At 43.0% G+C, this 60,948-nt stretch overlaps 3 protein-coding genes across 4 annotated transcripts; 2 read left to right on the top strand and 1 right to left on the bottom strand.

The window, feature by feature from the left end:
- Positions 1-2,818: 2,818 nt before the first annotated feature.
- Positions 2,819-20,378, top strand: si:dkey-16j16.4 (uncharacterized). Its single transcript, XM_067244020.1, has 6 exons — positions 2,819-2,993; positions 3,307-3,413; positions 10,749-10,830; positions 11,007-11,527; positions 14,482-14,535; positions 18,879-20,378. The coding sequence occupies exons 2-6, from the start codon at positions 3,345-3,347 to the stop codon at positions 19,002-19,004; spliced, it is 852 nt and encodes a 283-aa protein (XP_067100121.1). The 5' UTR covers positions 2,819-2,993; positions 3,307-3,344; the 3' UTR covers positions 19,005-20,378.
- A 916-nt stretch (positions 20,379-21,294) lies between these two features.
- Positions 21,295-29,715, bottom strand: slc4a1ap (solute carrier family 4 member 1 adaptor protein). The gene is made up of 14 exons (XM_067243857.1): positions 28,857-29,715; positions 28,494-28,704; positions 28,220-28,348; positions 27,986-28,046; positions 27,733-27,872; positions 27,369-27,529; positions 27,060-27,129; positions 26,640-26,829; positions 26,032-26,137; positions 25,470-25,719; positions 24,948-25,043; positions 24,706-24,782; positions 24,387-24,456; positions 21,295-22,822 (listed from the first exon to the last, which is right to left on the bottom strand). The coding sequence occupies exons 1-14, from the start codon at positions 29,673-29,675 to the stop codon at positions 22,773-22,775; spliced, it is 2,430 nt and encodes an 809-aa protein (XP_067099958.1). The 5' UTR covers positions 29,676-29,715; the 3' UTR covers positions 21,295-22,772.
- A 253-nt stretch (positions 29,716-29,968) lies between these two features.
- On the top strand, positions 29,969-32,702 carry supt7l (SPT7 like, STAGA complex subunit gamma). 2 transcript variants are annotated; one of them, XM_067243444.1, is made up of 5 exons: positions 29,969-30,013; positions 30,350-30,808; positions 31,083-31,407; positions 31,662-31,899; positions 32,000-32,702. In XM_067243444.1, the coding sequence occupies exons 2-5, from the start codon at positions 30,378-30,380 to the stop codon at positions 32,281-32,283; spliced, it is 1,278 nt and encodes a 425-aa protein (XP_067099545.1). In that variant the 5' UTR covers positions 29,969-30,013; positions 30,350-30,377; the 3' UTR covers positions 32,284-32,702. The 2 variants fall into 2 exon arrangements, with proteins under 2 accessions (XP_067099545.1, XP_067099547.1); XM_067243446.1 differs by lacking the exon at positions 29,969-30,013 and adding an exon at positions 30,115-30,206.
- The last annotated feature ends 28,246 nt before the right edge of the window (positions 32,703-60,948 follow it).

Genomic DNA, 60,948 nt, shown 5'->3' with positions numbered 1-60,948 from the left:
CTGTGTTCTAAAAGTGGACTCTCCAACACAGATGGTCCCACGCTTTCCGCCAGTGGGTCAGTGGGTAAGAGAGGAGTGGGGTAGAGAGGGTGAAGAAGGGGGGCTGGACTGTGCAGATCTACCCTGGGATGGAGTGGGCGGTGTGGGCCACGGGCACCTAGAAAGCCAGGGGCCTCTGAGGGGGAGTGGGCAGATGCTTGCAAACATATAAAACAGCTTAGGATGGCAAAGGGTCGGGCAGTAGATATGTCATACACTATTTCAGCACTGCTGTTTTAAAAATACATTTTACAGAAGGAAAATGTTGACATCATCATAACCGTCATCCTAATCCCATGTGTTCCGTGGTTCCTGTATCTGAAATGGTTGGGGACACATTATTGTGTTCTTTACCTTCACCATTCCTTTTCGTCTAGAAATACATGACATATAAGTTAGATCTGTGGTTCCGAGCAACACACCAGAACCATCATTATAAATCTGCAGAAAATTTAGGACAGTCAGGTTATACTGTATATCCTTTCTTGTCATTACGTCATTTTTTTTTTACATTACGTCATTTAGCAGACGCTCTTATCCAATCCTCATCAGAAGTATTGATATACATTTTCAGATTGGCATAATACTGAAGTGATTTTTTTTGCTGTATTGTATTTTTGTACGTTGCTTTGGGTTAAAGTGCCAGCTAAATGAATAGTTGTAAATGTCTTTTATTTCTTGAGGCAATTTTTTATTTTATTTTTTCCTGTGGAAATATACTGCTCTTTTAAGAAACTCTTTATCTGAATTTACTTAAAAAGACATTCTCGAAGTATAGTTTTCAAATATTGTTTGCATGCATCGAATAATAATAATATATTTTTACATTGTATTCCTTGTGAAGGAATCAACTAACAAAACCTGGAACCCACCATAAACCACAACAACATAAATGTAGCGTTTACCCAGTAATGTCATAAGGCATACATTATAGTTGCTAATTAAATTGATTAGATTTTGTGTACACAGGAGTGTGTGGGTTACTTGATGATCACATGAGTGGAGAAGTGGAGGAGTTGACAGACAATCTGTAATGTATCATCGACAACTACCCAAACCTTCCAGTTTAGGAAATGATGACATTTTACTCAACAACCAACAGGGGGCGAACAATCCCAACTATCCCTTTGAAAGCTTTACATCCAAATATACTATTCACTACCCTCTTGTGGCAGCTCATAAACATATGTAATTCTATAAATTGAATAAGTTAATGCATCTTCACATTTGATGTTTTTGTTTATTTTAAGATATTGTCTCCTGACATCCCCCCCAAATCTCAATACAGTGTTCCCATATTTTAGACACAGTCATATTTTTTTGACTGTTACTTACTTATATCATTGTTCACATTAAATACTTAAGACCTGTATTTCATACTACCAAGTCCCATATATGACTCCAACCTGCAGATAGGTTACAATAATGTGTTTACAGATCCCTACAGCTGAAATACTAATTGGATCGACAAGCTTGAGGTGGTGCCAAGCTGCAGGTTTCTTGGAAAGTTTACCAGGTCAACAACCGGACGTGTTACAAAGCAAAAAGTATCTTGTACACAAACAACCATGATTTCGTAAACATGCAGAAAAAGCAGAGTTTTAGATTATTCAAAGTTCTCATATAATTATAAGTTATCTATTGGTTCCATTGGTCATATTCATCTATTCATCTCTATGTTATAAGTTTCTTGAAATCATAAGCCTGTCATAAGAGTCTTGTGGAACCGACCATTGCCTGCTTTTATTCCTCCCTTAAGTAAGAGAAAGGAATGTGTGCTTTGGAATGAAGCGTTTCAAATTAAATCCTATCATAATTACTTGGTCACTCAAATCACACAATAAAGTAAGACAGCATTGAATAGATGTGAATATGTGTAACATTTATTATCAGGTAAACAATAATCACAGTGGAATAGAAAAGTCTTTATATTATTTAAAATTTCAGCTTAAAATGTGTATGCCATGTGTATAAGGGATAGCGTTAGTGATAAAATGTGATTAAGCATAAAAGCCTCATTAAAAGGCAAAATCTTATGGCACAGGATAGGCCCAAACTCATGGCACATACACACACATGCACACACACTCACGTTGTTCCACTGTTAATAACATGGCCAAATACATCTCTCTCCCAAAGCACTGTCTCTACATATCCATAGAGACTGATTTCCCCATGCTAGAGGATGACGTCATTGTAATAGGATCACTCCACTCATGCCAATTATACCTGACTCTCTCTCACTTCTCTGTCCTTGGTTTCTTACCACCTCTCTCTGTCTCTCTCCCCATCTCTCTCTCTCTCTCTCTCTCTCTTTATATATATATATATATCATTTTAACACTCTTTAATAAATTAAGTTAGCTTCATGGGCATAGCCCATGTTAGAGGAACATTCTATAAACCAGGCAGTCTGACATTGCCTGTGTGGGAATACCTTTTCTGTATATTCAGGGTTTTGCAATGTGGTAGTTGGCAACACTGGAACGGCATACTTTTTGTCTACAGTTACAAAGGTCACATAGACGATCATAATTAACCATCTAAACGTTTTATATATACATCTATAAATATGTTTCATTACTATATCAGACAAACATATACATAAAGAATAAACTCTATAGACTATAAACAAAATATTGCTTTAACAGTCACCCCTCCTTTTTGGGAAAAAATGACATCACTCAGTAGAGCAACCAATGAACGGGCCGGCTTCCCAAACGAGAGAAGTACTATGTGTGTTCTTCATGTAAACGTGTGCATTCGGCTGTGTGTATGTGTGTGAGTGTGAATGTGCTGTGTGCGTGTCTGAATGTGAACAAGTTCATGGCAAAAATTTAAAACTTAATTCAGCCCTCTCTCTTGAGTTATATGTACATGTCTGAGAAGAAGAGAACCGAAACGTAAATGATTTATTCGAGACTTGTGAAACCGGGTGCCAGGACTGCTTCGTCGTAAGCTAAAATGAATTCACAATAACAAACTCGGGCGTAGTTAATTGGGTCTATTACCAGCTTGTCACACAGTAACGGATTTGAATATAGTATGAAGAGATTGTCCAACGAAGGACAGGAAATTCTGACTTTCACTGGAAGCTGTTGGGTTTCTACAACAGAAGTTGAGCGTGTCGTTCTGTGTGGTGAACTGCATGTATGTGTGAATGTGTATAACTGCTTGCTTATAGCGTATTGTGCCTTTTAATGTGCAGAACTGTGCATTTCAATGAATTAATTGTAGTTATAACGGGCTTGGGGCCACCAACAAAAGTATTTTGCAGAAGATAAGCCATACAAAACGTCATCAGAATGTTGAAGACTTTAACTAAGAAGTTAAGAAGGCATTCACTCAACGAGATACATCCCTTTCAACTTAAGGTAAGATAGTGAAGTGTTACTAATGTATAATCCACTTAAACATTGAACATTTGCCCATACTACACGACACAATTCACCTACAAATGGTGAGTTAAAATCTAAGCACAACATTTGTATGCCACCATGTAATTTTCCCAACGGGAATTAACATAATGTTCTACTTCTGTTGGTATTCTGCTGAGTATTTGGCTATTTGTGTGCATATGGATATTGACCCTAGTCTTGTGCCATGTTAATTAGAAGAGCTGTATGCAGACCTTTCTTTGTTTGGGCCTGCAGCCATAGTATGGGTGAATGACCTGGTTAGCATAAAAGAGACCACATGTAGACACACGCACACACTCACACACAATGCGGGTGAGTGAGAAAGAGAGAGACAGGGTGATGCTAGCACACATGCACAGAAAAAGGGAGCAACACTTACACACCCACTCACACACTCATCCAGGCTCTGGGGAACCAAGTGCACACTAAAGGACAGGAACACGCATGCAGTCGTAGGAACAGCTGAAATATTTTTCAGTCAGTATCTTCATCATCATCAACAACAATAACAACAACTATGTGGGCTTTAGAGTACTGCCATAGATCTCAAACCAGCCATTAGAAAGCATTTATTGCTTTCTAGAAGAATGCAGGCAAGCAATCATGACCTTATTGTGCTCACAAACAATCACCCTCTCATCATACACACCCACACCTGGAAAAGAAGGTTTGACACTGTAACAGCCACAAAACCACAGTTGCAAGCGAATACCTCCAAGACAAACAGGCCAATATATCAGGAATTACAATGCAGTGGCATGAAGCTTCACTGTTGTGCATAACCAGCACCATCATCTCTCTTAAACACACACACGCACACACATACACACACACTCGTACACACACTTTAATTTATAACACATCTGGTTCTTCTCTGAAATGGGGAATCTGGTTTTCAGAGGTGTGGGTATGTGTACGTTGGCTAGTTCTGTTTCCATCCTGACCTGCCCAAAGTGAAACACCCAGCAGGCATGCAGTCAGAACCCTGAAAGGCAGGTACTACAAGCAGGTACACATGTGCAGACACAAACATAGAACAAACATGAAACCATAGGCAGCTCAAACCACATTTCCATAGCATGCACTCCAAGGTGACCACAAGTGTCTGCTGTTTTTTTAAATTTTATTTGCATTTTGGCATTGAATGGCTGTCCCTGCCATTGCTGGTGGGTGGGTCAGGTATGCGTAAAGCTAGCTTTAGCCTGTTTTCCGACATTTCCAAAGTGAACTCACCAATACTTAGGGATCCCAGACGCAAATAAAGTTCAGTAAGTTATGCTGACGCTTTTAGTGGACCAGTGTCATGCAGCTTCAGAAAGATGTCTGATCATTCATATGCCTTTTATGATTAACACTGTCTTTTACCAATTCCTGTTTTTCCGTGAAATGTGTAGAATGCCGCCCATCAGTTAAAGAAGGGGAATGGAAGGATGTTTTAGTGCTGGATTGCTTCCTTACCTTTACTCCAGGGTAACACTTTATAAAGGTACCATAGGACAGTACACTTCCAAATGGTACCAGTGGTCAAATGGAGAGGATTTATCTCTAATGCAAGCTATATCTGCTTTGTATTCGAAACCTCTGAGAATCTCCTTTGGCAGCCATTTTCTTCAATCCAACTCACTTTGCATATGGCCTAAAGCTGACACTTTTCAACAAGTATACAGCAACGCTTCATGTGGTGAATGGGTCACTTATTCGCCTCATCAACCACCATTGTGTGTCCGTCAACTGGATGCCCCGGTGGCAGCCATTTTGTGTCCCTGTGCACTCTTTTGAGTTGGCTGTTGGAGACAGGGAAAAGTGTGCCACCCTATTGTGTGGCTCTTGTGGCCTAGTTTGGCATGTGCTCTTCCTCTTTTATGCCGGTTTGGTGTAAAGAGAAAGCAATTGGTGTACTAAAACAGTATCGTTGCCGCGTCTGCTCGAATAGTTACGTGAAGTCATACTCTGTGATGGCCAAGGTTCAGATAGAATTGCACTCTGAAACACAAATAGTCTCCTGACATGGTAGCTAATTGAACCCCTAGGGCTGTGTCAGAAAATATTGACTGCCAATATAATTGTAAGGCTCATTGAGACAGTCAAAGGGGTTGCAATGAGATTGAAGGCTTAGGACACCCAACTATAGTTAGCTCTATTCCAATAGAAACCAGTCTCAGGTTGGCCTCATTCCAAAGATGACCCTGGGAGCTTACACTAAAGACAATTACAGAAACAGGCAAGAGCTAGAAACCCCCCACATGATGAGGTTGTAGCATCTGGGCTCAGTGTATGAGAAGTGACCCTTGTGTCACTGCTGGAATTGCATGGCCTACCGAATGTGAGACGATGGTGCAACTAACAAGTCACTGTTTAGCTTTTTGTGTGTAATATGTTTGTCTTTGGACCGGTGTGTGTGTGTGTGTCACTGTAAATAAAGCTAGGGGTGTATGTGTCTTACTTGGTGGGTTCCAAGATTGTCATTGATCCATCTTAGCTAGCAGCTCAGTGGCAGCAAACGAGTGACAGGGATTTCATTCCACCTCTCTGGAAGAACACGTAAACACACACACACAAAGGTACAGGGCTTGCCTGATCCTGTAACTTGTGTACTTGTTAAGAGTGTTTTGCCCTCACATTGACACCGGATTAAGATTTCATGATGCAATGAGTTTGTAGATACGGAACCATTGACCAATAGAGGAACTACCGAGCTACCAGACTACAACTTGTGATCTACCGGTAAGCCTGCTATAATTAGTAGACTGCCAAAAGTGCTCTGCACTGAGTGAAATCTAACGGCAAGCACATTCTTTTTGGCTTCAGAGCAGACATTTCATGAAATGCTATTTGGATGACTTCACTTTTGCCTCATCAGCACTACCCACTTTACCAGAGAGGTCGGGCTAATGGTGGGCCTAGCTAGCCTGACCTTCATAACACCAGTTGTCATGGAGTGACAAATTATCAATCCCAACCAACATTTAGTTTCACTAGACCAGACAGATGATTTGCTTATCTCCATATATCCTATCAGGGGCACTTTTCGACTCTAATTTTGGATAGTGTCCATTACTATGCCATATTAGAATATATCTTACGTTTTCAGTTAGCTAATTAATAATCTGGCCAAAGGTTTAATTCATAGGGGATAGTGACTAAAAACCAAAGCTTGCAACATTACGACATAGGAACCTTCCAGGACAAGGGAAGGAATGTGTCATGTCCTTGCTAACTTGTTTTCTCACATATTTCAGTGTACCGTGGCACTTATGATTATGTTTAATCGACTGAGTTTACTTGGGTTTAAACCTCTTTGAAGGGGCTGACTAATGACAAGTTTGTGTGCATGGGTGTAATAATGGCTGGTTGACGTCTGCAACATGTGTCTAGCCCTGCGTGCAATATGGGCCGATGCAGTCCCACGTGTACAGTTCCCTCCAACATTCTGGGAGGAACAGGACTTTGCGTTGGTCGGGCGTTGTATAGTGCACAGTCCTATACAGTATAACAGTCCAGTGTTTGCCATTCTTTTAATGTGTTTGGCAAGGAACTTTGGAACTATTGTTCACTCACTCGACGTTGGCACTGACTCACCCGCTTGTCTTGGCACATGTGTGTCCGCCTGCTGCATGTGGACACAGGACATGTCAGAGATGACACTGGCACTATTCATGCCAGCCAAATGGATGGCAAGTGGTATAGCCTTGCTGCTGGTGTAGAAACAGTATTCTATGCTTCCGCCGAACATTGCAAAGGCAGATCCTATTACTTCTGTAGGCCCAGGCACAAGCCTAGATATCATTAACAGTACAATGTATCTGTTGAGAGTAGCATAAATGTCTTGTAGAATTCCAATGTCCAAACTATCAATCTTTAATATGTATCTGGTTGTATGGTCAATCAACTGCCCTCTAATATTGTTGTTTTATTTCTCATGCAAAAGTGTATTGGTGGTGTGGTATAGTTTTTCCCCCCAGAAGGCCTTCTGTGCATCTGAAACAGCCAGGCCGACACACTGGACTTGGTTCTGTTCATAAACATGGCCGGAAGCTAAAACGTTCTCACATGCACATGACATGAGGCGCACCAACACAAGCCCCCGTTTATCAACTTAACCAAAGCACGGCATCCCAACTCCCTCCTTGGTCTCACCCTGCAGCTGTTCTTTACAGCAGCCTTATCACCCATTAGAGCCTCGATCACCTGCTTTAGTTGGGAGATAACACCAGAGCCATGGATTAAGCAGACCTCACCCCTCAGTGGGAGGGGGATGGTGAGACAAATAAAAGCACTGGCTGTTTGTAGTCTCTGCTGTTAAGGGCCAAACCCATTGGGGTAGAAAGGAAAGAGGAACTGGCAAAAATGGGTTCGAGCGTGGGTTTGTATATCTGTTCTAATCAAGTTGAGAAAGTAGGCTTAAAGATGTTGAAACCGTATACAGAACTAAGATGGTAAACCTACAATGTTCCGGTATACAGTGTAGCTATAAAACTGTAGAAGTCAGATGTATTAAATTCCGGAAATTAAGTTATCATCGATGTTGTCAATAGTGGTAGTTGATGCACATCGTTTGACTTGACTTCCACTGATTACTCGGCCACCACATCAAACACCAAATCAATACATTTATGTTGTGTTAGTTCAGTAAATTAAATGTATTAATTAATTAATGAACACGTATTCATTCAACCATTGAGTGCACCATCCAGCGCGGTAGATTATTCTGGTGCAATAGTAAGCAAATCAGTCCAGCTCAACTGCACAGCACATGCAAATTGGTGTTAGTTCCACCCCTATGTAAAACAGTGACACCACACCACAAATGTATACATATGCGGACATATAACTCAAACACACATGAGTATAAATAGGAAGCAGAGGACTCGTAATCTCAACGGTTGCACACTACTCGAACTTGATCCCAAATTTGGCAATTGGTTGCACACATGTCCTTAAACCGGAGGAGCACCACCAAATGGGTGCTTTTGAGTAGCCTTGGTAAAATCCAGCTTCAATACAAGTTTCAAGGCTTAGGCTATAGCTTGTGTGTGTGGGTTGGGGAGGGGGGGGTGGTCTATTCAAATTCACACACCCACACTGGTCATTCACTTTCTGTTGAAATTAGCATTTTTCATGGTTTAATTATTTCAACCCTGTTTGTTGAGTTTTAGTTCCCCAGATGAAACAAATGTCCCGTTATTCAAGTGGTTAGGGGTAAATGATTGAGGCTGATGGGGGAAACTGAATTTTGATTTTAAAAGAGCTACAGAAAAGTAACTGAAAATGTAAAGATGAGTTTATTGTGGCTACTTACGCATATTGAAACTGCTGGGATTAAACTTGACATTGCAAGTTATTTGCAGGTTGTAGCAAGAAATTTATTTTCACGGCAGTTTGTGTTTTTAAAGCATGCCTTTCAAAATAGGATGCAGAAGATATGTTCCTATACCAACATCCAAAACAACACATAAGGGTTGTAGGAAAGTGCTGTGCTTAAGTCAACATACTGAGCACTCATATTAGTTTCAACAGAAGGCTTTTTGGAAGGACTTCAATCATGACCTTGAATATTATCATACTCTATTGATAGAATCAGTGTGTAGGCTATATACTAGTACTTTATTAAATTCCTTGTTTAATTATGGTCATGTCCGCTCTTATGTAATAATAAAACATTTGATAATCGATAATCATAAACATGTCATTCCTTTGACATGTGACCCCCCCCCCCCACCACCACCACCACCTTATAGACCCCTCCACTTTGTATTAGTATCCTGGTCTAAAGAGGTACGAGAAGCCCCTTTAAAGACTAGAGTATAACGGAAAGTATGTCAAGCATTCCCCTGTGGAATTCAGCCTCAAACAAAAAGATACACAACTAGTGAGTGTAATGTAGGGCCACACACAAACACACACACAAACACACACACTCTAGTCCCAGGTGAAGATGCTATCAACCTCCCAGAAGAGGTTGTCACCTGGGTGACTGGGCCACATACGCTGGTATTTTGTGATGTCACTGAGAGGGTTGTGATACCGTCTTAGGCTTCCTTGTAATAGTTCAGATATTATCTGAAGTACAGTAAAGAACAACAATGATTGTGGCATGAATTTACCTGTATTCAAATTGTACACATTTAAAACTTAAAGTGCAATAGCGTGGGATAGCATAACTACATTATGAAATATCCCATAGCACATATCGTGTTGCAAACTAAGAACATTTAGCCAAATAATGCCATTGTGAACGCACCCTATTGTTGAGTGTAGTGTATGCAGCCAATCTGCTCTTGTTGAACTTGAGGCCCTGGATCCTTTCTCTCATTCCCCCTCTGTTTGAAGTGCCTCAGAAGGAAGAGGAGGTGTGTGTGTGTCTGTGTGTGTACGGCATGCGCGCAAGAGAGGGAGCACAGATGGCAGCTGCTTGGCCTGGCTTCAGTGTGGTAATTACTGTGTGGCGCGTTACTTAACTCTTCGCGTCGCAGTCTGCCAGGTTTTTCTCTGTTGTTGTTGCTGCTGTAGGCCCCTCCAAAAGGATTACTTTTAAAAAGAGAGACGGCCTGGTCTGGTCTTGGGACAGGGAATTCAAAGCGCCAGTTAGCATAGCTGCATTGCTGAATGGGTTTCCCCATAAAGAGTTCAGAATGAACTTACTTCTCACTGTATATTGAGTCTCTCGCTGCTTGACAATAGCACGGCTTGGTTGTGATCCTATATTAGTCATTGCAGTCTAGATTTTCACTTGTAATGTAACACATGGCTTTTCAGATCCCCACCTGAGACTAGTTTAAATCCTCCGAGAAAATGACACAAACTTCCTAGGCTGTTGTTAGCTCTTGTCTACATATTATGTTGTCAGGACTGGCCTACATCTTTTCTTTGATCAAAATGCTTACCCCTGATTTGTGTGTTGAGTCATGATATAAAATGCTATGTGTTTACAATGAGGTCAGTAGGCTAGGGTGTTTCTTGGAAAAGCTGCTTTACAAACCATTTGAAAGGCCTAGTTATGAGACTACATTAGGGAAACGACCTTATCTGGCTAAAACAGGGGATTATTTAATGGAAATACAGCCGTGTTTTTGGTCAGTCTACATTATGTAAAACTGTCCCCCTCTCTGACCTTCCACTAATGCCATTCTGACATGGTTACAAACTTGGTAAAACTCATGGATCAGTCACAACAGGCCTAGATTCCACCTCCTTTTGTAATTCCCCTGATGTTTACCAACACAGGGTAGGGCGTGAACAGCGGTTTCCTGTTGATGTATTTGAACCTGACCCCAGTTGTGCTCCTCGTAGATCTCCTACCATGGCAGTGGAGAGGGAGTGGAGAGCGATGATTCCGAGGGGGAAAATCAGGAGCTTGCACAGATTGACCGAGGTATGCAATACCCACCACTCTCTACCCTAACCTCTCAACCCACCGACTTAGAACCTAGCTCACACAAGCCCTAGACGGCCGACCGTGGACTACAAATTGCATTCAGAGTCGAGAATATCTCCATATTCGAAATCCTATAGTTCCACTCTGACTGCCACTGTTGTTGCCCCCTTCAGAACGACGGAGGAACTGCAGCCTCACCCCGTTGGCTACGAGCCAGCAACACAACCAGGGCCCGCTCTCCCCGGCCCGCCTCCGCCGCCTCCGCCTCCTCCTAGACCCCACCCTGGACCGCCATTCCTCTGAGGAAGAGCTCGAGCGAATCAGCCGCGGCATCGGCGACGGCAGGAAGTGGACGTCGACGCTGCACCCTCGGCACGGCGACCACCACAGCAGCGCCTCCAGCGACGAGGAGGTGCGGGACTTGTGTGGCTGCGGGCCAGCCTCGTCCGCCAGGCCGCAGGTGGAGCCTGGTGCTTGCTTGGAAGCCTCCCCGAGCCCAGTGCTCTTCAGCTCCAGCCCGCCGCGCAGCCTCAAGGCCCCTCCAGTCCTGCTACAGCTGCAGGTGATGCAGCCGACAGCCAGGCCCATCATCTTGACCCACTTTGACCAGTCAGCGGTGCCCTACAGGAAGCACAGGCACAGCTATGGGGGAGAGCCCAGGAGGCCCAGCCTGGACCTTGAGAAAATGCAACAGGTCAGCATTTGGAAAGTACTTTTTGAATTGTAAATCGAAGTTAAACTGAGTATCACTTCAGTGTTTCCCAGAGATTAGAAACTGTATAACTATTTAGATGGTCGGCCCATGACGCCGGGTAAGTAGCTAGGGATCCTGAGACTTCTCACCAAAAGAACAAAGGGGAACCCACTTGTCTAGCAGATTAAGACATGTTCGTAGGTACCTAACGAAAAGTAGCCTCAACTTTCCTAGACTTTTAGCTACGGTACTAAGGCTGAAGGCTCGCTGTTATCGCTGTCTGTCTTACTAGAACGGCTTATCTATGCGTCGTTGCTAGTGTCTGCTGACATTGTGACTGTGTGTCTGTATGTGAAAGAGACGCGTGAGTGAAAGAGAGACGAAGGGAGAGCAGGGAAAGGAAATGCAGCTGAACGAATACGCTGCACCGCCACAAATTAGTCTGCGTGGGAAACACTGCACTTTATGAACTAACTGAAACCACTTTCATAGCCTCCAAAAATTCAGTCGTTTCACGTGTGGCCTAAATTGTCAACGCCACCTTCTGCATTTTGGAAAAGAAAGTGACTACTACAAAAAATGATAACCCATATGTTATTTAATTTGAACGAGTGTTTCCAGAGCCTCCCAAAATGTTCACTATTTCTATGTAAGGGTTCCAAAAAAGTGGAAAAGTGAGGGAGCCTTGTACCACCAGCCAGACTGGGGAACACACTTCAGTGCTCTGAGCACAGGATTAAGAAAAAAGGCACAACTACACCTCCCTCCACCCCAATCTAGCTTCCCCTCTCACTCACACACACACACACACACACACACACACACAGACACACACACAGACACACACAGATAGGCACACACTCTTTTCCGCCGCCGAGGCCTCACCACCTCGGTGGTCCGGGGAGATGAAGGAGAGGGAGGCCCGGACGGCAGATGTCTGCCCTCGTTTTTCACAAAGGGCTGATAAGCTACGGAAAGGCCGAGGAGTGGAGGCAGAGAGAGAGAGGATTAAATAAACAACAACAAATATAAATATGTATATACGACAACTGACAACGAGCCACAGAAGAGAGCATTGATAGCGATCGTTAAAAATCCCATTGTCACGTTTGTCTGAAATGCGAAGTGTGTGTGTGTGTGTACCACCACAAGGGAGGGTATGAAGGGCCCATATGTCCATTAGAGCTCGAGAGGGAAAGAACAGATGATAAGCGAGACAGCGGGCAGCATGGAGAGGGGCTGAGAGGGGAAGGGATGTGTGTGTGTGTGTGTGTTTGTTCCTAATACATTATTAGTCTGTCCCCTAATCGCAATCTTTGTTTTGAGCGTGTTGTCTTCCTCTGTGGTAAAAGTGTCTGCGTCTGTATGTGTGTAAACCTGCATGATTGTGTGTGTGTGAGTTTGTTTGTAGGCCCGGTCAAGTGGAATAGGAGGTGCTGCAGTGAGTACAATAGGGGGCCTGAAGAGGTGGCTCCCACATGGCAGACGCTTAACCCTTTGGTTGGACGCTTCACGTTAGTGTCTAACAATGCTAACAATCATTTTTTAGCTTTCATGGTAAGGTTACTTGTCCCATAGTTGCAGACTAAGCAGAGCACTTCCACCCGAAAGCATTGTCATGACACCCTCCTGATGTTTATGCGGGACATTTTGCCCAGCAATTCCCGTCTATGAAGCCCTGGGATAGAATACTGACAGAGAAATTCAGAAGTTGCTGAACGAACCTAATGCGACTACTTGGAATGAACAGTTAGGAGTGGTAAACAAGTACAAAACAAGAAACGGTTTGTGGCCAGAGTACAAGTTAAGGCCGTGACATAATGCACAGTTTATTTATCTCATAATAGTCTTGAGTGGAGGGTGAAAGGGTCAGATGTTTGTTTTGTTTGAGCGACCACTAATCCACTTACAGGCAAGATAATCCAGACCCAGTTACTCATATGTGGTACGGCTCTTTGTCTACCAATGGAACATGATTGGCATCAGCAACAGTTTGATTGTGCAGACGTCTGCTGCGTTCTGGCCACGAAAGATACACTCACAGATGTATGGAGACACCCTTGGTTGTCTCCAAGTAAGCAGAGAGCTGGCCCTGAACCATGTTCCATGATATTGAATGGAAAAAAATGAAATTGTTGTACTCAACAAACTTTTGGCCAAATGGACCGGACTATCCTTTTTGTACGCGGGGTGTACCAACAACACAGACATGCAAAGTTCTTTCGAACTCAGTTCTCTTTCTTCAACAGCGAGAGTCTTCTCATTCACTCCCTTCCCCCTTGCCGGACCCCCCCGCCCCCATCCACCCCACCCCTCCGACATACACACCCCACCCCTCCGAGACAATTCCTCGATTGTGAGAGCCCCCATGCTGGCCTCACTTGTCAGAATGGTTGAGCCCAGTGGACTCTTGAGGGGGGGAACGTGAGACAGGATATTACATAAGCCTCATCGACTGATTATTTAGTTTAGCTCAGCAGCTGGATCTTGTTCACTTCCTTGATTACAGTGATTCACCCGCTCATGGACATGCGATGTTCAGTTGCCTTGACATTATCGTGCATGATTAGTCGACCCATAACCCAGAAACAATGCGGTGCTTTTCTTTGTTAAGATATACGATATCATTCGTTCAGATTTCCAGGACGTTAACACTGTTGGGGGGGGGGGGGAGTTCAGCAGAATATTTCTAACATCGACCGGCTTTTTGACTTTACTGTCATCTCTACTTTAGCATCAAGAAAACTCCACTTTGTTTGTGGGGTAATGAAGTAACAAAACATGTTCTCGTTTAGTTACCAAAAATGGCTCTCATGGCCCCAAAAGCACTTTCCAAAAATAGGTGTCAATATTGTCCACAGTAGATCATAAAATGAGTCTGGTATCTGTGGTTTGTACCCTCCATGCACATTCCAGTGTACATGCTAAGTTACTTTCTTGTCTCATACCCACAGAAAATGCTCCTGAAAAAGAACTGTGGAGGGAAAACCAGGACCATTAAGATACGGGTGAGTTCAAGTTCACCTCTGCTTTTGTTTTGTTTTTGAACCGGAACATGAAAGGACCCCACAGAAAAGATAGTCTTGGTTGTTTATGCAAGTGGTAATAATTGGCCACATACGCACACACACACAATGTATAATTCCCTCTCATGCACAAAAGCCAGACCAGATCAGGGTTCTAATACAGAAGCCCGAAGCGATAAGGCTAAGGGGTCATCTGGCCCCCTCAAACAACCTAGGCTGTCTTGCCGCCAATACCTTGATACTCCTCCAAATGCATGCTGGGACGGCATCTGCCACTGGTGCTGGTTCCCATGCCCCTCCAGAACCTTGGCTGGGTCGATCTCCATCTGACAACTTTTTATTTTTTTAAACAAGAAGCCCATCTTATTACCACCCCTGTAAAATATGCCTATGTAACCACAGAGAGAACTGGATACAGGATGACGAATTAGCATGTCAGTCCTATAATCTCTCTGTGTGTTTTGCGGTTACTGTAAAACTCTTGTGACACGCTGTGAAAAGCCACTCAGAAGTGTGGGAGCGAGTGAAATTGTGTAATTCATCAAAAGTTGGCCCCCGTATGGAACACAGTGATGCATCAAGAAAGCCTGTTTCCTCCTTTAATGAATGTGGGGTGTGAAAATCGTCCTCGTGGATACATAGAGAATCTCAGTACGGCCATGTTTCCGGAAGGCATGTGTCTGCAGGGTGTGTGTGTGTGCGTGCCATGCTCCGGTGTGCGGTTGACTGCAGGTTGGGAAGCCTGAGTGGAATGGAGGGCGCCTGGGCACCTTGGCATCAACAAGGGCCCTCCAGACGGATGCGCAGTGTGGTGAGAAAGTGACGTCATTGTCACATTGTGTGGGATACTGTAAACTGTAGCACATCGCACATACACGCGCACGCGCACACACACACACACAATCAGTCATGCATAAGATCAACAATCTAACTCACAAACACCAACATGCCAACTCTCTCTCACACACACACAGAACTCCTAAAATGCATGCCCTGTAAAAGATGAACAACCTAGTACACACACACACAAACCGCTAACACCAACGGAAGGGTTTCAAAATCGAGCCCACTCTCGTCCGCGTACACCATCAACCATCTCCCGTCAGCCTACATCTAGGTTACCCCTTCCATCTCCATGTGGGTGAAAGCGACTCTGGCAGCATCTGAGCGATGACTCAAATGTGTAATTGAGGCTCATCTTTCAAAGTGGTGGAGGGAGAAGAGCGAGCGACAAAGGGATGGAAGAGGAAGAGGAGGAGGAGGAGGAGGAGTGTGTGGTTGCCCTGTGGTGCATCGGCGGGGATGAAGTCATCTTTTCCATTTATAGCCCGGGCCGGCTGCTATCTGTCGTTCTATCCTGTAGTACACTGACATTGTTGTCCCCCTGTTTGTGGAGTTGTTGTTGTGGATTGTTTTGTTTTCTGCTACGGTAGGCCTTTAGAGCCATTTGGGGAAGGCCCCTCGCTTTCTTTCCCCTCTCTCTCCTCTCACCCCCTACCTTCCATTTTCCTTTCTGCACTCGATCTATCCCGTCTCTTCCCCCTGCTCGCCCCCCCCCCTTCTACTTTAGTATTTTCTTTCTTCCTCCCCATCTTTCCCTCCCTCTCTGCCCACCTCCATCTTTCCCCTCTCTCTCTCTCTCTCTCTCTCTCTCTCTCTCACTTTTCCCTTTCCATCTTTTATCTTCCAGTGTAACTCTCTCTCCCCCCCCCCCCCCCCCCCCCCCCCCATCTGGCTAGGATCCAAAAGAGACACTAGATCTAGAGGGGGTGGCTTGCGGCAGTAAGGGAGGTCATGGGAGGTTTGTTTTTAAAGATGGGGCCCATCTGGGAAGAAGTGAGTGTGTGTGCGCGCGCGCGTGCGCTAGTGAGTTTGCGCATAGTAGTAAGGAGTCTCTCTGTGTGTCATCCTGTAGTGTGGTGTCGGAAAGGAACACTTTGCAGGGCTGCTGCCTCTGCTCCCCGAGACTTCCCCCGTGTGGGGATGGGTGAGTCTGGGGGGGGGGGGGGGGGGGTTAACACTCTCCGAGGAAGCAGCAGAGCGCAGCGTCCGGTTTCAGCCTCCCAGAAGGTGGGAAGGGGAAGAGAAGAGGAGGAGGCGAAGGAGATAGATGGGGATTGATCGAGGGGCTGAACGAGTGGAAGACAGAGTCTCGAAAAAGAAACGTGCCTCTTTGAATTGGGCAATTGGGCAGTTTGTAATATGTCAGCACCATCTGTAGTGGAAATGTAGCAAAAAGGACAGCGAATGGAGCAATCACTTGACAGGCTTCCCGGACAAGAAGTCTGCACAGTCATGCAGTGGGGATGCTAACGTGCTAAGCTAACATGGTTACGTGACTCGGGTGATGGGAGGTCCCGTAGGTGTGACTCGTCACCCCAGCCGGCTATGCTGACACACCATATGGTGAATGTCTTAACCGCGGCTCGTTACCCGACCTGGAACCTGTTTTCTCTCATTCATACTTGTTTCCCCTCCCGAGACAGAGAGACCCAAACAGGAACATGGGAAAGGTCAGAGGGTCCATATTTAAAACCTGCAGCCTTTGTTTTCTCCCTCTTTCCTTCGTCATCCATCTTCAAAATAAAACCCTCTCGACACAAGTTGCTTGGTGACGGCATATGGTCTTCGACACTACAGTCACTAATTCATTCCCAAGCTGAGTGATTTCACAAAGGAAGGCATTCAAAGAGTATTAGACCCCCCCTGCACCCCCCCCCCCGCAACCTCCACCCATTCCGTCATTGATTGCGGACGGAACGTCTGTCTGGGTGTGGAGCACTTACAGTGCCGCTGGGATGTGTCGCCGAGCTACGGAGGGCCCAGTAGCCTTCTGAACCCAAATCCCTTAAGACGATTGAAGCCGTGGCAACACCTGTAGCCGCGTCCGCGCAGCCCCGCACGCTGCCTCGTGTCACGCAGTGGTGATGTCACTGGGTAGTTAGCCGAGTGTGGGAAAAGTCCATTTTTCACGGGGAGGAAGAGGAGGTTTAACTTTGACCTTGAGGAGTCATGTGCTGTCTGCTGTGACAAGCAAGACGTTACGTCGGATCAAGTTGTTTTCACAGGAATACAGGCTGAGCTGTTACCCCAACAGGACCCTCTGCTATGGAAATACTCTCTGTTACAGTAAAGTAAACAATGGTCCATGCCGTTACAGTGACATGTAGACCTGAAGACAGAGAAGAGTATTGAAGATGGGGAGTCAGGTGGCTGAGCGGTGAGGGAATCGGGCTAGTAATCCGAAGGTTGCCAGTTCGATTCCCGGTCATGCCAACTGACGTTGTGTCCTTGGGCAAGGCACTTCACCCTGCTTGCCTCGGGGGAATGTCCCTGTACTTACTGTAAGTCGCTCTGGATAAGAGCGTCTGCTAAATGACTAAATGTAAATGGAAGATGAGGTACATGGAGTGACGGGAGGGATGGAAAAGAACTGAAAGCAACTCGACAAAAACATTGGACACTAGGAGGAGGCTAACAGCTCCGATACAAAAGTCCACCGTATGAGAGAAAACGCACACACACACACACGCCACTGCATGCCCTCTGTCCGGGAGGTCAGTTCCTGAGGAGAGGGCTATCTCAAGGACTCAGTTGCTTGTCCTTAATTACCCTCCCTCCCAGTGAGTAAGCAGGCTAGAAAGTGCTGCCTCACTGCCAACTCACACAAAGCCATTTCCTGTCCTTCCTGGAGTCATAATATATAAACTGTAGGCAAGAAGGCAAATGTTGTTATTATTTATAATTCCACCATGTTTAAGCCAACCACATTGCTAATGAAAGAGGAAGGTATCACAAAGTGGTTTTTATTTCGAAAATCTCTATCAACCCTCAATAACAATCATTTCAAACTATTAACTTCTCAATTTGAACAGAATTTGAATTGACATCCAAAGGGAATTGAGTTGACCCCAGCCTTGTTAGCGGTAGCCTGAAAGTCACACAAAGCCATCTCCCATTCGTGTGGTTGACCCGTGAATGACTGCATTAATGCTATGTAAGAGAAAAGCACAGTCTAAACCCTGGACTTTAGCCCTGTGGCCCCTTCATCCTCTTAGCAACACCGAGGGTCAAACGCAGATTAACCAAAAACTTTTGACCTGAGAAACTGGGATGACTGGCGCCACAAATCCACAGCCTACTGGAGTGCCGTTTGGCCGATGACCGTTCCAACATTTTTTGTTGTTTTTTGTTGCATGGTGTGTGTGCCGCCCCCCCCCTCCCCCCCCCCATAACTCTTTCTTCTCCACCTGTGATCGGAAGGCTGCTTTCACGGGGCCCCATCCCTGACTCCTGTTCTTCTGTTTTTGTCTGCCTCTCCACAGAACCTGACCGGCACTCGTCCTCCACCCCGATACGCCTACGATCCCTCCATCTTCGCCTTCCGCTCCCTCAGCACGGCCCTGCCTCGCAGCCCGCTCACTCTGGCGGACGAGCCGCCTTGCGTGTGAAGAGGCCACATCGACGTCCCCCCCGCCCCCCCCCCCACACACACGCGCGTACACCACACACACAAACCAAGTTGGCTACGGTATCGTTTCCCATGATAGAACTGAATGCCAGTAAGCGTTTTAGGAAATGCAGACTAGGAATACTATCCGATGCAAAGCCATCATTTGGAGTCCATGTGTCACACTCAGGTAATCCCATTTTGATGATACACTGTTTTGACCACTGTCTGCGGTATGGAGCATTCAGGGTCCCACAAACCTAGGAGTCTTGGCATACAACAAGGTGGTGTCCCCCCCCCATACCTCCCCCTCAACTCTTCTTAAAAACGACACGCTTCAGAATTGCAGTTCTGAGGATACTTCAGGTATTTCATAATGTAAACCACTAGCTGAATTTCTGCTAGAGAGAGAGAGAGAGGGAGAGATCCGAAATACTGACTTCTTGAAGAGAACGGGAGGGGCGATGCGACAGCTTGAAGCAGGCGGCTCATATGCTTCCTCATAATGGAAGTGTGCTTTGACAAGACAATCAAAATCCCAGCTGCAGGCGGGTTTTCGTGTCAAGGGTGACTGAACACATTCCGGGTTGGACACTGCACTCTGTCCTAGAATGAACGTCTGAAGGATTTCTGCATCTATAAAAGCGACGGTCGCACACGCAGGTCAAGGACGAGTACGATGTCACCCAAGGTCAACCTTTACCTATGAATACTTTTGTTGGATGTGTTATTTGAATTATACAGGTCATAATGAAATATTATCAAACGTATGACCATAGTTCATTAGGCACCTTTAAAAAAAATAATGTTACCATGAATGCCTGTTAACAGAGTTTGTGAAATTTAGCCTTATAGGAAAACCAGGTTAAAATGGAGTACTGTTGTCCTCTTTCCTGCATGCATTTCATTGTGCTATGTGCAGAAGATACTGTGTCTGGATATGGAAAGACATATTGGGAATGTTCACTGCACAAAATAGAAGATCAACTGGTGCTTTGTCATGTATATGCGTAGTGTGGTATCATGCATTTCTCCATATCGTACCTCCTTTTCTTATATTCATGGCACACTGTAGGTTGTTTGAGTCAACCGACAGTTTTCCGAACAGCTCTGTATGACGAGCCATATCGAATGTAACCTGAGGAAAGACTGAACCTTTCAAAGGTCGACATACTGAGGTCACGAGAACACACCTTTTTTTCCCGCTTAATTGACACGCCGACCTGTCTCATGCAATCGAGTGTGTCGGGACGTGTAAGGATGCGTGCAAGATCGCAGTGTCACTGCTGTAAGCTTAAGTTGCTGTGATGTATACGTGTCATATTGCATCAAGTTCCTGGACGAATAAAACACAAATGCCCTTTTGAGCTCTTGATTGAAGTGTTTCTGAATCTTTGACAGGATCTAGACAGACAATCGACAGTGGCTTAATGAGCCACCAATGTTCCTCTTTCGTGCTTGGTGAGGGCTATGTTTGAGTCCTCTAAATGGTCTTCCTGCCTCACCTTGAGGTCATCTCTGATCTGAAGTGATTAGATGTGACAGGATGAACTTCTGTACGCCGCTACTAAACCAGTCATGCCAGACCCTTCCTCATGTAGATGATATGGTCATGGCTTAACAGCCCTTGCTTCCCAGGCATGGTTCCGTCCCTGCATTTCAAGCACGAGCTCGATGGAAATCAGGACCAGGTTCGATTCTCAAGTGATCCTATTTCCTTCCCCCCTCTCGTCTATTAGGTCCACTTGGTTAAGCATGGCTACAATGGTAACAGTACACATGCTGTTATATCTGTGTGTAATGTGGAGCAGTATTATCTGTGAAGTTGTGTGTGTGTGAGAGGTTCAGAGAGGGGGCGGCAGTGTGGAGGGACACAGGACCTGCGTATGTGTCACATTGCAGGCTGCCAACATTGCAGGCTGGTTCCCAGCGTCGCTCACTGGGGCACACAGCGGAACATCTCACCAAACAGCTCAAGCCAATCCCACAAGCCTCTTTGTGCCAGATCAGACACTGAGATGTCCTGTGTGTGAGAGAGAGAATGAACACCACTGACGTTTGCACCATTTCGGGGGTTGGTTGAGAGAGAGTCTGCAGTGAAGCAGTCGGGAGGATTCTTATGGGGAATTTGAGAACTAGAGTGGGAGAAAGAGAATGAGTGATGGACAAATATGGGGAGCGAGTTCGTATCTGAAATTCTTTGTGTACAGAAGTGAGGGAATGTGGATACCGTGGACTGAATGTAACAGTGTTCAACATTCAAATATTGAAATATAACACCAAGCCAGAGATTGCGACTATAGGCTATTTTATTATACAAATATGAGCAACACAATACACACGGCTATTTTCTTTATGTGGCTATAAATGTTGAACCGTCAAGGTTTAAAAGCCTGTGTTGTGGGTTGGGACAGAACAGGCTGAGAGGACCAGGGTGGAACCGAGAGAGACTGAAGAGCACTGATGTCGTGTGGGATTTCGGGGGCAGCGTAATCCTACTCTCGGCAGATTGCCCCGCAAACACACACACACCAGCCTCCTAATGCTGAGTCACTTGTAATGAAGATCGGGTTAAAAAGAGAAGTGGCGGTGGTGATATGGGGGGGGGGGGGGGGGGGGGGGGTTGGCAAACAAAGCAACGCGCACAAACACATTACTGTTAACTTGGCCCATTATCAGCATGGTTTTTTTCTTTTTATCCAATAAAGCCTCACAAGTGTCCAGATGGTTAGCAAAGCTGCTTCGACGCTTCTCCCTCTCTCCCTCCACCACACACACACTTTGAAAATGAGGTAACGCGGCAGTCAGCAGAGAGAGACCCAGCAGGTGGGATGGGGTGCTTGAAGATGGCCGAGATGAGCGTCGCTGGTGGCTGAGAGGGAAACCATGAAAGGTACCAGAGCTGCCCTCTGACCAATGACAGAGCACTCAATGCCTAACAGTTCAGAAAAAGATGGAAAACATTTGACCAATGTTTAAGAGCCAACCCCTTTCCATCTTGGGCAGGAACAGTGAAGATGGGAAGTGTGCCAGCAGAACTGTTGCCTGGAGTAACATCATTTAGAACTCTTCCATTATGCTTATTTGGGCCAAAGTAGTTTTGAGGCCAGTCAGTATTTACAGTAAAGGGAACACAGAGAAACATTCACAAAGCCATGTTCAAAGATGACGGCTGGACGTATAAATCAATCACAATGTTGTCTGTTAACGGCAAAGCAGAGGAATCGAGTAAATCGACTTTCGATCCTCACAGAAAGTCTGCTTTAGTTATAGTTGTTGAACATCCGTGACCATTGCAAGGGGTTTACAGATTGGGTGGAAAGGCATGGAAACAGGCCTGAATATGGCAGAAACGGGCCAAGTGCTGTGGGACGTTGAGTGGATGGGCAGAGAGGAGGGCCGTAGGGAGGCTTGAGGAGGGCAGTAGGGAGGCTTGAGGAGGGCCGTAGGGAGGCTTGAGGAGGGCAGTAGGGAGGCTTGAGGAGGGCCGTAGGGAGGCTTGAGGAGGGCAGTAGGGAGGCTTGAGGAGGGCCGTAGGGAGGCTTGAGGAGGGCCGTAGGGAGGCTTGAGGAGGGCCGTAGGGAGGCTTGAGGAGGGCCGTAGGGAGGCTTGAGGAGGGCCGTAGGGAGGCTTGAGGAGGGCCGTAGGGAGGCTTGAGGAGGGCCGTAGGGAGGCTTGAGGAGGGCCGTAGGGAGGCTTGAGGAGGGCCGTAGGGAGGCTTGAGGAGGGCAGAAGGGAGGCTTGGCGCCTTGTGACCCCTCCTCTTCTCCTAGTAGCCAAACTTCTCATTGAGGTGAGTACGGCCATCTCCGGACTGACCTGGAGGGACACGGATGAAACGGTCTTTAAGCACCTTACTTTCAACACGGACATCCAATTTCCCAGAAAGAGGTTCAAACCCAAGCTAAAAATATATATTTTTAGCATGGGTTTGGGAAATTGGATGTTAATAATAGTGAAATACAATTCAAATGAAATATAATAAAACAACAAAATGTACAAAGTGTTTTTCAGGGTGTGGGTTTCTTAACTCTGTTTTACAGACATGGAGATCTGAATCTCTCTTTGAATCATGTCTTTGAATTTGACAAAATGTCATGTAATGTAACTGTGTCAATGGCATAAGTTTCGCTTTAACATTCTCGCAAGTTACGCTCTAACCATCATATAAATGTAAAGCTAAATTTGGGTTACTGCTTGATGTAATCTGAGTGTTTGGCATTAAAGCTGAGTGGCTCTTGGCAAACTTTGAAGCTAAATCTCAGATGAAAAATAACCAACTTTCTCTCCAGAAGAAAGCAAACTTATCTTATCGCAATAGAATTACTTTGATCTACATCCTTGGCCAGGGATGAAAATGTTGCAATAACTCTCCCCATTCCCAAATTGGCCACAAAAGACTGTTTGCTTCCTCTACTTGACTCTTCATGTTCTCCCCCCTCTCTCTCCCTCTCCACCCCATGTTCTCCCCCCTCTCTCTCCCTCTCCACCCCATGTTTTCCCCTCTCTCTCTCCCTCTCCACCCCATGTTCTCCCCCCTCTCTCCCTCTCCACCCCATGTTCTCCCCCCTCTCTCCCTCTCCACCCCATGTTCTCCCCCCTCTCTCCCTCTCCACCCCATGTTCTCCCCCCTCTCTCCCTCTCCACCCCATGTTCTCCCCCCCTCTCTCCCTCTCCACCCCATGTTCTCCTCCCTCTCTCTCCCTCTCCACCCCATGTTCTCCCCCCTCTCTCTCCCTCTCCACCCCCCCAGGGTCAGGGACACACAGGGTTGTTTGCATGGTTTGGGAGAAAAGACCCCAAATAGTTCCTTTGACGTGGAACCTGATCCTTCTCTGGGCCTACACGAGGATGCCGTTCGATAGACGATGATAAACACACTGCAGAACTGGAAAAAATGGAAAAGAATCCCAGAGGGCATTGCGGCACATCCAAGAATGTCTAATGAAAAATTGTGGCATCAGTTCCTCCCATCTTTCACTTTGATGGGACAGTTACGTCCCTGCTCTGATGTCAACCCAATAAATGGGCAGTTAAGACAAAGCCGAGCCTAATCGAGTTCATTGTGCGTGGCCCTTTGATCATCTCACATGTCTGACCTGGTCAACAAGGCAGGTGTTTGACATAAGGCTGAACCTCGCTAGTCAGGTTTCTAGACTTGTTTTAACCCTTCGCATCACTGGATTGAGGTATTTTAATGGGGACAGAATAACAACACATGTTTCTGAATTTAGGTCCTGGAGGAATAGCCAATGTTGTTGAATTATTTAAATGTTTTGTGTGATTTAAAGTGGTCCTAGGCGACCTCAATGCCAGAATCTGAATAGATGGGTCAGGGGAGACATTATGTTAAAAATAAATATCACTGAAATGGTGTTATTACCTTCAGGGGGTACCCAGACACAATAGTCTGGGTCATCTTCAGGGTACTGTGCTGATAGAGTATCTGGAGCCTAGTGGAGAAACACACACACACACACACTTATAAAATGCTGACACAACATGGTTGTAGCTTGGGGGAAAAAGGTACGATATACAGTCAACATTATGTTCGTCTTGTCTCATACAAGGTTGGAGAGTGTTGGCATGGCATAAGATCTTTCTCAATTGATTTGGCGTACATTCAGCAAACTGAGGGTTGTCTCTCATCTCAAAATGGTTGACACAGTTTGTGCTTCCGTGTGTAATGATCTGTTACTTACTCTGCTGGGACCGAAGGCTTTCTTTTTCCCAACCTTCTTTGGGCCTGGCTTGGCCACGGTCTCCTCCTCACCTCCCTCTGTGTGTGTGTGTGTGTGGGGGGGGTGGGGGGAAGGTGAGGAGTTGTTTCAGACGGTTAACAAGGGGCACGCAGAAACGTCTGACTCACAGATTCAACCCTCAGATACAGAGTTGGATGACATGACGAAGACCTTCGTAAACACAGTCGCACGGACAGACCGACCTGGACTTGGTTGAGTCGTCTTTACATTCCGGACGAGTGCCTGGTCCACTGTTTCTGTCGTCTCCTCCACATGTGTCCTCTGTGGTGGCCCTCTCCCTAGATGAGACAAAAAACATTGACTGCCCCCCTTAAAAATACATCAAAAACTATTCCATCCATGGTATGTAAATACAGGAAAAACAAGATGTTAATACATGAAGACATTTGCAGAATGGTGTGCATAGTACAAATTACATTACACACCACTGACACCTAGTGGTGCAACAATAACGAGACCCAACCTTTTCTGAATAGTTATGACTGACATTTATTGAATAAAATTAACTAAAAAAAGTGTACATCCTAAACGAAAGAGGAAATACTGAAGTATTAAAAAGGTACTGCGGCCTAGATACTTTATTCATTCCCGAGGGGGAAATTGCTACAGGACTGCTATTGCTACAAGTGCTCTGCGTACTACAGTACCCGGGGCCTGCAGTAGTAGTTACTACTAGCGGTTGTGGTTATTACTGTGTATTCTACCTCTGGGTTTGGGAGACTGTGTCGGCTCCTCGCTGTGCTGTCTGGAGCCTTCGGGAGAGGTGGTTTGGCCGGGCTGCTGGGGCCCGCTCTGAACATCTGGAACGTCTGCCATCCCCTTGTTGTCGTTCTCCTTTTCTTCCCTCTTCCCCTCCTCCTCCTCTTCCTCCTCCTCCTCTTCCTCCGCTCCTGACGGAAGGCTTTTCATGTTGAAAAGCTCAGGAGGCAGGTTGGGTCGCTTCGGGGGTAACTTCTGAGGGAGGGGATACAAGAGAGTGAATGAGTGCATGAGAGAGAGACAGAGAGAGACAGAGAGAGACGGAGAGAGAGGCACAGAGAGACAGTGAGCGAGAGAGAGACACAGAGAGAGGGTCAGAGTCGAAGGCAGAAACAGAAGAAAGCAGAACAGAGTTGGAATGAAGAGGACGGGACACGAGTAGAAAAAAATTCGAATAAAATGTGAGTGAGTGAAATATCCCGGAGAAACGTGTGTGCCTTCCGCGCAAAAACAAAACAAGATGGTATTCCTTTGATGACGGCACGTCGATGACCCTATTGGACATACCCCGATAGTGCCGGTCTTTAGTTTGAACTTGCTGCCTCCCTTCATTGCACCAAACAGTGGCAGGGACTTCTTAGGCTTCTGGGGCTCTGAAGACCCGCCCTCTAAACTAGGAGAGATCAAAGAAGGCAGAAAAGTACAAATATTTTTTTTTAACAAAAAACAAAGATTTTACTTGATTTAGACATTGAACTATCCAATATCATGTTCTCTCTAAGTAAGAGTCCATGATTGTAAGTCAAATATAATAAACATTAGGATTTTAGAATGTTGATATTATTATTTATGTTAATAGTTTGACCATCATGTTTAAACTGTTGGTACAGTTACTTGTGATATATGATTTAAGCATATGATTTGGGCATAAGATAGACAAGAAAAGTCTCGAATGGCTTCAATTGTTTCATTGTCCGTGGTTTGTAAATCACTTTTCCATCAGGATGGCGGGCCCGCCTCAGCCTCTCTCTCACCTGGGCTGCAGCGAGGGCAACTGTGCCGGCCTCAGCCTCTCTCTCACCTGGGCTGCAGCGAGGGCAACTGTGCCGGCCTCAGCCTCTCTCTCACCTGGGCTGCAGCGAGGGCAACTGTGCAGGCCTCAGCCTCTCTCTCACCTGGGCTGCAGCGAGGGCAACTGTGCAGGCCGAGTCAGCTCCACCAGCCTGCGGACCCTCTGGGCCTCCTTGCGCAGGTCGGCCACATGCACGTGGAGCTTGCGGCGTTCCACGGCGTCCATCGCGGCCTCCTTTCGCACCTCGCTCATGAAGGCGTCAAGGGAGTCCTCTGAAGATGCATGGGAACCATCTAGGAGTGGGGGCGAGATGTGACTTGGGGCAGGTGGGAACTGTACACATGTACACCAAATGTTGTAAACACATTCATACAGGGTACCCATCCACGCAGATACAGGAAAACCCCCGTTTTCATCCCCGTTATCACATTGGGGGATGAAACACTCAAAGCTCAGAGGGGTCTCTCCATCTCTCTCCAGCGCACAGTCGCCATCTTTCAGCTTATTGGGCCACACCACACACCTCTGCCTGCAGAACTCAGCTTGTTCTGGGTCTCGGCCAGCTCCTTCTCCACACCTGCCAGCTTGGCCACCTATTGGGTCAACACACCAGTTAACCCACCATCTGACAATGCTGCATGCATTCAATCCGTTGAAAGCTGTTCCATCCAAAATCAGCCCACAGGACTAATAATAGTGCGACAGATTTCCAAAACTTTTTTAAATACAACAGACCAGAGCTTTATTTACCCCATGATCCCGTCTAAAGGCTCTGTTCTACGAAACAAAGATGGACGGTATTATTTCAGGTGTGATGATTGGAGTTCTTTACCAGTGACTCGTAGGTGTCCGGTCTCTCCTCAATCTTTCCCGCCTTCTTCATGCGCTCCTGACGCTTCTTCTCCACAGCGCCGGTTCTGTCCAGGAAGGTGTCATCGTCACTGTCGTAGTAGTCCTCGTCCTCCCAGTTTTTCTTCTTGCGCTTCCGGGAAACTGCACAGAGGAGGGTTGTTGGTTAGTTCAAGGCAGACAGCATTTGAAACATTTCGTTCCTGTAGATCCAATGGCATTGTGGAACCCGTTGTGATAAAGGCTGTTCTGAACTATATTGAGAATTTTCCTCCAGAAGTCACCACATTTACTAACAGTCTCTGATCAGATGAACTATAATTCCCAGAAGGCAATTTGGTGCCCACCTGCTTCCTGTCTGAGCAGCCCCCGGGCCTCAAGGGTCCGACACGCTTCCAGGGAGCACAGGATGGCCGCCTCCTTCTTCTTCCCTGTGTGTGTTACCTCAGCAACCAACTGCTTTCCCATGGCGTCATCCACAGGGAGTCTGCAAACAGACATCGTCATGTCTAAAAATTCTAAAGCACACATACACTGTACATAGATATATTTGCACATTTCAATTTTCCACCAACTTTGACAAACAATAAATGTACTTACCTTACTCGACAGAGCCAGGTACCATGATTTTTATCCTCATATTCAAACTCTAGCTCTTCTCCTGCGGCACACACAAATTGACCCTTCAGTTTAGGACTAACCCCCCCCCCCCTCCCAGTCTCACCCCCCTACCCCTTTGTTTGGCTTCAACTAAGCTCCATCAACATTAGCCTGTGCCTGGTGTGTTGGGGACTGCTATGGGAAAACATTGCTTCTCTGCATATGGAGCCTGACCTTCTCTGTCGTAGAAGCCCTGTAGGGCCTTCTTGGGGTCCTTCAGGTAGGCCGCCTCCTGGTCCTCCTGGAACTCTGTGGCAAACGGGTTCTCCTCGCTCTCGTCTTCCTCAGGAGCCGCCTCCTCAGCTGGATCGATACGAGATCAAGAATGGGAATTGAGACATCATGATGAGAGCAGCCGCTCCACCAAATACGTTCACCCACCACAAGGACATGTGATGTTCAGTCCCTGATCACTGGGGATTCTGGTAAGTGTACATCTCAGGCTCACCCATTCCCCAGGAGCAGCCAGAGTCATCCTTGCCGGACAGCTTTGCCCGGGACCTGTCTCCTTTCTCTTCCCCCTCTTCCATCTCTTCATCAGAGTCGTCCAAGTCACCCTCGAGCATTCTCTTCTCCAGGATCTCACGCTGCTTCCTAGCTCGCTCACGCAACTCGGTCACTGTCAGTTCTGACTCTGCCTCCTCATCAAAGTCTGGACCCTGCAGACAACAGGCACAGCCAAACCCGTCAGGACTACAGATAATGACAGTTGAGGATTTCTTTGTTCTTGTAGAAATTTGACCAATTCAAAGGGGACATTTGCACAGAACGGTTATACACATTTCCTGGTTATATTTAATGTTATATTTACCTGTAGGATGAAAAGTCTTGTGCTTCCTCCGAATTTTAAGACGTGTCCAACACGTACCCTGATGTAAGTCTTCGGTGGTACCTTGTTTTTGTTTACAACAGTTCCATGCGTGCTGCCCAAGTCATAAACGTAGAATCCCTTCTCTTCTCCCACCTCCTCGTCGTCACCTGAGCGCCCACGATACTGTATGACCGCATGGTATCTGGAGATGGACGGGTGTTCCAAGGAAATATCACACACGGGTAGTCGTCCGACCACGAAATAACAATTTTGAGTAAGGGGGATGGCGTCAACTATGGCGCCGTTTTTGAGGATTTCCAAGGAATACGAGTTATCTGGGGCTACTCCACCCCATGGGGGTTCTGTGTACGGTATAGGAGGATGAGGTTTAAATTTGCCAGCCGGCGGTGCTTTAGGTAATCTAGCTTTGAGATCGTGTCTTGGTTTAACAGGTGCAACATGGGTTTTCTCTTTGTCTTCATGTTTGTCTTCGAAGTCAGCGTTTTCGGGCGTCTTTTGGTCGCTGCTCGGCGTGGGCAAACTCGTCTCGTTTAATTTAGCTGTTTGGTCATTTGAATGTAATTCATCTGTGGCTGAGAGTTGTGCCTTTTCGCTGGTGCTTGGCTCGTGAGTGGGCTTTCCTGCTGTATTTGACGCAAAAGCACCACGTTTGATAAGAAGGGAAGGTGCTGCAAAAAGAGCTGGTTTCTTGAAAGGGTCATCTGGCTCTTGGGCGTTATTAGTTTCATCTTCTTTATCATTGTTTTCATTCTCGTTTTCTATACTAACAGCTGCTACTGTGTCCAATTCAGTGTCCATACCGCCTTCTGTATTTCTTTTAAACTATCGAAAGCGTGAAGTAGGCTTCTGGCCGACGTATGTTTGGTACGGCAATCAAATCCTTCCCACCAGACCAACAAGATATTATATGTGGTTGAGAATTTTACCCTTAAATATAAAAATTCAGTATATACTATTTTTAAGGAAATGTATGTACATTTAACTGTATATTTATGCCAAAACGTTTATAAATGCTTTTTTAAAATTACTTAAATGATTGTGGAACAAATATAATTGAGCTCCCCCGGTTTATTTAGAGGAACGGACAGCTCTTCGCTGAAGTTGTTTGGATTACAACAATCTTCTCTGCAAATATTGTAAGCGTACACTGTCTAAGCATCCCTGTAAATTGTATTAATCTCTAAACTGTACGTGAAATTGTAATGGTGGTAAACGTCAGGCTTCCTTATTCGCAAACAAAAAACTAACAATTCGTAGCCAAGCTAGTGTGGGTTGTGTGATGTGATGGGAGGGCTTGCTTCCCCCCCCTCGGTGTTTAAACGACAGAATGTAAGTGCTCATTTATCTTCTGATCATTATGTCAGATGTGCGATGTGGCTATTAGCCTAAATATATACCGTCCCTTGACCCTGACCACCAAAATACTTGTTAACTGTTAGAACTATAATGTAATGTAAATCTGCTTCATTCAGTCTTAACCTCAGCTCGGAAAACACCAGAATGATGCGTTACTGGGGCGAGATTCCTGGACCGGCGGGAGCTCCTCCGAGTCGCAGCTCGTTCGACCTACTCCAGCGCGAGTTTCGCTCCGTAGAAATGCAAGATCCACCTTTGCACCAGCCTTCAGCTCAACGTCCCCGACCCACCACAATGTTGGACATTCCCTCTGAGCCCTGCAGCCTCACAATCCACACCGTTCAGCTGTGCCAGCATGTTCGACGCCTCCGTGCCCTACTGACCACGGCTCAAACCCCGGGTCAGAGCTTGACCCCCTCAGAAGGTAGTGGAAACAGGCTGGAGGAGATGGATGCCCTACCAATGAGCCCACCCACACCACCAGCTGTTCCAGATGACCTGCTGCCCCTGGACAGCAAAGCTCCTCGGCATCCGTTTCAGCTGCGCCACAGTGACCCAGAGAGCGAATTCTACAAGTAAGATTAGGCTTTATCAATTCAATTGAGTGTCAGCCTTTTCAATAACCACAATCATATTATTATGCATTCACGTCACCTTGAGTGAAGCCGTTGTCATGTACCAGTTAGACCGTTAATTCAGTGTCTGTGTGACACAGGTGCAATGGAAAGCATGTGTTACCATGATCACACCTTGGCTTAGTCTGGCAAATTCTATGCAAGTAATATCCTATATTTACTCCCACTCCCTTCCTCTTAATATGTCTATCCTCCTCCTGCTCCATCCCATCAGGGGCAAAGGCGAGCCCGTTACCGAGTTGAGCTGGCCCTCGTGCCGGCAACTCTTGTACCAGTCCGTAGCCACTGTGCTAGCCCACGCCGGCTTCGATTCAGCCCAGGAAAGTGTGCTTGAGACCCTTACTGACCTGGCCCATGAGCACTACCTGAAACTCAGCCGGCTGCTCCGGGTGGCCGTGGACCGTGAAGCTCGCCTGGGAACCAGCCCCTTCCCCGACGTGGTGGAGCAGGTGTTCCACGAGATGGGCATTGGAAGCGTGTTGGCTCTGCAGCGCTTCTGGCAAGTGCGCATCAAGGATTACCACAGCTACATGCTCCAGGTGAGGATCTTTTGTTCAAGTCGCTAGGTTTAGGTTAACGGTTGTACAATGTATTTGATGTGAAGTAGTTTGAATTGAAACGATCCCCTTTCTGGCGTCAAACTAAGTAACTGGGATGGTTTTCACAATGTATAGACATATTTCTATATTTAAGTCTAGACGCAGTAATGGAAACGTCAAGAGGAAAGATGAAGCTCTTAGTCATACACAATCATGAAACAAATAACAGTCCTGCAAAAATGCACTGTTCCCAGATGAGTAAGGAGATGTCAGATGAGTATGAAAGACTGGTAAACCCAGAGAAGGCCCTGGAGGACTCCAAGCCTCCCCGGATCAAAGAGGAGCCCTTGAGCGACATCTCCTTCCCTGTCAGCGAAGAGCCCGAGGCGGACCTGGCCTCCGGAGACCAGTCCCTGCCTATAGGGGTACTGGGAGCCCATGGAGAAAGACTGGCCGGGGGTCTCGAAGGGGAACATTCACCGCACATCTCAGGTAAAATAACTTACTGCTACTCATGGCTATTAATGTGCTGACGTCATCTCAAATTTTTTTCTCTCTCCTTTTCCTCTGTCACACGCAAACGTTTATGCAGGTGGAGGCGGAGCAAACAGCTCCCCCTTGTGGCCGCAGGTGAAGATGGAGCCCCAGGATGGCGAGGAGGGACAGGGGTCAGGCCACCACCACCACGGGGTCCTAGGTAGTGATGTCTTTGAGGAAGGGGGGCCCATGTCCACCATGAGTGAGTCCGGGGGAGGAATGGCCCCATCCCCTGGTGGGGGTTCTGATGCCAGCTATGGCTCACACTCTCCCGACTCCCTCATGAGCGCCTCACCCGTGTTCAACCAGAGGACCAGGAAACGCATGAAGAAGATGTGAGGCGTGACCTCGCAGTCCTGTTAAGACAGGCATTATATGGCAAGATGGCGTGAGCCTGAAAGGAGTTAAGGCAGAGAACCTCAGTTTTATATCGAGAGTAGGTTTTGTAACTTGATGCTGAAATTATGTAACCTAGCAGCACATTTTCACATACTAGACAGACAGTCAGACAAAGGACTTCTGGAAAACCGTCATCAATGAAGAGCACCACACAGACTTCAGTCATGTAGCTGTGGAACAAACCCAAGGGAAAACATACTGTAATCCCAGTAGCTATGTGTGGTTGGGCCATTCAAGAGTCAAGACAAGGGTCAAAGCTAGAGACAGGCACCCAGGTTAGCATTCTGGCTTATTTTGTGTAACTTGTCATTGTTTTGATTTTGTAAGTTGACACAATAATAAATATACTTTGTAAAGTGTTTTGTTTTCGTACTTAAGATAAATATGTAATTGAAATGAAGACTTGATTTATGTCAAGAATAAATATTTGTTTTACTACATCAAACAAAAGAAATGTACAAGTCAAAAACTCTGGCAAGCAAGTGACATTGATCAATTATAAATCATTTGAATGGTCCCTCATATTCCTACTTTGTAGAACCTATTAAATCTTGTTTTTCAAGCAATTGTCTTTCAACGTAAACTCTATGACGTTGTCATACCCTGTAAAGAACAGCAGGCAGCATGCGTGACTTACCAAAGGACAACTATTTATGAACAACTTCCCTTTCCTTCTCTCCTTAATGTACAACAGGACCAATTTCCATTAACTCATTCCGTGTTGATATTCACCAAACTGGTGGCATTCGGCTAAATTAGCATGTGTAAACTATAATGGAACAGCTATCCAAGTGCAATGCCGGGGGTAATTAGAGCTTGATGTCTGCTTCAAAAAGCAAAGGGACATCAATCATGACTTAATGGAAAATTAATTACAATGTGCATATATCTGCATGCTTAATGAGCAAGTTATTTCATTTCCAGTTAGAGGTTTTTCCCTCAACTTTTGTGCTTAATTCTTCCAAAGCTGCATGTTGGAATTAACTTAAAGCAGTTAAATCTTATGATTTTCTGACTTTGTGAGGTCCCTGTTTGGGTCTAAATAACTTTTAATTATCCATGTCCTTCTGCAATATCACTTCGGATGTACAAGTTGTTTGGCCCAAGTCATAATTGCATCACGCAAATACCTATAGGCTATGTTTAATTTGTTCAAATTTAACTGAGAATCTGGGCTATGAAAGTTTTAAAACTGATATTTTAGCATTTAGGCTTAATTGTAAAAATGACCACATCCTCAAACAATGTGAAATGAGAGATTCTAGTTAACTGCAAAATGTCCGCTTTCAAACAAACTTTCTCACATGAACCTTGTCAAAAGAACATCGCTCTTCACAATTTGTCAACCACCGTTCAATTACTTTGCACTTGAAAAAGTGTAATTACCAAAATGTCCAGACGTTTTCCCCGATTGGGCGATATTTTAACAGACCCCACTGGCTTGTGGGTAGAGTAGCAGCCCAACGATGATTAATTACCAAACCCTGTGGAAAAATCTTCATTTAGCAGAAGAATGTAATCTCCACTAGACCACTACTGAGTCTGTGAGTAGAATAATAAATGTTTTAGAAGGACATAACATCAGGTCATTCCGGGTACAATATATGCTTCTGGGAAAGTGGTAGAATGTTTAATACTTTTCCCTGTAGTAAAAATGTAGGATTAAATAGTTTATAAATGTGTGAAGTTCTGAAGATTCAGAAACAGACATACTATAAATAAACTAAAATATATTTTATGATTTTCCTGGATGCTACACAGTTGCTTGTTTGCCACAATGTATTGGTCTGGGCTGTGTAATCTGTAAAACGTCTACAGAGAGTTCTTTCAGTTATTTGTTTGGCTTCTTCCTCTGTATGCACTGTTTACATTCTGGGAATCAAACTGCATACATATCTGTGGAAAGTACAGCAAGCAATGTACAAAGCATATCATGCATCAAAGTATGTGTGTTGTTTGCTCTGCGCAGTGCTCTGTAGTACAGAAGGCAACCTTAAATGTTTAAAAGTTTAAAATATGAAAAAGAAATGCTCTCAAATAAAGATAATGTATATAAGACAGACATTTATAGGTTGTGATTCACTGGGATGTGAGATACACTCCTAACACTTGACATGGTTATAAAGCTATGAAAAGGTCAAGATTCTGAGCCATAGTATGTCCAGTGCTATACTCAGTGCCAAGTCGAAGCTCCTGACATCTCCATCAGTGCTCTGCGAAAACAAATTACAAATAATGAACTGAAATGATGCTATCACACAAATGATGAATTGGCAAACATATGGACTGTGACAGATACAGAGTCCCCAATAGCTACACATATACAGCGATGATGCCATTGTGCTGCAAAGCTGAGATGAAGGAACTGTGCATTAATGGCAGTAGTACCTGAATCAATAATCTGTATTACAGCCCTGTGTGAGAGTTTGTTAAAGATTGTAAAATGAATGGCCTTTCTTGTATTTTTGAACCAAGGTTATAAGGTGGGGGAAGAGCGTTTACAAATATGGTGGGGCACAATATTAGGACAATGTAATAATTTCACAACATAACTCATACATTCAAATGTATTTGTTATCCCCTGAATTGTTAAATTGTGTTATGAGTGTCCAAACTGTCCATGTTTCTATTTGTTTTTATGTTGTTTTTGGGCACATCCAGGGTGTGTACAGAAAGGCACAGAACGTAGATTGGGCTAGTCTTGTGATGCTCAAAGCGCCCAAAAACTACATGAAAATGTCTCTTTCCAGATATCATGACCTGATACTCAAGATAATCCACAGACCTTGATGTTGGGTGAGCAGTTTCAAGTAGGAACTATTTTCTTTCTACCAAACTGCACTCGCCAACTGTATCACTGTGCAGAACAAAAAACTATTGTCCATCAGAAGATGCATGCTTCCTTCTGCGGAGTAATATGGATGGTGGGTGTAATTCGGTATAATAATTCCTACATGATACTCCTCACAACAAGGTCTGTAGATTATCTTGAATTGCCTAACCAGGTTGTAAATTCTGGAAATAGACATTGCTGTTGAGTTTTCAAATAAATTTTTGGGCATGTTGAGCACCACAAGACTAGCACAATCTAGTTCCATTACATTTTAGAGAAGTCAGATATCACTATGACTGATAGAGCAACTCTTAGCAACTTGGTAACTCCCAACAAACCAATATAGGTGGATAAATAGCACTTCCGGTAAGAAGTATTTGGGGGGGAACTGTCCCTTTAAGTGGCATCCTTTCCCTAGCTCCTTTATCCATATACTCTGTTCCTGTGATCCACTTCAATCTGTGCCCTACCTGGTATTTCCTCCTGAGAGTCCAAGTTCTTCTCCTTAGCGCAGGGACAGGGCTTCAAGTAGAAGTGAAATGATGCTAACCTTGGGTTATTTCCCTCTTTTGGACCTCAAGTCTCCATGAGGTGGCAGTCTTGTGTCACACGACGTGTGCTGGTCATGTGGTCTGCTTTCTCAGTAGACTTGATATTCTACTCAGTGTTGCCTTCCTTGAATCCTACTGCTTACCAAACAAGCAGAGGCTCTATTTGAATGTGGCAAAGGCTATCCATCCAATGTGTCTCAACACTAGTATGTGTGAAATAAACAGTGGCTCTCTGGCCAAATGAAAACATGTTCAGAACCTAGTCAGATAATTACCCTGCCTGCAAGAGGGTATTTGTGTGCGCATAGATCGCTCTGTCTTGGAAATGGAGCTGAAACGACCTAGCAATACACTGACTAGGCAGGTAGTTGTCTTGTGAACAGAATATGTTGATTGACTTCGATCCAGACCTGGATGATCTTTTTAGGGATTGAAGTCCCAGCCAATCCGGATACACAGTCAAGTGCAATGCAAGTTCACCTGTGAATGTGCATTTTGCAAGAACATTGACCAAATGAATTCTATCATTACTACACAGATCACATTCTAAGTATTTCATTAGTGTTCTCTGACTTAGCTCGATGCACCTACACCAGAATTGACTGCTGAATGTCAATATTTGGAGCATTACCCTCTTTTTGCCAGGGGCTGAATGACCTTTAAACTAGCAAAAGGAAACCTTTTTCTTCTTTTCCACCCCAACCCCCCCCCCCCCCCTCATCCCCCAACCCCATACCTGCCCCCTCCCCGTTAGTTTCCACTGCAATGGATGTTTGTAATTGTCCAGTGTAACCCAAAAACCGTATCTCCGCACAAAAGTAAGTGAGCATCCACTCATGGACGAGAGGCTCATGGCGGATGCTGGTGGGTGTTGATGGGCGCAGTGTGGTAGAAAGAAAATAGTTCCTACATGAGACTACTCACTGCTACGTCTGTGGAGTCACTTGAGTAATGGGGTCCTGGATGCTTTGAAAGAGACATTCTAGTGAGTTTTTCAAATATATTCTTTTTGGTGGTATGAGCGCCACAAGACAAGCCCAATATACTTTGATTATATTTAAAAGAAGGCAGACATCAGCTAACACCAAAACAATCTGGCTGGATAAATAGCACTGCAGGTAAGAGGAAATATATGTATTTTTGATTTTGGGGTGAACTGTCCCTTTAACTTAATTGAAGTTGCACATTCGCTTAGACGCGTTTGGCAACGCAGGCAGATTTTTTTGCATAATGGCTCGTTTCATATTTTTCCTTGGAAGAATGCACTTGATAATGTCAGGATATGAGGAGTTTAAAGAAAGATTACCGGCTAAATCTAACACTATGGCGGCAAGGAGGCAGAGTAGGCAATATGTTATATTTGGTCTTAACCCAGCCAGAAATGGCATGTTCCCAGAACATTCCCAGAACGTCCCCACTGGTGTAAAGGATGCTGGCTTGTTATGTTCACAGAATGTCCCTGAATGGACACATTTTAGAGTTCTTTAAAGGTTAGGGGGACGTTATTTGGGGGACTTTCATGACGTTCTGGGAATGTTTAGGTAGGTTCACTAGTGCAGTGCCCATTGGTGGTGAATGCTAGTGCAGTGCCAGTGGGCCGCATTCAATACAAGATGCATGGCTCAATCACTTAGTGCAGCTACTGTTATATATATTTCTGACGAGATCCATGGCAGCGAACTTGTTGACATATTTATAAGCCTATTTATTTTTCGAAAACTCAAAACCGCTCATCCAAACAAAGTCACAAGCACTGCACGCCCTTGGGTCCTGAACAAGACACCGTTTGGTTTTCAACTTCATACAGTGGCCGCTTCTCAAGATAACTGCACTACAGACAGATTCACAGAGACTCCTGCCTTAATAGTTGGAATTGTACCAAGGCACCTCATGCACTTACATTGAACATTGATATGCTATCAATATATTACAGTAATTACCACCTAATTGTATGTGTGCCATACATGCTTTTAGCTTGTCCATTTCCTTAACTAGCTAAAATGTAAATGTGCAGGAAATTGCTGGGTTGAGGAATGATCTGCTTACTGCTTCATGGGGAGAGAGCATGCTAAGAGATACAGCCATTGTTTTCTTTTTGGGCTTTCTTCATTTACCTTCTCAACAAACAAAAACAAAGAAACAATAGGCCAACATGAACACTCTGGCATGAGTTCACTTGTGACATTGCCATAATCAAGCTTAGATACTTTGATGAAGGTTCATTGTCGACTTGGTAAAAATGCCATTTCATCTCGGCCAATAACGGCCATCATTATTTAGCTACATAGAGTATTCATTTCAGTTTGAAATAACACATTGTGTCATTTAACTCATATCCAATCCCCCTCTCCATGTTAACAGAGTATATTTTTCTGATGAAAATGGCATTAGCAGTTCAGTCAAGACAATCACGTATTAGATTTGAGCATTTATTGTTACATGACATGGACATGTAGATTTGACTTTGGCGGAGTGGATGATCTAAGGGAAGCACTCCCTGCCTCCTCGATGCAACCATACATACATGACATATGAGGCAGGGAGCAATAAAATATAATCCCCCTGATGGAAAGACATACAGACAGTACGGGGGAGAAGGGGATGGTGGAGGGCGGCAGCAGCACTGATAATACAACAACCGGGGTAAGTGTGTGCGTATCCGCGCGTCTTTTAAAGACGCCTTATTGGACGTGGCCCAATGAATATGTGCTGCTACATGGGTGTGGTAGTGGGCGGAGGAAAGGAAGGTGGAGTAAGACGCCTCACGTCCCCGATAACTGACGCGCGCTGCCCGATTGCCCTGCCTGAACTAGCTGCGCTTAACTGTTGTCAAATTGGAAAGGGGAACATTTTAGGTCCTTATTAAGCTTGACATGCCTTAACATTACTGTTAGGGTTTATGAATTAAGGTGAATCTTACACTTATAAGGAAATTAACTTTCCTGACATTCAAACTAGCAAATGGTAAGTTTGTTTTTTTATCCAAAACTAACACACCTGATTCTAATAAGTAGCTGGTTGCCAAACTGAAGCGTGCCGTTTACAACTGTACTTGGAGGGAAAACCTAAAGGATGGTGACTCCAGGAAGAGAAATGGAGAGTCCTGATCTAAGACTATCTCTGTATTCTCTGATCTAATATACACAGTGGGATTAAAGAACAATTTAAGTCCTAACATGGCTGAACAACACCAGAAATGATAACCCAAGTGGTGTAGTACGGGAGATAGCCTGCTCCCACCTCTTATATGGCTCGATGCCAAAAGAAAAGAAAAAAGACAACTTGGTAATTGCCAGGTGGGTTAATGGTCCTTGTTGCCATCATTATTTCATACTCCATCTGTGATTAAAGACAGGAACAAGTAATTATCTACTGTGCCATGCAGAATAGCATTGATATAATTTTTAAAAATCTTTATGGCTACTTGGTAGTTAGTGTCCATCATTAATCAGTTTCGCATAAACTTAACTTGATCAGTTTCAAATAACTGATTTCCTTTATGATCATTTTTTACTCAGCTCTGACCATACTCCTTCCAGGGCTGTATGAGGTGGGGATCCTCCAAGTCCACAGCTAACCAGCGCCTGACAGACAAGCCAATGCAACATTCCATTTCCATCCGACAGACTGAGGAAGGACAATGTCAAAGGGTGGATTCAGAGTAAATCCGCCGCTACAGCCTCTGCGTGGCCCGACTCCCCATAGATCAAGATCTTTGGCTCAGATGTCAAAGCTACCAGAGGCGAGGAGATCTGAGTTTCTGAGACAGAGGAGTCAACGATTATGCAGGGCTACCCCCCCGAAGATGGTAATCCAGGTTAAAGCCTGTGACCTTTTCATGCAGACCCTTCTTGTTGTCTCCGCCTTTAGCTGTAAGACCAGAGGAGCGCTTTGTGACAAGATAGCAGACAACATGTTGTCAGTCTCTAAGAGAGATGTGTTGACTGAGTCCATGGACCTGAGGCTACGGTTTGAAAACAAAGAACAGAAAAAACGGGACGTATTAAAGTATATGTTGTATCATTAAAGGAATTATTGGTACTGTGTCAAACGCACAAAAACACATGCACACACACATACGCCACACACACACACACAGCCTTTAAATGAGTGGAAAGCTTTTGGGGGGTGGCCTCTGCTATCCATCGACTTCAGGTTTTGCACACAATGCCCACAGTGTGTCACCATGACTACTGCAGATGATTTTCACCTAGAAAACCAATGGAAACATTGTTACAAACTGGGGCATTCCATGTGTCTCCAGATTTAATTTCCTTCCCTTTCTTTTTCGTCCTCGGTTTCCCTCTTTCTCTCTCTGTCTTGTTTTCTTTGCTGTTTCTCTTATGTAATATACATAGTGACATCATACACCAGTGGGCAGATTAAAATATGCATCTTCAGGCAAACACACACACACACACACACTTTCTCTCTATGCTAAGCTGCTATAATTAAGAGAGGCACTTGCATTCCCTGAGTTTGAGTTCTGTCAGACGCATCCATGTTTTATTTCTCAGACCGAGGCAATTCCTACAGTACTAATGAGCTTTGTTCACCATCACTTCATTATGCTCCATTCTTCTTTTCCTCCCAAAAGCCCACCGAGTGCAACTCCTGTCAAATATATGTCTTTCAAAGTGTGTTATCTGCTGACTACCAGCCTGCCTGTCAGAAGGAGAAAAAAATGCATCATAAATATTCATAACAAACACACGCATATTGTCTGTGTCAATGGCATCTGCAGCTAATATTATAAATGCTTTGTAATTCTTCCATATTGTCGAAGCGTATGTAACTCCAGAGCTTCCCTCCAATTTGATTGAGTGTGTTTATGATCATGATGACTTCAAGAATGTCCAAAGCTGTATCATTGTAGTGCGCTCTTTTCTGTCAGGAATAACATCAACAATGATGGTTGTGAATGATAGCCTATTTCTTTTGAAGAGGAAAATGAATGGGCATTTTTATTTGTACTGAAGAAATTGTTGTCATTGTTTATTTAGCTCACTATCAACTGCCTTAATAATGTTGTACAAGCACTGCACATCTCCTTCTTGATAAACATTTCTTATTTCAAGGGACTATGTATGTAAATGCATCCGTGACATATTGAAGCCTTTGTTGGTGATGATGAATAACTTAATTTTGACTTGGTGAAACCAGAAGTTGTATTTCAATTACAAAACAATACTGTGTAATAAAAAACAAATGGATCTGTCTGTCTGCTGGTGACACTGACGTGGATTCTTTTGAGACCAGGCATGTGCAACTGCAGTCCATTAAGTATTGTGAGGGACCCAGCCTTTCCTTTTCGTTTTTAGAGTGGAGGGATACGAGGGGAGACCATTTTCATGCTGACTCGCAGCCAACTGCGGAAGGATAATCAGTCAAACGCAACTCCTATAGGCTTTGTGTTCTTTCTCTCTCTGTCTCTCTCTAGGCCTGGATGTGCACGATACACACTAATAGTTACATAAGACTGTACTGGAATACCGAGCCTTTCATCTGTGTTGGTTGAGTGTAGGAATGAAAGGTAGAACCTGATCCGAGTATGTAAGTAAAGTTTATGGGGTCACCACTTATGGTACAATTATATTTGCATACACTAGAGCCATCCACTGAGAGAGTTTGTAGAGGGAATAAAAGCATGGAAACCCTTTTGACCCTGGCATGCTGTGGCAAGCAAATGTTTTATATGTATACACATTTGAAGTTTACAAGCTAATATTCAATCTGTTTAAACAATATATAGATATAGAATATCTTTCCTAACCATTGTCTGAATTTGGGCTGTGGTATTTCCATTGCTCCGTTGATTTGTCTGTACCAAATGCTTTGCAGTATGTATGTTTTAATATTTGAAACTAAGATTAGGATGAGACAGTGAGTGACCCGTCAAACATTTCTACACCCCGTAAATATTCGTAAAGAAATATTCAAATCAAAATGCATGTGAAACCCAGCAATGGTGTCTCTTAATTGAGCCTTTAAATATCTATATACATGTTGGTACTCTTTTCAGTTTTTTCCTGTGGCTGTCTCTGTTCTATTCTCTTTGCTGAACTGTCAAGAGGCTGTGAAAAGAGACAACCAAAAAGGACTGAACTCGTCATGAAAGTGGAAGGAAGGAATAATACATTCACATGAATGACAGATGCCAACAAAGGTACATGCTGTATCCATTTTCAGCTTTCGAGAATGTATTTGATGAAATGCTCTTTCTCCTTCCCTCTTTCTACCAGATTTCATTTTTAGAATTCAGGGATGTACTGTATACATTTGTAAATTCTAGAACTTTGTTTGGATTGTTTTTGACATTTTGGAGCAGGCAAGTTCACTTTTCTTTCATTCAGTTATTCATAATGTATGAGGTTTAGGGTTATCAAGTCATGTTAGCCCACAGGTGGAACGGTGAGTTGACTGATCAATCCACAAGTCTATATACATAGTTGTGTGTGTTTATATACATAGTTTTTTATATTTTTTATTCATAGGTTATTATCCTGAAACCCAGCAATTAATTTGTGTTCACGACAATGGACGTTGGTTTCGGGCCAGTATGGTTGCAACTTTGCAACCATACTGTGCTTTCTTTTCTTTATAGCCAATCGATGAGACTTCCTGCGCTTTCTAATGATGTCACACATGTGAATGTCCTCAGCAACAGCCGTGTAGTTCTTGTTTGTTAATTTAGTCATAGAAGAATAACCATAACAAAAAATAAAACTAGGGAACACTTGTAAAACTGTGTAATTAAATGACAAAAAGTGTTGGAAGTTTTGATTATAACAATAGTGTAAGAAGGAACAGTATGGGGAGGGGTGTCAGGGGTATCTACATGTCAAGGGGCCATTGAGGGTTGTTTCACCAAAACAAGATTAATATTTACATCCACATACCCCTGCAAAGCCCCCCATCCCACATTTCAAGTTTCACTCATGTATGAACTTGTTATGAATTATGTATTGCAATAAAGTATATCTACAGTAACTACAATGTTGTTATTATAGGTATTGCTATGGCCTACATTGTAGTTATTGTAACCTTAGTGTCAAAAGCTACGTTGTGACATTTTTGTTCCTTAAAATGTGCTTATTTAGTTACATTTCTGTAAAATGTGAGCATGAGAAAAGAGAGAGAGCATTCCATTTCCCTGTTATGGATAGGGCTTTAGAGCCGCAGATGGTTCCACATGAGCACACAGGTTATGTGTTATGGATAACTACCTTTTTATAAAAAAAGGAGGATTGTGTTTCTTTAGGTCTAGGTATTTGGTAGTGTCTCCATGTTATGCAACAACAATGTGATCCGAGGCATTTATCATTTATTTTTGGAAACCATAAAAAAATTTATGGCTGCAAAACAAGCCAGTAGAGATGTACAATATACTATAACGTTTCTTATTGAATTGATCCCATTTAAACATTTCAGTCATTGAAAATACTCTATTTCACTCGACAGGTTTACTTATGTAACTTACCAAAGGCCTCCAAAAAGGAGATGATTGCAGAGTTCCCTCTTGCTGGCTCATTAACTTAAAGAAAGAGATTTTGGTCAGACAGCATGGTGGCCACCTGGTATCTCCATCTTGGTCTCTAAAATGATTTAATTACAGGTATAATTGGATGACTTTGATGAGACTCAAAAGAAATCCAGGCACTCCAAGAGGCACTGGTTCAATCTCCAACTCAAAAAAAGAGGCTTCATCCCTAATACTACCAGGTGCTTTACAAAAGGGAATGATGTTTAAGGACGGTATCATTTGTTTTCATTTTCATTTGCTACCTAACATTTTCTAGACTGGATGGCATCCATGACAGGAAATCAAGATAATATCTTACTTTTGAAGAGATACATCCTATAATTACCTCAAAGAAATTGCGAGACACCTAAGGATGTAGAACCATTAACCAAAAGTATTGCTTGTTAGTATTTACATGTTAGTGTATCCATCTCAATTGTGTTTTTCACTGTATTATTTAAATATTTTGGCTGATGGGTACAATCATTTCAATTAACTTAACCTCTCTCCTGCATTCCGCTCGTGCGATCTTCATGTCATTAGCAAGCCACTCACGCGTTCAAGACAAACTGAAACCCTTTCTGTTTCATCTCATTTCAAATGCAGAGTTTACCGCTGCTGACGCCTGCTAAGAAGCATGACCAATACCAAGGATGATAATGGAATTTGCATGTGTGAGACTTGGGAAAAATGATCAAAGGGGAGTGTTGTTGGTAAGGATGCTTTAAAAGGGAAAATAATTGGATGCGCTTCATTTGAAACGAGTGGGACTGACCTGAACATGCTGAGTCACATTTATGTTCCTGTACTTCTGGATTTAAGGCAATGCCTCACTAATTCCATGGGGAAGAGATCATGAAAAACGCATGTGTTTTGTCACAGAGGGAGGCGTTTGAGTGACAGACTGGTGGTGCGAGACCGTTTTAAGCATCATTCTTACAGTCTCATCAACATGCCTTCATGGTCTCTTTACTCTGCAGCTTCCTTGAATGATGTCTGGGTAGCTGCACAAACGCATTCAACTTTCAGCCGTGTTGAAGACTAAACCTTTTCCCCTTTAAGCTACCCACACCAAGTCATGAATAGAAAAAGAGGGTAATGTCCCATGTTTTCCACCAGTAAAATCAGTTCGCATTAAGTGCTTCCACACATAACGCTCCCTGAGGGAAAATTGTATTCGATTAACACTAGTAACCAATTGTAAAATAGAGACACAGTGACCTGGATTATGGACATTGAAGCACTGAGCCACGTGACAGATCTTTAAAATGAGTACCCTCCCCTCTTTGGTGTCGATGGAGTAATAGGCGCCTGAAGCTACATGCAGGAGATGCACCATATGTAAAGTCATTAGAAATAAGGTCGTATTGCGCTGATGAGTTCCATCTGAATCCCACAGCATATGAATGCTTTAGACCGGTCTGAAGTTACTGGGAGAGCTGTGGAGAACTATATTGTTTACACCATGGGCGGAACCCACTGGGATATATTAGGGAAACCCCGGCATACTTATTGCTATTGACAAGATGTCCGCCACAGTGACAAACAAGGGAGGGAGGAAAGGGTATTTAGGTGGGGTCGTCCATTAATCGCAAAGTTGGCGGTTTGATACCCGACTCTTCCAGGGCATGTGTTGAAGTGTCCTTGAGAAAGCTTCTGAACCCCAAGCTGCTCCCGATGGGCAGGCTAGTGCCTTGCATGGTAAGCAGAGGATGTGTCAAGGTTACTCATATGTATCTACTCCCCCTGAAATATGTGTCTCATGCATTTCCATGAATGAAAGATTGTGAACACCCCCTTAACACTATGCTTTAACTCAATCACATTGTTTTGAATAAGTAAGGGGAAATTCATGATTTTCTTGAGTTGAAGACATAGTTTAGTGGCACTCTTGAGCCTTAATAGATCTTGAAAGGTTATGATAAATAGGTAGAATTAATATCCTGATCCTTCACCCTTGCCCTCTAGAATGACCATTCATATTTTGAAGTAGCGCACGCACACACACTCTCACACACACACGCACGCACATCAGAGTCAATGAGTCTAGAGCCATTTTGTTAATCACAGTATGAGGTTCTTCACTACCCCTCATTTATTTTGAAGAACACTGATGAAACAGAAACACTGGAAAAACACTTACTGCTTATCTTTTTCCAATCTCACTTTTTTAGGTCATTAAAGGAGGAACACATTGTTCCATGCACCAGTTACAGTGGTGCATGGTTATAAACTGAGCCTCTATATGGCAACTACTGTAAGCTTTGCCCTGCTTTAAAGTGATGGCGGGGATGGAAAGGCTTGCTTTGAGATCAAGAAAATAGCTGTCAAATGATAGCTGTTAATTGAAGTCATTATAATGCCCATTTCCTGTGCATTAACAGGTCATATAGTTGATAGTGTTGAAATGACAAGTCTGCTGTTGTTATGGTGATGGTGTGGGTGTTCTTTATCGCTGCAATAATCCTCTGAAAAAACAATGCTAATAATGTGACTGACAATGAAAAGTATGAGTCTGGGGATGAAAATGTTTGCTTGTGGCCAAAATTATTGATTTTCAGCATAAACATTTACCCATTTTCCTCGTATGCACAAACAAATGTATCCGCATAGCGTGAATCGATAGAATAGTCATGACCTAGGGTTGATATTAGTGTGCGAAAGCAGACTTTTTCCATTGAAGCTATTAACACCATATAATAATCCATGAATCATGAAGAGTAAAGAAAACATGCCCTGAAGCTAAAAGAAAACATATTAAACAATAACAAACAGTAAATAAAGAATGATAGTCCCCTTACTGCTTCCTCAAATCTTATTGGCTTAATGGGGCTTGCTGCTAAAAGCACACTAAAGCACATTCTATCTTTTAGAAGGATCCTCACTACGTTTGTTGTCACTGTAAGACATCATTAAAAAGTTTATGTTGATTTAAGTTTAATTGTTCTCTGGCTCTGGAAAAAAATTAAATGGGCTTTGTGGAAACAACGCATTTGTCAAGTTTTTTAAGTGTCATTTTTTACTGTAGGATAGCAACCCAGAGACTTAAAGTACTATAGCGTTTGCTGGATGCTAAAGCTTGAAAATACTTTTTAGATAAGGTTTAACAGAATATAAAACCTGTAGTTATAAAAGTGCTTGAAACCTGTTGATAGTACATGTTTACAGTACACACATGCAAGAGAAATGTAGTCTCAAGCACCACTGAAGATTTTAATGTTAAAAATGATTGATTTGATGATAGGTTATAAATAATACATTCCACAATTAATGACAATAAGATGCGAAATCGACTCCAGAGAAAACACTCAGCTTTAGTTCTTTGGAAAGACAACAGGAGAAAACTTCCTAAGAAGCCTCTGTCACTTCTAATCACAGATGAATCCTGCAGGCAGGAATACATTTGTAGGGTGTTATGCACAGTCAGTTCCAATGCAAGGCTCTGTTGTCGCTGTCCATGGTGCTGAAATGACAACATCATCATCACCCCTTTAGTAGGGTGGGGGAGAACAGCCTGATTTGTGTCCTTAAGCGAGTACCAGTGAGCAATGCAGTTTCCCTGGTTAGTTATAGCACTTTATGAAGTTCATTTAGATTAATTCTATTTGTTGGTTCGTATGGCCAATTCAATGTCTTTGTGTGGCCAATCAAATAATTTCTTCTTGCCAAACCGATGACTCGGCCACACTGCATGAAAAATGCTGAGACAGTTGTGTTCATATAAGAATCTCTTTTTTATGTCTGGCTAATATCCATCATATATATCTCAGTCTGCAAGCATAGTCTGAGATTACATTCCTTTGACACTGGATGGCATGTGCAAACCACCCACCTAAGACATGAAGGAGTTAAGATGTTCATTAAAATGAGGGAAACAAAAGTCTCTTTTTTTTCTTCTAACATCGCTGCCTTTTCCCTTCTCGTCTCCGGTGTGTGAATATATCCATTAAATTGGATTTCTAGCCTCTAGGGAGTGACATGCAGAGAGGTGTTTTGTGAAAGCTGGATGAACATGCATTCCGGAAGACAGCAAGACAGACCAGGTCGTAATCCCATGGCTATTTGGCCTGTTTAAGCCCCAATTTCCTGAAGGTCACTGGTGTTTAAAGACATGGTCAATTAAAGCTCTTTACTCACAATGAGATGTTTACGGCTAGACTAGTTCCGAGTGCCTAAATAAGTTCTCTTTTCTCTTTTGAGTTACGTTTGAGCTGATTTAACCACCTAAAATCACATCACATTTCCAGTTTACGGTCCATCTGGTTTTGAATTGCATTTATCATCCACCAATTCAAATCAAAACAATTCAACATGTATTTGCATGGCCCTTTCTACAAGCAATGTCACAGAGGGTTTTACACACACCCACATAACTGCTCCTCAGCCAAACTAAATTCTCAAGGAAGACAAGGAAAAGGAAACTCCCAGGATAACTAATTGAGAACAAATTGAAGAATCCTTGGAAGGAGCAACTGGTTAGCAACTGGGTAACATCCCTCCTCGGGATGTTACTTACTAAACCAGAAGTCCTGCAAAACGATCCCCTCCATCTCATTTAACCTTGCGGGTCAGTGAGGCTATGCCAGTTCGTTTTGTGACTGCCTGCTAAATACCGCCTGAATAAACCAATGTATCCAATCGCTGTCTTGCTGGTTAGAATCACATAGCTTTCAGTTACACTGCCGGGCTGCAGTGCTGTGTTCTATACTGATTGTCTACTGGTGAAATTCCATGGGCACATGTTCCTCTCATGCATATCTGGACATGAGCAGATGAGGCCCCTTCAGTCCATTACTTTCCAATTAAAACAGCTGTAAAATGGTTGAAAGCTCACTCAGTGACATTTTGGCAGGAAGCCATAAAAATCCCACCTCTAAACGAAGATTAGATGTTCAGAGCTCCATGATAAAAACGGTTCTGCATCTTTTGAGTTGGATATGATTCATATGAGTAGTGGCACGAAACAGAGCAGGCATTTGTTAGGCCTACTGTGTGTCCTGTTTGGTGGTGGTGAATAGAAAATGGGACTTTCTCATCACTGTGTGCCATGTTATTAGTATGATATACCTTTTAGATTTTTATCTTTAAAAAAAGTTGTACCTGTATGCATACTTAAATTCTAATAATAAGGTGTTATTCTGATTTATATAACTGTTTTCATTATATGTTTGGTTGGTACAACACATGTAAACTGTTGTTCACACCAAACCTGGCAGACCAGTATCTTTAAAATCATATTCAATGACTTCCACATTTCTGAACCTTCATGTTTTTCCTCTCAGTATTCTCAAAATATTTCATACTGGTGCACCAGCCATCTTAGAGTCTTCAAAGCAATGACTACTTGGTTATTCAAGCATAGATTCTGATGGTGGACAGACGATGATGTCGCAGTGTCCATGTTACACATCATCATCATGCAGTCCCAGTTCTCCAGATACTGTTTCTCAGAAATTGTTCAGTCCTACTTTTACTCCATGTGACACGTGATGAATGATGGTGACATGATTGACATCAGTTTTCGCACATTTGTCTCTAATAGTAGCAAAGGTTGTCCTCCGGGATTGCCTGTAAGGCCATGGCTCAGAATATTTTAAACCTTGTGGACTTGACATTACTTTAAAGCTGAAGTTAAAACTAAAACAAAACTGCCATTATTCTGTATTGAGAGGTTGTCTCACAGCATTTACTTTCTGAGTTGAAGATAATTCTCTGGAGCAGCAAACTCGAGAGCCTTGAAGAAAAACAGTTTCCGGGGCTTTCCAGGAACAACACCAAATGCCAAGAGGGAAAGAACAGCGTCCATGTTTTTTTCTGCAGCTGGTAAAGTGGCTACTGGCAGCTTTGTTTCAACAAAGGGATAAGTGTTACTTCTGCATACCCCCCCCCCCCCAAAAAAAAAACACACCCCGTAAATAGAAACAAATACACAAAATCATAGTTGCATTGGCCCTGTCCTTTCTTCAGCTCCCCGGGCTTGTTTAATCCAGTTTGGTGAGAGACTTGAGATTGGGAGATAATGGGCTGAAGGTGACACTAATCTGCAAGCATTATTTTATCATGATTCATGGAAAGCAAATGCAGAGGTTGGGAAAACCCATAATGAGTACAAAAACATGACAGAGGAAGGTGGGAAACAAGTCTTACCGTCACATTTCTCCACAAGCTTGCAGCTCTGGGTGGTAAAATGACAGAGTCTCACGTTGTCCCCAATTACTGTCAACTGGGCAGCTCTGTGTCTAACATGTCTAACCCCTTAGCTAGCTATTAATGGCTGTAGCTAAGTCTTGCAAGAATTTGACATTTTGGCTTAACTGTGAAGTTCATCTGATAAAAGGAACCAGGATTTGTATAGCCTCAATAGAGAATGTATCTTCTTTCACGTTCTAGAACATTCTATGGTGAGACTACAATTATCCTTCTGCACACTGTCAGAACAGATTTTGCAGAAACAAAAAAACAAAAAAAACTTAACATTTCCTTGTTTTACAATTCAATCAGATACAGATAAATAAACACAAATAAGACACATAAAAAGCCACAGAAAGATAATAACAGAGAAATATTAAGCAAATGCAAGAAAAGACAGACATGTAATTAGAAATATACAGTACAATAGATGAGTGTGGATAGACTAGCACAGAATGTTAGAACAGACAAATTGACAGTCAAAGCTGAGATTTAACACAGTCCAAGACGGAGACTGAGATAGACAGGCACGCAAACAAAATGAGGTGTACTTGACAAATAGACAGATACATTGTCTCTGACCCCAATTATACATCTACCATCAAACTGGAGAGACAGGGTCAATTTACTAGCTTAGGACAATTTACTAGCTTAGATGGAAGCACTCTTTTGACCTGAGTAAAGGCCCCCCCCCACCCAACTCACAATAAAGAATGTAGGTCTATTGCAATCAGTTTGGAGCAAGTGGGGGGACTGGTGACGTCATCGGCCATAATTGGGTGTGCTCAAGCCTTCGGCGAGAGCACAACCTTTGTTCTCTCACATATATATTATTGGGTGTGCTCAAGCCTTCGGCGAGAGCACAACCTTTGTTCTCTCACATATATATTATTATTATTATTTTTATTTTTATTTCTTTTTGCCCCCCTAAAATTCAGTAAATACTTGGCCTACATAGACAACGTAGGTGTCAAAAGTTTCGTCTTGGTAGCGATTGAGTTGCTTCTATTGGAATTTACGTTCTGTTGCATGGTTTAAGCGTAAGTTAAGTTTTTGTGGCGAAAAGTGAAGCTAACGGTGGCTAATTTGCTAGCCACAGTCACTGACGTTACTAACGTCACTGCGTCACTAACGTCACGAAAACACGCGTGACTACCTTTGCCAGAACATTCGTTTCGCATCTGTTAACTTGGGGGATAGCTAGGCTAACTATAGCTTTACTGCAAGGCAGCTGCAGAAACGCCACAAGCAAAGAGGCCAGGGTGATAAATATTTACTCATTTTACTTTGTGATATGACACACAATTGTGATGTGTAATGTACAATATAAGCTGATATTATTAAGGAAGTACATCTACTTTCGGAAACAGTAGTCTACCATTTCACTGAAGTATTAGCATCATGACATTAGCCTGTGTTGCCCGGGCAACACATACTACAGTGGTCTATGATGTATCTGTTTTCAATCGTTAAAATAAACATTCCTCACATATACATTTTCGTTGTAGGATTTATTCTGACATTAGTAAACGATTTGTTGGTGAAATTACCATTACCTGTGGTTTCAAACCAGTGTAGCTCACTGCAACGCTGTAGCCTACTGTACCCGAGACACTAGTGTGAGTAGCTAACAACAACTCCTCAGCTGTTTAAGTCAAACGGCAACAGAACATGTTCGGCACTCCCCTTACTCAAAAGTCTTTCAGTAGGGAAACTATCTGACTACTAACCTGAACTTCATTGCCACAGCCTAAACTTTGTCAATCTGTTCATGAAAATAATTAATTTCAGCCTAAACCGTACAACGGAACGTTTAATCGAATTCAACCAACGCAATCGCTACCAAGACCAACACAGCAGTAGTCTAGTACTGTACTGTAGTAGTAGAATTTACCGGGGCAGCTTCTCCACACAGGGCTATATCGCATTTTGAGTTGTTACTGACAATGATCGCTACCAGTGAGCTTTTTATGAATGAGCTATTTTCCACTAAATAAATGTCAAGCTTATTTACGTTTTTGGGGGCATATTTTCAGTTAGCAGATGGTACTGTTTGAATCGCGATTCTATCTTCTGCCGGTAAAGTCGTAGAATAATCTTAAAAGGGGGTTCTTTATTAATGAATGAATGCAATATGAGTAGTCTAAATGCCTGAAAATATCACGAGAAGGGACAACTTAAAAGGACGTTTAAATCATAGAGATTAGGTCCATTTGTACACCGGTCTGCCAAATGTATTCGTTTTGATTCAGCCTGTCAGCTGCCTCTTGCAGGGGAAATGAGAAGACATCATATTTCATTCTACACTTCACTCATATTTTGAGTTGTAAATGAGCAGCAAAAAAAAGATGCTTTTAAATCTATGTAATCTTTATAAATAATAAGTAGGCCCGATGCATTTTTATATAAAATATACAGACCCCTGTGCAACCGACGCAAGCAAGCACACCCTACAATTTCCCCAGAAATTGTATCCTCTCTAGTTATTATTATTATTTTTATTTCTTTTTGCCCCCCTAAAACTCAGTAAATACTTGGCCTACATAGACAACGTAGGTGTCAAAAGTTTCGTCTTGGTAGCGATTGAGTTGCTTCTATTGGAATTTACGTTCCGTTGCATGGTTTAAGCGTAAGTTAAGTTTTTGTGGCGAAAAGTGAAGCTAACGGTGGCTAATTTGCTAGCCACAGTCACTGACGTTACTAACGTCACTGCGTCACTAACGTCACGAAAACACGCGTGACTACCTTTGCCAGAACATTCGTTTCACATCTGTTAACTTGGGGGATAGCTAGGCTAACTATAGCTTTACTGCAAGGCAGCTGCAGAAACGCCACAAGAAAAGAGGCCAGGGTGATAACTATTTACTCATTTTACTTTGTGATATGACACACAATTGTGATGTGTAATGTACAATATAAGATGATATTATTAAGGAAGTACATCTACTTTCGGAAACAGTAGTCTACTATTTCACTGAAGTATTAGCATCATTACATTAGCCTGTGTTTCCCGGGCAACACATACTACAGTGGTCTATGATGTAGCGTTATCTGTTTTCAATCGTTAAAATAAACATTCCTCACATATACATTTTCGTTGTAGGATTTATTCTGACATTAGAAAACGATTTGTTGGTGAAATTACCATTACCTGTGGTTTCAAACCAGTGTAGCTCACTGCAACGCTGTAGCTTACGCGAGACACACTACAAAAACATCTAGCTACAGTACACAGCTGTTTAGGAAGTCAAACGGCGACAGAAAATGTTCGGCACTCCCCTTACTTAAATCAAAAGTCTATCTAACTACTAACCTGAACTTCATTGCCACAGCCTAAACGTTGTCAATCTGTTCATGAAAATAATTAATTTCAGCCTAAACCGTACAACGGAACGTTAAATCCAATTCAACCAACGCAATCGCTACCAAGACGAACACAGCAGTAGCCTAGTACTGTACCGTAGTAGTACAATTTACCGGGGCAGCTTCTCAACACAGGGTTATATCGCATTTTGCGTTGTTACTGACAATGATCGCTACCAGTGAGCTTTTTATGAATGAGCAATTTTCCACTAAATAAATGTCAAGCTTATTTACGTTTTGGGGGCCATATTTTCAGTTAGCAGATGGTACCGTTTGAATTGCGATTCCATCTTCTACTGCCGGGTAACGTCTTAGAATAATCTTCAAAGGGGTTGTTTATTCATGAATGAATGCAATATGAGTAGGCTAAATGCCTGAAAATATCATGAGAAGAGAAAAACTTAAAATGACGTTTAAATCATAGAGATTAGGTCAATTTTTACACCGGTCTGCAATAATGTCACGAAAACACGCGTGACTACCTTTGGCAGAACATTCGTTTGGCATCTGTTAACTTGGGGGATAGCTAGGCTAACTATAGCTTTACTGCAAGGCAGCTGCAGAAACGCCACAAGCAAAGAGGCCAGGGTGATAAATATTTACTCATTTTTTTACTTTGTGATATGACACACAATTGTGATGTGTAATGTACAATATAAGCTGATATTATTAAGGAAGTACATCTACTTTCGGAAACAGTAGTCTACTATTTCACTGACATATTAGCATCATGACATTAGCCTGTGTTGCCCGGGCAACACATACTACAGTGGTCTATGATGTATCTGTTTTCAATCGTTAAAACAAACATTCCTCACATATACATTTTCGTTGTAGGATTTATTCTGACATTAGTAAACGATTTGTTGCTGAAATTACCATTACCTGTGGTTTCAAACCAGTGTAGCTCACTGCAACGCTGTAGCCTACTGTACCCGAGACACTAGTGTGAGTAGCTAACAACAACTCCTCAGCTGTTTAAGTCAAACGGCAACAGAACATGTTCGGCACTCCCCTTACTCAAAAGTCTTTCAGTAGGGAAACTATCTGACTACTAACCTGAACTTCATTGCCACAGCCTAAACTTTGTCAATCTGTTCATGAAAATAATTAATTTCAGCCTAAACCGTACAACTGAACGTTTAATCGAATTCAACCAACGCAATCGCTATCAAGACTAACACAGCAGTAGTCTAGTACTGTACTGTAGTAGTAGAATTTACCGGGGCAGCTTCTCCACACAGGGCTATATCGCATTTTGAGTTGTTACTGACAATGATCGCTACCAGTGAGCTTTTTATGAATGAGCTATTTTCCACTAAATAAATGTCAAGCTTATTTACGTTTTTGGGGGCATATTTTCAGTTAGCAGATGGTACTGTTTGAATCGCGATTCTATCTTCTGCCGGTAAAGTCGTAGAATAATCTTCAAAGGGGGTTCTTTGTTAATGAATGAATGCAATATGAGTAGGCTAAATGCCTGAAAATATCACGAGAAGGGACAACTTAAAAGGACGTTTAAGTCATAGAGATTAGGTCCATTTGTACACCGGTCTGCCAAATGTATTCGTTTTGATTCAGCCTGTCAGCTGCCTCTTGCAGGGGAAATGAGAAGACATCATATTTCATTCTACACTTCACTCGTATTTTGAGTTGTAAATGAGCAGCAAAAAAAAGATGCTTTTAAATCTATGTAATCTTTATAAATAATAAGTAGGCCCGATGCATTTTTATATAAAATATACAGACCCCTGTGCAACCGACGCAAGCAAGCACACCCTACAATTTCCCCAGAAATTGTACCCTCTCTAGTTAAATGTATAATATAAAAAATACCGCTGCAGCAAACGAAAATGTTAACAGCACAAACCAGCACAAACGAAGCACAAACGAAGCACAAAGGATTGAGATAATTTCAGTTCATTCGGAATATGTGGGGGGCTGAGTGACCTCAGGATGACCTATAAAACATTCTGTAATATCTAAAAAATGAAAGCAGCACAAACGAAAATAATTGCAGCACAAACCAGCACAAGCAGAGCACAAACAATTGAGACTATTTGGACGATGTTTTGCGTTGGGTGGGTGGCCAACTTCACTCAGGTACTCTTTTGTGCATCCAGCAATCCTGAAAATAAATATGGAGCTCAATCCCACAGAAAAGGAACAAAGGTTCTGAATGTTATGATAAATGTCTCTGTGATTGTTGTACTAGCTGAACAGAACATGTGTAAAAGTTGTCAATTCACTAATGCCTGCCGTCTATGTGTTTCTGCAAATGGAAATACTGTGACGCCCCCAAAAATCTGACAATAAAGTATTATCAATCAGTACATCAAAATCAATCAGTATCTAAAGCGCAAAATGGAAAGACTTCTGCAGTCCTTGCTATCAGGCTGCATTCAGACCATAGACCAGGCCGCAGGCGTCTGTGTGCTGCCACAGGGCTGGTGATTCATAGCAGATCTGCCGTCTGCTGAGTATCAGGGACCTTCATCACTTTATTAAGCCCTCAATGTCACCTCTCAGACAGAACAAGCCAAGTCTTTTGCTGCTGGGTAAAAAGACAGAAGGAACAGGGCAGTAAATAAAACTGTCTTTAAAGCACACAGCCCAGGCTGCTGTGCGCAGACACTAAATCATGCTCTGGAGCAGAGATTATAACTTTGTCTTTTGCCATGGCAAAAGATAATCACTTTGAGAAAGTGTGTTTGTTGGACATCAATTCAACTTTCGCAATTTATAGCCATTTATACAGCATTACCAAAAAGTTAGATTTTTCGAACTTTTTAAAAGCAGTAAGTTAGTCTACATCTTTGTACTATTAGCCTAAAGACATTAAATGAGTGCATATGACCTTTGAGAGCCTTTTCTTCCAGACACTTGAACAAAATTGTCTGACAAAGTGAGCAATAATTCCCCAAATGTCAGACCCTTAAACACATGTTATCTATTTAAGACGTTTTAATTAAACATGCCTTTCTCTGTGTAGCATTAGCAGTGATTTCTCAAAGGAGCAGGGCAGCACAATTCACATTAATTTATCATACAATAAATAACCCTCAGGTGGATCTCCTTCTTCAGTTAAGCTCGCAGGAGAAATGACGACCATCTGCTGTTTTCATTTGTAGTTTTTTTTCCATTGAAAGTGATCACAGCGACATCTCTCTAATGAATTGCATAAAAAAGTAAAATATTGTGGTGCTGATATTGCCCTCCCTTATGTGGGGGAAACAAGGTGAAAGCTACCAAATGCCCATAGTGTGCTGAGTGAAAGAGTCCTACAGTGCCAAAATGTTTAAAAAGGGGTTGTAGACAACAGTAGTTACATAGATTTGAGAATATGGATGGTGCTTCTCTCAATTTTTACGTTTAAGTTCCAATGACCATACTTTTGGAATCCCAACACCGTGCACCTGCAGGGTGTCCTTAAGTTCTGAGGATGTGCAAATGTTTTTTTTTTCCTCCCTCTCTTTTTTTTCCTCACACACAGGCTCAAAATAACGCCAAGGCAACCACACACACACCCACACCACAAGCTATGGGGTTGTTTACTGCAATTCGCATCTCTGCAGGGTAGCGGAAGTATGTTTCCCTCACTGAGAACAAGATGATGTAATTGGGAAAAGGAATGATAAGGTCTAGATAATAATGCTTAGAAGCTTATGTTTGAAAGTCAAAATCCGACTGACATACACACTTTGTTACAGTGATAAGAATGCTTGATAAAAAGAGGGCATGGTACTTTGTGTTTACTAGTTATGCAGATTGAGACCACAATATACCATATTGGGCCTTAAAATTTGATTGACATTAGTGATGGGTCATTCGCAAATGAGCCGGCTCTATAAAAAAAAAAAATTATTATGTAATAATGAAATAATGAATGATTGTAATTGTATTTAAGATAATTGACTAATTCAAAGAACAACAAAAAAATAATTATATAGGCCTTAAGGCGCACACACATTCGACTGTCTGATCAGCCTCAAATTCTGTTCCTGCCAATCATACACGCGGTGTCTACCAATTATACTGCATGAGGGAGGGCCGAGCCAATTCACACACACTCAGTTAGACGAGTAGTCGAAACTCGGAGGAGAGCCGTAACAAATCAATGCATGTTTAAAGACATTGTGGTTGAGGTAGAGCATTATTTCATTTAATAATTTAAATAGTTTTCAGACCAATCATAGTCAAAGTCATAATTAAAACATTTATTTTATAAAGAGCCGTTTGGGAGCCAAAAGAGCCGGCTCTTTTCAGTGAGCTGAGTCAAACGAGCCAGCTCACAAAAAAGAGGTGAAATGCCCATCACTAATTGACATTGAGGTTTGATTGACATTTGAAAATGTATGCATAAGGAGGCAAACAAAATAGGGATATGTTCTTCCTGGGAACTAAGTGTCCGTATAAAGTTCAAAAGTAAAATGATTTGAACTGGTCGCATGTCAGTACTGTATATCAAATCCTTCACTTTCTGCCACAGTATGAAGCTAGAAATTCAGCTTAAGCAGAACCAACGGGGTGAGGCACCCATTTAGAATGTCCTCTGTCAATTATCAAGTAATTATCAGGTGAGTTAACTGGGAATGAGAGGTTACCCTGAACGTAATGGTTTTGGTTTGAGATGTAATTTAAGTAAATGAGTTTCCAACCAAATGCAATGCTATTATTGCATTAGACAATCCCTCAGCTTGTAGAGAATCCTGAGACGCTTCAACAAAGATATTAATGAAGCAGTCACAGTAGGCAACCTTGCATTTTACGTCTGTTATAGAATTCAGAGGTTTCGAGTATGTTGAATTTGGACTGTGGTTTCGGTAAGGCTTCAAGTTTTTTAGGGAATTGGTAAAATATTTTTCTAGTTAAATCCAACACCTGGAGCAAAACAAGAATGTCAGACCACCTTCAAAGTTTACACATAGTGGGGACAAACCCCTTATACATAGGTGTCCTCCGATGCTGTTGAACCTGGGGCGGACAACGTGGAAATGATGAGGTCCGCCCATCACCCCCGGTGGCTGTCACTGCTTATAAATCTCTGGCCGGAGTCAGAGGCGAAGAAGCGCTAATTGCTTTATTGATTCAAAGCTGTACTCCATGACTGGTGGTTGATAAACACATCAGGGGGACGCACAGAGGAGAGGAAGGCATGTGGACCAAGAAGGGCTTTGTATTCCCTTTTGTATTCCCTTCATTTCATTATTTATCCAGAGGCTGGTAAGCGACCTGCACTTTAGGGAGGTGACTGTTTGTTTTGTCCCTCTCCATCTTGCATTCCATTACCATCACTTCTCACAAAGAGAGAATGCAACAACAACCCCAAAAAGCACCTGTTGAAGCCTCAATGCGTGTGTTTCTCAAGGTGACACGGAGCGATAACAGGACAGTTTGGCAAACCAAATCAGAGAGATGCTTCTCTTGTGCCGCTCTCTGCTCCATCACTTTCTTGTAATGTCGCAAAATTGCTGACATTTTCTGCAGCAATTGTACGAAGTACTTCTGGAACCCATTTGTCTGTCTTTGTTTTGTAATGCATCAAAAAGCAAAGGCATGGTAGAGCTAGCAGACAACACCATCCAGCTGAGCCATATACTCCATTACTGTAATATGATTAAGCTTCATTGTTTGCATCCATCATCAAAATCTCTAGAGATTTACCATCACCGTGGCCATTTAGCTCAGCTATTGGGGTTTTGCCAAGATATCTAATCTGAGCAACTTGCCTGACTTTTAAATCCATTATGTGGAGAGAGTAACACAAACCTACCATATATTGGTGCTTATGACTTTGATGTCATTGTTCTTCAAAAGTGGTGATAACTGTTGTAAAAAACAATTTGCTGTATTTCCATATTGTAATTTTAATCATGTTTTTTCTTTTTTATTGAACAGTTATAACAATGCTCACTAACTGTAACATGCAATATTTAAAGCTCTTGCTGTTATAATAGGAGGATACATTTTTGGTTTACATCTTGTAAATGACACAAAGGCCCCATCCCCTAAGGGGCACGGCTGAGAACGGTACAATATGTCCTTTGATATAACCTGTGGTTTTTTAGGATACTGTCACAAGGGCCTTTTTGAGATATTTGATCAATCTGTCACCAGCAAATATGTCAGTGAGTCTCAAAACTCAAAACTACAGCAACAAATGGAATCCAACAGATGAGTTGTTGAAAAAGAATGTACTTTTTTAAGAGTCAGGAATAACAAGAAAAACAACCTGCATCATAAAGAATGAAGACATCAACTCCAACAATATAGACAACCCAGTTAGGCACTACTACATTTGGGAAGGAGAACTAAGACAGTAAAAGACTTCAATGGTTGAGGACAGACCAGTGACTGGTGGACTTCACAAACCTGATAGATGACATCACCTCCAACAACATCCGAATAAAGCCCCTCTAACATGAAACATAATCGGTGAGCTGTTTATTCATGGTCATTAATTGTTGACGTGTATTTGACAATTATATATGTGTATACAGGGATGTTCATTGTAAGACTATGCCTTGTCCATGTCTACCTTTTGAGCAACTACTACAGCAAATTACATCAAGTCAGGTTAGGCTTGTGTGTAGCAAAAACCTGTCACTCCTGTTAGTGCTGCCAATCATTGTATTTTAAATTGTATGAGAATGTGTGAATAAAGTGTCTGTAGCCTAATCCACATGCATTTAGTCGGAGTCAGGTGACACAGGGGGCTGCTCTTCCGGTGAATATATTATTACGCAACTTTACTGCTATGATAAGTGAGGTGTTGGTAAGCTTTAGTTTTCAAAGCAAACACAATAAGGCCCAAGTTATGAGGATTGCACAACGTCCTTAGGAAGACTTCATCTGGCCTTATCTGTTCGACCCCTTCCAACCTGTATTATTAATATAGGATATATAAGTGTCTGGAAATGTGTAAATGCCTCATGACAAAACAAGTAATGGTTGAATGAATCAGTTGTTCAGACACTGATGACAAAGTTCTATAGTCTATTTCATCGATTGTTGACACAGTTCTATAACACATTTCATCCCCAGTATTGGATATAATATAATGCGTGTTACACATGTTATTATTCAGTTAGTATATCAGTGTAAATTGTGTTTGGTTCATTACACACCTGCCATCCAGACACCAGATAATGCAGCCGACCAATCACGCATGTGGCTACTAAAACTAAGTAGTTGCTCTTGTTATTAAACCACTGCTGTTATCTTGCTAAAACTCCATTACAAACCACAGGAGTCATAACCACTTTGGTATTCTAAGGGTTGCTAGGGAATTAAAAACGTCAGCACCTCAACTAAGATCGTAGCCTACTGAGATTTTCAGTACTCACAACATGGACAACGTGTAATTTTTTATCAATGCCAAACACCACAATATTGTTGGACTAACGTATCACATTGCATAATATGGATGGCTTTCAAGACCTATTTTCCATTAATCAGTTCATCAACTCTCAATTATACAGAGTGACTCCAATTCAAAGAGAATTGCTCATCAATGTGTAACATCATTAAAGAATGGATGTAAAAGTGTCATACGTTTTTTTCTTTTTTCTCCCTATTGCCTGAGAAATTAATTTGCTTAATAACCTGCACACTTTGAGGGACAGTCTTTTATGTCTCAAGTACAATCAGTGTTTGTATTGAAGTTAAATACTGTGGCCTAGCCATATTCAAGAATGGAGTTGACAGCCTCAAATGAATGACTAAAACTTTTTTATTTTTTAATAAGCATCTAGCTGTACAATTAATTGCGAAACTAATTTGCTGACTAGCTTATTAATGACCATAACAAAATGTGCAGGACGAGTTTGGGAATATCAGAGGTTAAAAGCTGCATATTCCGTATTGGTGCTACCCTGTTGCCTTCACTGCTCAGCAGGGGGAATTTCGCTTTGAAAGTGATTAAAAATGAAAAACTTTCATTTACCTGCATCAATCCAGGTCGTTTATAGATGTAGCATGTGCGTGCTGCTTCCTCAGTCACAACTCACCTAACTTGACACGTCATTATCATTATCATAAAAATTCAGAAATCTCTAATGGTTAGATTACGTCAGTGCAAAGATTTAAAATGAAAAAACCTACAGGAATCAACCACATCATGTGTCTCTACATTACATTTAGTCATT

The sequence above is a fragment of the Osmerus mordax genome, chromosome 9, assembly GCF_038355195.1.
Source record: "Osmerus mordax isolate fOsmMor3 chromosome 9, fOsmMor3.pri, whole genome shotgun sequence".
Classification (NCBI taxonomy): Eukaryota; Metazoa; Chordata; class Actinopteri; order Osmeriformes; family Osmeridae; genus Osmerus; species Osmerus mordax.
Note: the sequence above shows the minus strand (reverse complement) of the source record. Positions and strands in the feature narration are given on the sequence as shown.

Bases quoted from the DNA above. Each gene is read 5' to 3' on its own strand.
- supt7l (XM_067243444.1), top strand. From the start codon at position 30,378: ATGATGCGTTACTGGGGCGAGATTCCTGGACCGGCGGGAGCTCCTCCG. The intron at 30,809-31,082 runs GTAAGATTAGGC...CCATCCCATCAG, and splicing joins CCAGAGAGCGAATTCTACAA to GGGCAAAGGCGAGCCCGTTA. The intron at 31,408-31,661 runs GTGAGGATCTTT...CACTGTTCCCAG, and splicing joins ACCACAGCTACATGCTCCAG to ATGAGTAAGGAGATGTCAGA.
- slc4a1ap (XM_067243857.1), bottom strand. From the start codon at position 29,675: ATGGACACTGAATTGGACACAGTAGCAGCTGTTAGTATAGAAAACGAG. The intron at 28,705-28,856 runs GTAAATATAACA...TGTTGTCTGCAG, and splicing joins CAAGACTTTTCATCCTACAG to GGTCCAGACTTTGATGAGGA. The intron at 27,130-27,368 runs GTAAAGAACTCC...TTGACCCAATAG, and splicing joins CGGACACCTACGAGTCACTG to GTGGCCAAGCTGGCAGGTGT.
- si:dkey-16j16.4 (XM_067244020.1), top strand. From the start codon at position 3,345: ATGTTGAAGACTTTAACTAAGAAGTTAAGAAGGCATTCACTCAACGAG. The intron at 3,414-10,748 runs GTAAGATAGTGA...TGCTCCTCGTAG, and splicing joins TACATCCCTTTCAACTTAAG to ATCTCCTACCATGGCAGTGG. The intron at 14,536-18,878 runs GTGAGTTCAAGT...GCCTCTCCACAG, and splicing joins CCAGGACCATTAAGATACGG to AACCTGACCGGCACTCGTCC.